This window comes from Triturus cristatus, chromosome 4_2, assembly GCF_964204655.1.
Source record: "Triturus cristatus chromosome 4_2, aTriCri1.1, whole genome shotgun sequence".
NCBI lineage: Eukaryota > Metazoa > Chordata > Amphibia > Caudata > Salamandridae > Triturus > Triturus cristatus.
The window spans coordinates 723,939,953-724,012,041 of NC_140586.1; positions in this window are offsets into that span (position 1 = coordinate 723,939,953).

Genomic DNA, 72,089 nt, shown 5'->3' on the forward strand with positions numbered 1-72,089 from the left:
AGGCCAGGCAAACTTGCTGGCCTAGGCTTCAAAATGGCCACCAGCCACATGGCCAGGCCCAGCAACATCAGAAAGCCCACCCCAAAAAAACACACTTCCCCAACTCAATCCAATGCCATCCATGCCCTAAATGATGTCTAAATTCAACAGACCACACAGAAAACAATTGATTAATAAAGCTGTGGCTACCTGCTCTGATCCTACTGGATGAAAGCAGGCCTGTTGGCAGACAAGGCCAGGCACGCTTGCAGGCCTAGGGTTCAAAATGGCCACCAGCCACATGGCCAGGCCCAGCAACATCAGAAAGGCCACTCTAAAAAAACACACTTCCCCAACTCAATCCAATGCCATCCATGCCCTAAATGATGTCTAAAAATTCAACAGACCACCCAGAAAACACTTGATTAATAAAGCTGTGGCTACCTGCTCTGATCCTAGTGGATGAAAAAGCAGGCCTGTTGGCAGACAAGGCCAGGCAAGCTTGCAGGCCGAGGCTTCAAAATGGCCACCAGCCACATGGCCAGGCCCAACAACATCAGAAAGGCCACCCCAAAAAAAAAAACTTTTCCAACTCAATCCAATGCCATCCATGCCCTAAATGATGTCTAAATTCAACAGACCGCACAGAAAACACTTGATTAATAAAGCTGTGGCTACCTGCTCTGATCCTACTAGATGAAAAAGCAGGCCTTTTGGCAGACAAGGCCAGGCAAGCTTGCAGGCCTAGGCTTCAAAATGGCCACCAGCCACATGGCCAGGCCCAACAACATCAGAAAGGCCACCCAAAAAAAAACACAATTCCCCAACTCAATCCAATGCCAACCATGTCCTAAATGATGTCTAAAAATTCAACAGACCACACAGAAAACACTTGATTATTAAAGCTGTGGCTACCTGCTCTGATCCTAGTGGATGAAAGCAGGCTTGTTGGCAGACAAGGCCAGGCAAGCTTGCAGGCCTCGGCTTCAAAATGGCCACCAGCCACATGGCCAGGCCCAACAACATCAGAAAGGCCACCCCAAAAAAACACACTTCCCCAACTCAATCCAATGCCATCCATGCCCTAAATGATGTCTAAAAAGTCAACAGACCACACAGAAAACACTTGATTAATAGCTGTGGCTACAGGCTCTGATCCTAGTGGATGAAAAAGCAGGCCTGTTGGCAGACAAGGCCAGGCAAGCTTGCAGGCCTAGGCTTCAAAATGGCCACCAGCCACATGGCCAGGCCCAATAACATCAGAAAGGCCACCCCAAAAAAACACACTTTCCCAACTCAATCCAATGCCATCCATGCCCTAAATGATGTCTAAAAAGTCAACAGACCACACAGAAAACACTTGATTAATAGCTGTGGCTACCGGCTCTGATTCTAGTGGATGAAAAAGCAGGCCTGTTGGCCGGCAAGCTTGCAGGCCTAGGCTTCAAAATGGCCACCAGCCACATGGCCAGGCCCAACAACATCAGAAAGGCCACCCCAAAAAAACACACTTTCCCAACTCAATCCAATGCCATCCATGCCCTAAATGATGTCTAAATTCAACAGACCGCACAGAAAACACTTGATTAATAAAGCTGTGGCTACCTGCTCTGATCCTACTGGATGAAAAAGCAGGCCTTTTGGCAGACAAGGCCAGGCAAGCTTGCAGGCCTAGGCTTCAAAATGGCCACCAGCCACATGGCCAGGCCCAACAACATCAGAAAGGCCAACCCAAAAAAAACACTTCCCCAACTCAATCCAATGCCATCCATGCCCTAAATGATGGCTAAATTCAACAGACCACACAGAAAACACTTGATTAATAAAGCTGTGGCTACCTGCTCTGATCCTACTGGATGACAGCAGTCCTGTTAGCAGACAAGGCCAGGCAAACTTGCTGGCCTAGGCTTCAAAATGGCCACCAGCCACATGGCCAGGCCCAGCAACATCAGAAAGCCCACCCCAAAAAAACACACTTCCCCAACTCAATCCAATGCCATCCATGCCCTAAATGATGTCTAAATTCAACAGACCACACAGAAAACATTTGATTAATAAAGCTGTGGCTACCTGCTCTGATCCTACTGGATGACAGCAGGCCTGTTAGCAGACAAGGCCAGGCAAACTTGCTGGCCTAGGCTTCAAAACGGCCACCAGCCACATGGCCAGGCCCAGCAACATCAGAAAGCCCACCCCAAAAAAACACACTTCCCCAACTCAATCCAATGCCATCCATGCCCTAAATGATGTCTAAATTCAACAGACCACACAGAAAACAATTGATTAATAAAGCTGTGGCTACCTGCTCTGATCCTACTGGATGAAAGCAGGCCTGTTGGCAGACAAGGCCAGGCACGCTTGCAGGCCTAGGGTTCAAAATGGCCACCAGCCACATGGCCAGGCCCAGCAACATCAGAAAGCCCACCCCAAAAAAACACACTTCCCCAACTCAATCCAATGCCATCCATGCCCTAAATGATGTCTAAATTCAACAAACCACACAGAAAACACTTGATTAATAAAGCTGTGGCTACCTGCTCTGATCCTAGTGGATAAAAAAGCAGGCCTGTTGTCAGACAAGGCCAGGCAAGCTTGCAGGCCTAGGCTTCAAAATGGCCACCAGCCACATGGCCAGGCCCAACAACATCAGAAAGGCCACTCTAAAAAAACACACTTCCCCAACTCAATCCAATGCCATCCATGCCCTAAATGATGTCTAAAAATTCAACAGACCACCCAGAAAACACTTGATTAATAAAGCTGTGGGTTCCTGCTCTGATCCTAGTGGATGAAAAAGCAGGCCTGTTGGCAGACAAGGCCAGGCAAGCTTGCAGGCCGAGGCTTCAAAATGGCCACCAGCCACATGGCCAGGCCCAACAACATCAGAAAGGCCACCCCAAAAAAACACACTTCCCCAACTAAATCCAATGCCATCCATGCCCTAAATGATGTCTAAATTCAACAGACCACACAGAAAACACTTGATTAATAAAACTGTAGTTACCTGCTCTCATCCTAGTAGATGAAAAAGCAGGCCTGTTGGCAGACAAGGCCAGGCAAGCTTGCAGGCCTAGGCTTCAAAATGGCCACCAGCCACATGGCCAGGCCCAACAACATCAGAAAGGCCACCCCAAAAAAACACAATTCCCCAACTCAATCCAATGCCAACCATGTCCTAAATGATGTCTAAAAATTCAACAGACCACACAGAAAACACTTGATTATTAAAGCTGTGGCTACCTGCTCTGATCCTAGTGGATGAAAGCAGGCCTGTTGGCAGACAAGGCCAGGCAAGCTTGCAGGCCTCGGCTTCAAAATGGCCACCAGCCACATGGCCAGGCCCAACAACATCAGAAAGGCCACCCCAAAAAAACACACTTCCCCAACTCAATCCAATGCCATCCATGCCCTAAATGATGTCTAAAAAGTCAACAGACCACACAGAAAACACTTGATTAATAGCTGTGGCTACAGGCTCTGATCCTAGTGGATGAAAAAGCAGGCCTGTTGGCAGACAAGGCCAGGCAAGCTTGCAGGCCTAGGCTTCAAAATGGCCACCAGCCACATGGCCAGGACCAATAACATCAGAAAGGCCACCCCAAAAAAACACACTTCCCCAACTCAATCCAATGCCATCCATGCCCTAAATGATGTCTAAAAAGTCAACAGACCACACAGAAAACACTTGATTAATAGCTGTGGCTACCGGCTCTGATTCTAGTGGATGAAAAAGCAGGCCTGTTGGCAGGCAAGCTTGCAGGCCTAGGCTTCAAAATGGCCACCAGCCACATGGCCAGGCCCAACAACATCAGAAAGGCCACCCCAAAAAAACACACTTTCCCAACTCAATCCAATGCCATCCATGCCCTAAATGATGTCTAAATTCAACAGACCGCACAGAAAACACTTGATTAATAAAGCTGTGGCTACCTGCTCTGATCCTACTGGATGAAAAAGCAGGCCTTTTGGCAGACAAGGCCAGGCAAGCTTGCAGGCCTAGGCTTCAAAATGGCCACCAGCCACATGGCCAGGCCAAACAACATCAGAAAGGCCACACCAAAAAAACACACTTCCCCAACTCAATCCAATGCCATCCATGCCCTAAATGATGTCTAAATTCAACAGACCACACAGAAAACACTTGATTAATAAAACTGTAGCTACCTGCTCTGATCCTAGTAGATGAAAAAGCAGGCCTGTTGGCAGACAAGGCCAGGCAAGCTTGCAGGCCTAGGCTTCAAAATGGCCACCAGCCACATGGTCAGGCCCAACAACATCAGAAAGGCCACCCCAAAAAAACACAATTCCCCAACTCAATCCAATGACATCCATGCCCTAAATGATGTCAAAAAATTCGACAGACCACACAGAAAACGCTTGATTAATAAAGCTGTGGCTACTTGCTCTGATCCTAGTGGATGAAAAAGCAGGCCTATTGGCAGACAAGGCCAGGCAAGCTTGCAGGCCTAGGCTTCAAAATGGCCACCAGCCACATGGCCAGGCCCAACAACATCAGAAAGGCCACCCCAAAAAAACACACTTCCCCAACTCAATCCAATGCCATCCATGCCCTAAATGATGTCTAAATTCAACAGACCGAACAGAAAACACTTGATTAATAAAGCTGTGGCTACCTGCTCCGATCCTACTGGATGAAAAAGCAGGCCTTTTGGCAGACAAGGCCAGGCAAGCTTGCAGGCCTAGGCTTCAAAATGGCCACCAGCCACATGGCCAGGCCCAACAACATCGGAAAGGCCACTCCAAAAAAACACACTTCCCCAACTCAATCCAATGCCATCCATGCCCTAAATGATGGCTAAATTCAACAGACCACACAGAAAACACTTGATTAATAAAGCTGTGGCTACCTGCTCTGATCCTACTGGATGACAGGAGGCCTGTTAGCAGACAAGGCCAGGCAAACTTGCTGGCCTAGGCTTCAAAATGGCCACCAGCCACATGGCCAGGCCCAGCAACATCAGAAAGCCCACCCCAAAAAAACACACTTCCCCAACTCAATCCAATGCCATCCATGCCCTAAATGATGTCTAAATTCAACAGACCACACAGAAAACATTTGATTAATAAAGCTGTGGCTACCTGCTCTGATCCTACTGGATGAAAGCAGGCCTGTTGGCAGACAAGGCCAGGCACGCTTGCAGGCCTAGGCTTCAAAATGGCCACCAGCCACATGGCCAGGCCCAGCAACATCAGAAAGCCCACCCCAAAAAAACACACTTCCCCAACTCAATCCAATGCCATCCATGCCCTAAATGATGTCTAAATTCAACAGACCACACAGAAAACATTTGATTAATAAAGCTGTGGCTACCTGCTCTGATCCTACTGGATGAAAGCAGGCCTGTTGGCAGACAAGGCCAGGCACGCTTGCAGGCCTAGGCTTCAAAATGGCCACCAGCCACATGGCCAGGCCCAGCAACATCAGAAAGCCCACCCCAAAAAAACACACTTCCCCAACTCAATCCAATGCCATCCATGCCCTAAATGATGTCTAAATTCAACAGACCTCACAGAAAACACTTGATTAATAAAGCTGTGGCTACCTGCTCTGATCCTAGTGGATAAAAAAGCAGGCCTGTTGTCAGACAAGGCCAGGCAAGCTTGCAGGCCTAGGCTTCAAAATGGCCACCAGCCACATGGTCAGGCCCAACAACATCAGAAAGGCCACCCCAAAAAAACACACTTCCCCAACTCAATCCAATGCCATGCATGCCCTAAATGATGTCTAAATTCAACAGACCACACAGAAAACACTTGATTAATAAAGCTGTGGCTACCTACTCTGATCCTACTGGATGACAGCAGGCCTGTTAGCAGACAAGGCCGGGCAAACTTGCAGGCCTAGGCTTCAAAATGGCCACCAGCCACATGGCCAGGCCCAACAACATCAGAAAGGCCACCCCAAAAAAACACACTTCCCCAACTCAATCTAATGCCATCCATGCCCTAAATGATGTCTAACTTCAACAGACCACACAGAAAACACTTGATTAATAAAGCTGTGGCTACCTGCTCTGATCCTACTGGATGAAAGCAGGCCTGTTAGCAGACAAGGCCAGGCAAGCTTGCAGGCCTAGGCTTCAAAATGGCCACCAGCCACATGGCCAAGCCCAACAACATCAGAAAGCCCACCCCAAAAAAACAAACTTCCCCAACTCAATCCAATGCCATCCATGCCCTAAATGATGCTTGAAAATTAAATACATTCAAAAACACCAAAGGAACAGTTGCTTCATCATGCACACACCCATGAGGCCATGCCCATGACTAGCTCGGGTCTACTACTGACTACTACTACCCACAACATTTTTAAAAAAAGGAATGATGATAGTTACCAAAAATAAATTGTAGTTACAACAACTGCAATGCCCACAATCAAACAAACACAACTACCACTTACTTGTAAAATATCCAAATCAAAAAATCCTCAAATCCATTTGCAATGATGCAGCAGACAAAAAGAGTGATCTTTCCAGCTCAAAATCCAAAGGCAGAATGAGCAGGAGATGGACAAAGCACTGGGAGGAGCCTGCTGGACAGGAACAGGAAGTTGGAGATTCTGTGTCACTTCCTCCCTCTCCCCACCTTTTTAAAAAAGGACTCCTTGCACAAAAAAGGACAGCCAAATGTCAATCTGAGGAGTTGTTTTCATCCAAAATCATAATTTGCAGAAGGTTTCATGCTGCTAGAGCTGATATTCTTCTCCAAATTGAAAATTTTACATGTTTGAGTTCTCGAGCTTCACAATACTTCTGCCGGATGTCGATGGCGTGTCCAAAATGACTTGATTGCGTTCTCTCGCTCCCTGTCGCGTTGGATATGACGTGTTCGGGGACTCTTTCTCCTTTTCGCTTTCGATTAGACATGCCCGCGTCCTCACTCTCTCGCTCGCAGTGGAGAATGACGTGTTCGAGATCTCAATCTTCTCATACTCGCGCGGTGCATGATCGCGAGAAGAATGACGTGATCGCGCGACAAATGTCGTGATCGCGCGACAAATGACAATAATGCAAGCGCGAACTGTTGCGAGACAGCGCAAAATGGCTACCAACTATCCAATATCTCGTGGAGAGCGCGACCGGGTCGGGAAAACTTGTCAGCGAGCATGGGGATTCAGGTAAGGCGATCGCGCGCACGCGAGAATGTATTTTTTTACAGCGCGAGCAGGAAACAAATTATCGCTAAGCTGCGGATTGCGGAAATTTTTACATTTTCGCGCTTTCCGCGGAACGCGAAAATGCCAAATTATCGCAATTTCCGCGAACGGAACGGAATTTTGGCCCAGGCCTAATGCACCTATGCCCAAGGAAAGCAACGGGCACCTGAAGTCTGGGCCGGGGAGTGAGCCTGCCCTCAACTACGGCAGGAGCTTCTTCGTGGGATCCTGGGACACGATGGTCCCTCCCTGCGCAGTGCATATGCTCTGCCCTTGACCTTCTCGCCCGACGCGGCCTGTGTCTCCCCAGCTGAAAACACCACTCCAGGCTAATCCTTGAAAGGTAGGCTCTCCACAGATTCCCGATCCCACTGTAACTGACGAAAAGTCTGGGGCCCACCTTGCTAGACACTCACTGCGGGCGATGCCTGTTTAACGCACACCTCCAATGCCACGCTCCTTACAAATTGAGGGCCTCATAGACACTACGACACTAAAATTGACATAGTAGACACGTGCCCTCATCTTTACCCTGCCTCGCTATCGTGGGTGGAGGCACACAATTCTACTGGCTTCGGGCACACAGGCAAAGACCCCAAGCAGAGAGTGCTATCTTTCCTGTCGCCACAGAAAAAAAACAGGACAATAGGCTTGCCATGGCAGATGGTGCCCAGGGCTCGGCTGCGGCGCCTGGGGCTGCTTCAACCCACTCTGATTTATTGGTGGAACCCGAGGCCGGATTCAAATCGATTAACAGCAGATTTGACCCACTTGATAACTGCCTGGATTCCCTTGGGGCCAAATTAGACATTCATGATCAGCGGTTAGACAACGCAGAAGGTTGTATCTCAGATCTTGAAGACGGTGCTGCACAATTGGCGAAACGATTGGAACGCATGGAACAAATTTTAAAAGACATTGCCATTAAAAACGAAGATTTGGAAGCGCGTAGTCGCCGCAACAACCTCCGTATACTTGGGGTTCCGGAGTCGACAAACAGTGGGAGAATGGACACCTTCGTAGAATCGTTGCTGGTCGACATTTTTGAGATGGAGGGGTTCACCCCTGGCTTCATTGTGGAGCGGGCGCATCGATCGTTGGGCCCAAGTCCTAATCCTGGATGCCTACCTCGCCCGATCATTGCCCACATAATGAACTTTCGAGACAGGGATACAGCTTTACGCTTAGCTAGAGAGCGTGGTACGATCACATGGCAGGGTTCTACTGTGTCCCTATTCCCGTATTTTACAATTATTCTCCAGGAGGCCCGCCGCAAGTTCACTGGCGTCAAAGCAAGGCTTCGAAATTTTGGCCTCAGATACGGCATGTTGTACCCGGCACGTCTGTGGGTCGATGTCAACGGGAGATCAACCCAACGGAGGCTCAAGCCTCCAAAGGCTCTGACAACCAGCGAAGAGATGTTGGCAATGACTCTTCTCCTCCCCATAGCCGATCTGTTGTCAGTGTTGAACTCTTTTCTCGAGAATGATACTTGAACCATTTCGGCAAGTATTTGTGATCTCATGTCACGTAGTATTGATAGTGTGCAATAACTGTGATATTATGATAACTAAGACAGCAAAGCTATAGTTCTTTCACATTGTTTTTGTATTACTGGGCGCCATTGGAGCGTTGCTTCCCCCCCTAGGTGCGTAGCATACTGTTGAACTCTCAAATTCAAATGCATCAATCATCGACCCTGTTTTTCCAACTGGGGTGTTTCCAGGATGCATTAGCCTATTGTTTACTTGGGTGTTTGCCTTGCGTACTGGGATGCAAGGTTGAGAGGGGGAGGCGGGTGATGAAAATTTTCGAACTGTTAGATGTTATTTCTTTAGCAGCTATGAACACAAAATTACAATCGACACTCATTGCGATCTTCACCTTGATGGTTTTACTACACAACATAAATGACGTCTGCCCCTGACTTAGCAGCCCATTCCAATCTGTCTCTCATTACCTGGAATGTTAGGGGACTCAATAATCCCCAAAAATGTAAACACATGGTACATTACTTACAACGGCATAATGTGGACATTGCTTTCTTGCAGGAGGCACATTTACCAAGGTCCGACTCCACACGTTTCACGGCTGGCTGAGTTGCACTCTGATTTTTTTCCAATTACAGCACCTATGGACCAGATTAGACTTCTGGCTGCTCGCCCTGATCCCGCACACATGGCATAACACAATTGGGGTACTCCCCCACCCCTATTTGGACCATGCACCCGTCCTATTAAAGCTACGCACTCCCAGGCCGGAGGGACATAAGCGCCAGTGGCGATTTCCGAGCAGGTCGTTAAATAATGACCTATTTGACAATGAAATTAGGGAAGGAATTGAGGAATATTTTGATTTAAACACAGGGTCAATTGACACGTGGGCGACTCTCTGGGAGGCCTTCAAGGCATACATCAGGGGCATTGCCATTTCAAAACACGCAGGTGTACCAAAGGACTTGAGAAAAACTCTGGCCACTATAAAGCAGCAGCTGACTGCTTTGGAAGTCGCAATGCTAGATTCCCTGGATGCCGCGTAAGAAGAGCGACACCACTTGATGTTACTATTAGAACTTCGGGAAGCTGTGGAAAGAGAAACCCACTTCCTCAGCACATATGCGGTAGCACGCAAGTATGGCAAAGGCCGGGGGCACGCTAGCTCAACTACTGAGAACACCATATTCCAAATCATACATCACAGCTCTCCGTACCGACTCAGGGCTCCCCTTAATGGAAACATCTGATATCCGTGACACATTCTTAGCGTATTATGAAGAACTTTGCACTTCCAAACTTGTGCACACCCCGAGGTGCGAGATGAATACTTTGCTGAGATTGCGATGGTGTATATGGACTAATATATGCAGGACTTCCTTGCTGAGCCGTTCTCTACGGACGAAATAATAGACGTGATTGACGCACTAAACGGTGCCTCTGCCCCTGGCCTAGATGGAGATTTTTATAAACGATACAAAGATATACTTGCTCCTAAGCTCCTGGAGGTCTATCATGAATCCTTGGAGCGGAATCAGTTACCATCGACACTGAGGGAAGCAGTGATCGTCCTATTACCTAAGCCCGGCAAGGACCCCTTGCAATGCGGATCGTATCGACCACTATCATTGTTACATTTTGATTATAAAATTCTGGCGAAAACAATCTCAGTGCCCCTTGCCCTGTTGCTGGACAAAATAATCTCCCCGGTCCAGTCGGGATTTGTTCCCCATAGATCTACCTCCTTAAACCTGCATACTCTTTTCGCAGTTCTCCCCTGAATTAATCTGGCAATTCCGGCAGCAGCAGTGCTATTAGACGTGGAGAAAGCATTCAATTCTCTGGAGTGTCCATTTATGTTGACGGTTATGCACAGGTTAGGCATGCCCTATGGGTTCGTCAATCTTACTGCGCTACTGTACTCGGCCCCCACTGCTAGACTGCGCTTAAATGGAACGCTCTCCCACTCCTTTACACTATCCCGAGGCACAAGGCAGGGATGCCCCCTGTCTCCACTGCTTTTCATACTAGCAATAGACCCACTCATTAGACATTTTCAGGAACGCCATCTCCACAGAGGGCTCCAATTTAACACTGAGCCGTCATTGATGTCACTATATGCGGGCGATGTTATACTGTATGTTAGAGACCCTCAAAACAATTTGGCCCCCTTGATAAGAGAGATAATTCGATTTGGCGGCTTTTCTGGCCTTGGAATGAATTTGCACAAATCCGTAATCTTCCCCCTTACCACTGGTACAGTGAGACGGGAATGTGAATATCCACTCACCTGGGCTCCGACTCCATCAAATACTTGGGGATAAACACACATTTAAACACTAACAAAATGTTATTATTAAACTATGGCACGGCGATACACAATTTGGAGCAGCAAGTGGAGAGGTGGCTTCGGCTTCCACTCTCGATCGCTGAGCGAGTGGCACTAATTAAGATGAGCGTTCTGTCCACATTTTTGTATTTATTTAATAACATACCTATCCCGCCCCCGAACCACTTCTTCAAATCCATTCACACCCACCCTATTCGGCTGACTTGGGGGGGCAAGCGCACCAGGGTCCGCTGGGAGGTTCTGACCCTCCCATAGCACAGGGGAGGCTTGGGAGTCCCTAACTTTCAGTTAAATTATTTAATCACGTAGTGCAGTTACGCTCACTCCTGGTTCCATCCTGATGCCAGAATCCCATATTTAAGACCTGAAGCAGATCTTGTTCTACAGGACACCTTGAGCACGGTGCTGTCACAGGGCTACCCACGAGACCCTCTAGTCATCCAGACTATCTCCACCACCAGTTGAAATTGGCAAAAATTGCTCAGGTTGCTGGGATCTCCGAGTATGTATTCCCCGAGCTTACCGCTTCTGAATCCATGATGGATAACTATAACTGGGGAAAGACTAGTGCAGCGTACACTTAACAGGTTTGACGTGACAAAAATATTCGACCTTTAAATTTTCAGTCTCTTCATTTATGGACAAATTTGTGCTTACCCATCTGCGAGCAGCCTTAAAAGCTAAGGTTCCCAGAATTCCAATCGAGCCTAGTAACACAGGGACTATTTGGTGTTTAAACTGTACAGGGCCTTTGTAGAAATAATCCAGGTCCACGACGCCAAGATACGGGCCGCGTGGGAGACTGATCTAGGTCACCCTATAGCTGATGATCAGTAGGCTGCATGTTGTTTACAAACTAAGGAGGTTTCATTGAACAGCCGTCACAAGCTTATCCACTTCAAATTCTTATGTTGAATTTACATCACGCCCGAGATGTCACACAAAATAGACCCAGGCAGGCCCCACTGTTGCCTTTAATGCAAGGCCCCACACGTGAACTTTGCGCACCTGGCTTGGACCTGGCTTGGACCTGTTCCAAGATTGGCAAATTCTGGACCGACATATTTCACACACTGGGGGACATGATTGGTTTTGACATAGACCCTACACCGGCCATATCCTTATTGGGATACGTAAACAACATACCCAAACCGGTTCGGAAGTTCACGGCCTTGGGGCTGCTGCTGGCAAAAAGGGAAATTGCACTCCAGTGAGGGCGGAAAGCAGTGCTGAAGCGCAAGGACTGGCTACACAGTCTAACATATTGCAACCTCAACTACGATTTATATGCTACCACATCGCCCAATAAATCTCACCCACGGGATATTTGGGGTCCTTTTAAACAGTACACAGCCGCAACACAATCACAACCTAACACATGGCCAAATAGCGGGCTAGTTCCTGCAGGTATTGGCTGACTTCAGGTACACTGATCTCCGAGCTTACAACTTGGACACACCAGTTTAGCATACTCATGTTTACCGCACTGTGATTTGACTGTGGTACAGGAATATGTTGTTAGAAATGAACATGGTCAGGTAAAAGCATTATGTAAAGGGAACGCTGGTTATCAAAAGCGCGAGTAATCATATGGAGCTACGTCTAATGTACAATAGGCGCATATGGCATATAATGTGTAGTGTTGCAACTATTATTGAATACGAGCTGGAAAAGTCATTGTGTTAACTTTGAAACTGGTAAATAAAGTTTAAAAAAGAAATTAAGCTTTCTTACAGTTTACCCAATAAGGGTAACAAAGATATGGGACGTTAATTAGTTAAGGTATTCCGGTCCAGGTTAGCTTTTTGTATAATAGGTAGGACATATGTGGCTTTTCATTCAGAGGGAATGGTGCCTGTTTCCACCATAAGATTAAATATCAAATAGAACCACCGGAGCAAGATATTTAGATAGTGATGCCATGACTTTTAGAGGGCAGATATCTATGGGGGAACCTGATTTTGCCAAACCCAAGGATATCTGAACCTCCTCCAAAGTGAAGGGATCAAACCCGTTTAGAGTAGGTGTCCTGTCTACTTTCAGATCAGCCATATTGCTGGTGTCGCAGGTGTCAGTAATGGGTAGGTGTTACATTTTAATTGAATCTGGGAGATTTTGTCCTGAAAGAAAGTGGCTAGGTTTCTGCGACACTAAAGAGGGCTGAGCACACGCCCAAGGGCTAGTAAAATCTTGAATGATTTTAAGGAGCACTTTGGGTGCGTTGCCTGCCTTTTCAATTTGGTTAGTGGTGAAGTTCTCACGCATGGTTTTGAAGTTTGAATGATTTCTGGATAAAGCTCATTTATAGGTGTTCTTATCCTGTGGCTTTTTAGTTCTGCGCCATCTTCCCTCTACATTTTTACAGGCCGATTTCTCTTTCCTTAGCTCTGTTGTATACCAAAGGGCTGACAGTCACAATTTAGTGGAGCTCTGCTTTTTAAGAGGCACGGTTAGGTCCAGAACCTCCGTTAGGGTGGTGTTGAAATTGTCTAAAGTGGAATTAACGTCCAAAATATTTGCTGGAAAATTAGGGTGAAATGACTCGCTGAAAGAGACAGGGGAAAGTAAGTGTCAGGACTCTCTTGTTGTTTTATTCGTTCTTCTACTGTCCGTCATTTTGGATGTTCGAAGGGATTGGACTCTAAAGGTGATTATATAATGGTCAGTCCAAGTTAAAGGAATAGGTGCCTCACATGCACTGGCCATATTATTATTAATTAGCAGATCCAGCAAATGGCCAGCTTGGTGAGTAGGGCCAATGATCTGTTGGTACAGATCTAGCGTTTCCATGTCTGCAATAAGCTTCACTACTTCTGGCGAGATCTTCTCTGTGGTAGGTAAAATCACCCAGGAGAAGAAATGTTTTAGTAGCTAATACTTGGATGGCTATTTCTTCAACTAAACGTTGACTAAAACCCTTCCTGGCCCCTGGTGGGCGATATATCAAAGCCCGTTCCAGCTTTCCGTAGTGGATAGAATTATTTAGAAATGCCTAATTCCATCGAGTCGGTACTAGTGGTCATAATCTATGAAACGTTGAGTGTGTTTTTAAAAGCTATGGTGATGCCCCTCCTGTTTTCTGGCCTCTATCCAGCCTTATTGGTTGAGAGTTATCCGGGATGGCTAGAGTGATGGCCAGGAGGTTGGAGGCCTTCAGCCATGTTTCCGTAAGAAAGCAAATGTCCAGGGACAGAGAGGTAATTAAGTCCCATACTTCAGTTGCGTGCTTAGCTAACGACCTGACCTGAAATTGCAAAGAAAACTTTTTATACCAATTTTAGCAGGGTTAGGGTAAGGAACAAGGCTGATTTGGAGAAGGCGTTTGACACCATCAATTGGTCATTCCTGTACGCAGTGTTGGACAGAATGGGGTTTTGCCCACATTTCCGTCATTATGAGAGGCTACTTCACTCCTCCCTGGCAGCCCAGGCCTGTGTTAACAGGGTGTTGTCAGAACCCATTTCTACTACGAAGGGTTATAGACAAGAGTGCCCACTATCTCCCCTCTATTTCGCCCTAGTATTGAGCCCCTGGCCAGGGTCACTCGATGAGACGCCTAAGTCCAGGGTTGGCATTGGTACAGGGAAGTGAAGACCAGATAGCCTCATACGCAGACAATGTACTCATGTTCCTCGCTAACCGCCAGGACTCAGGGCCACATGCGCTCTGCATCCTCATACTCTTCAGGGAGGTCTCAGGGATCCAAACCAACTAGTCCAAACCCGTATTTATTCCTGTCTATGGAGAAGTGGATGTTGACGCATGGCCATTAACCATCCTCATTTTCGAATACCTGAGTGTTTGTATATGGCTGGAGCCGGGCCTGATCTGACCAGATTGTGCTGGATACCTTTTGCCAGCCAATATGTGAAAGGGGACTCACTATGGCCGACATCCATTTCTATTATAAAACATCCCATCAATTAGTGACTAATGCCGAAGTTGAACTAATGTTCTTCATTTGCTATACGGCGGGCTGATACCTTCCTGCTCCCACCAGAGTGGCCCTCCAGATATTGAGAGGGAGTTCCAAATGATGGGTTGGGATTGGAAGCCCATGCCTCTCTGGATGGGTACCTGTCTCCGCCATGCTGCCAATTGGAGGGGTTCACCAAATGGGATAGGTTCGGGATCAAATATCTGAGCCCAGTGATGAAGCTTTTCCAAGACCTACAGTCCCTCTTTTTTCTCTCCAATAAGCAATTTCACAAATATGTCCACCTTAGACATGCTGCCAAAGTGAACTCCACACTCTTGCATGATTACCCAGAGTTCAGCCCTTTGTACGGCAAGCTTATTATGGGTGCACTTGAGAAGGGAGGTACCTCTCAGCACCACAAGTCATTACTACTTAATACCCCGGATAAATGTACACCCATTATACACAAATGGGTGCAGTGGGTGGGCACACAGGAGGAAGCAGACTGGAGAGATGCCCAAATACCCCCTCACACTCTTGCCATCTTGTCACAGCTGCGGTTGATACAAATAACCTATTTACATACTACATATGGTTCTTGAGACCCCCTTCATTCTCTTCTTGGGATTCTGGAGGATATGGGTGGCAAACGGGGTCAGCGTACAATGGTGGGTCTGGCCCCATTTTTGTAAAAAAGGTACACTGCGCAATGTTGGATAGTGAAGCTCCTGCCCAAGCTGCCAGACTGGCGATCAGAAAGGGACGAATGTGCCAAGATGCAGGAATCAATATACAGGGCCAGGGGTTGCTCTTCCAAACACATGCCTGGATACCCTCTCTATTGATTAGTGTGCTATACAAATCAATACAAAATAACATAACAAACATGCAAAGATATAAGGAACTTGGTGGGAGTACTCTGGATTGTTCAGGATGAGTGGAGACTTGCGTTGAGCTCTCAGTTGTCTTTCACCCTTGTTGTGCCTAGGTGGTGAGAAGCCATGTGCGTGAAGTTTGGTGTTGGTGTTGTTTTGATGTCACACAAACCTCAATGACAAAATATCTAGTGCACATATCTTGTTCTGTTTTGAGTTCAATGTTTATTATTTTTTTTAATTCGGGAGAGGAGAATGAATCATACTTTTCTGAGTAAGTATCTGCACCGTTGCAGCACTTCCACACTCACTAATTGAAAAAGGAATAAATAAAATGATCTAAGAAAATAGGTCAGATGCACTACCGGTCAGAGACTTTTCTTTCTGTGACCAGAAATTGATTTTGCGTTGTGCCAATAGGTCGGTTTGCAAAATAAGGAATCCACGTGGTTTGCAGTCTGATCTGCGTAATTTTATGTCAAGGCAGGTGGCTCAAATTCAGCTGTCTTTCTTGCCATTTAATTCAAGTGAATAAGTTACTGCAGCAACTTGGGAGTTGGTCATTCTTCAATGGTCTGTGACCAGAATTCTGGTCACAAACCATTGATACACGTGATACTGATTCAGAATTTGGAAGGGAGGACCAAAACACACACCTTCCAAATACCGAATCGGTATTATTTGAATTGGTATTATTTCTACATCAATTTTCAGATTCGGCAATAATTCATCAACTCTTAAAATGGGTATAGTAAATTTGAAAAAACAAAATTGCGGATGCAAACTCCAAAACGAGTGTATGCATCGGAATAAATTGTGTAGACCTGAAATGCTTTTTTGGGGATTCTGGTGAAGTAACTATCATGTGGACAATAAATACTCATATAATTTCACAAAATAATAATAAATGCCTAGTGCATAGTTCCTACCTCCTAATACGAATAATAATGCAATAGGGCTGATTTGCAAAGATGATGTGACGCACATTGCATTTTTATGAGTGAAAAACAAGTTTTGAAATTCAAAAAATTATCATTTTCATAAGTAAAACCATTTTGTAACACAGAGGGTTTTGTGTGACTAAATCTCCCCCTTTGAGCTCAATTGTATTAATACATATTGCAAAAATACTTTATTCACTTTTATTACACCAGCTGCTGCGGGGTGGGGGGGGTGGGAAGGGGGTGAGTAAGTTATAAAGATTGTATTCATTTGCCCACTTCAATTGTGTGTCAGCCGGTGACATTACAGCCACCCCATTGCAGTGAACAGATTTTCTGCAGTAGAAGCCCCTGCCATTCTTTCAAAGTGTATACTGTCTGTGATGTCAGGGGTTTCTGCAGTGTTTATATGCTGCCTTTCCTGGACCTTGCACAACAGCTACACTTTCAACGAGTCACCTCTTGGATAGTCGGGTGCTGGGAACTTAGGTGAGACTAGCTACATTTTCCTCAATCACAATGGCACATGTATTCATAAACCAGCTTTGCACACGTAGATGCATTTCTCCTTCCTTACGCGTTTCAAGACACATGGCTCTTGTTCACAGGATTCATGGAGACGAAGCAAGGTGCCTTCATTTACATGCATTTTGAATCTCGCCCCTTTGATTGGGCCTCGCAGGTGAGTTCATTTGCAGTGCATGTATGGACTTGTAGTTCCAACGCATACATTATTACCTCCAGGCAAAGAATTATTGCCTAATTAGCAAGCTCAGGCTAACCAGCCGAGGTCGGTAGTGGGAGTACCTGCCGGGCGGTGACGTGGGGAGGGGCAGGGTGGGGGGGGGGGAGCAGTAAACTATGGATTACGGAGGTTTACAGGTAAGTAAACATAAAAATAAATAAAACAAATTTTGTTGCGTCCACTGCATGCCCAAATGCGATGCAGTGTGCACAACGAAATTCGTTTTATTTATTAAATGAAGAATGGAGAATGAAAACCTGCTCATTGAGAAAAAAGCCACGTCTTTAGTCCTTAGTTGTACATTGATTTTAAATGTATTTTGGAGTTTGAACTTGTTTAATTTTCAATTGAACATTCATTTAGGACATTTGAGCCTTATTTGGTACTACATATGTTTTTAACTATCTTGAAATGTTATGTTAACATTATCCCGGTGACTGATCCCTTGATGTTCCTGATTTGGTGTGAGGTACACTCCTAGTTCAATTCACCTCTATGTACTAGTGCTCAATTTTAGTAATTCCTCCCCTTGCCAATTACAATTCACTTTATTTTAATATTAAAAAATTAACATATAATACATTAAAGATCCTTTTTTAAATTTTGATCTTGACTGTGTTCTTAATTGTTGGTGAATGTTTGTGAATTAGTTTGTGTAGAGGTTGTATGTTAAATGTCTCAGATTCTCTAACATGTTTGTCACGAACCTGGGGCTACAAGCAAGATGGTTCACCTCCCGGGAGCTGACTGCGTCCTTCTTCTGTTGCAGGGCCACCTCGAGAGCAGAAGTCAGGCAGCCCGGGAGAGGCTAGAACTTCCGTGGAACTTTAGCGCATCTAGAGGGGGAGACAAAGCAGACCCGGAAGGCGAGGTGGGCGGAGAATCGGAGAGCGCGTCATCGATTGGCCTGATCAGAGGAGAGTAGCCTGCTCCAATAGGGGACCCAGACTCCAAAGGACCCGAGGAGCCCAAGCGGGAGGAACCTGAGTGCAGAAGGGACTCGATAACTTCTGAGGGAGAGAGGGAGTATCGTGTCTGCCGGTCAGACTCCACCCTAGCCACGTCCCAGGAGGATCATGGCTCAGCCAGGTGGGTGAAAGGCTCCTAAGCAGAGCCTATACGCAGGAGTGAAAGTCACAAGACGGAGGTGGTTGAGAGAGAGAGAAGGGGAGAAAGCTGGGTTGACAGTAAACCTCTTTAAAGGCAATACTATTTGGGTAGACGCAAGACTACTTGAGGTTAGAGGCAAAGAGAATTCTGTCTTGCCTGAGTTGATGTTTTCTTTTCTTTTTGGTATTATCTTTATTCTTTCGACTACTTTCCCTCAACTTGAGCACAGACTTTTTCTCCTGAATCACTCCTCCATTAACCTCACAATTTTGGAGGAGATTTAAGAAGCTCATTAATCTAACACATCAAAGAGACAGTAATAGCAGTGACTTACTTAATTTCTTCTTTCTGTTGAGGGTACTGTCGGACAGGAACTCCAAAGGCCCTACAGAAGAAAAGAAGACGTTGTTAATATTGGACTTCTGTTTCTTTTTTTTGTGCCTTCTGGGATTTGTGAAATAAAAGACATTGAGTTACCACCAAAAACAGACTGACTTTGTGTTATCTGCTCTATATGAGATCACAATGTTACATTACAATATTGTAAACACACACATTCATGGCTATGCAGACAAGAGATGATACACAGTGAAGTGTAAGTAGAGTTAATATTTATTTGATGTTGTTTGAAATACACGAACAATAAAATTGTTTCAATATGCATAAACAATTGTGGAGTAGAGTTTTTAACAATTACAGTTGTGTTTTGTGAGGAAGGATGATTTAGTGGTAGATAAACAGTTTATAGTGGTATTGGCTGTTGTACATGCCAATGGGGCATGGTTGTCCATGTTTCCATCTGTGCAAGACCACAGGCTATGGAGTTGTGGAGGTGGAGTGGGGGATGTTTGTTGGTGCTGTAAGTGGGTTGTTCATTGTATTTGTGGGAGGGGTGCCCTTGCAAGTTGCTGTTGTGCCTCAGTTGACTGAGGTGTATGCATTGGCCATGAAGATTGACAAATGCACCTGTGTGATATGGCCTGTGTCATATGCATGGCCTATGCATGTCACCTTGAAGCCTCACCTCTGCTGACACACTATTGCAACTTCACCATGTCTTAAAGACATTTTTCAATGGATTCGATCTTCAGTCAGCCTTGGTACCTTTTCCTTGTGGGATGTGATGTTGCAGAATGTCTGCAGAGAGGAATGTGGTAGGAAATGCAGTTTCTCCAAGATCACAAGATTTGCCCACGCCATCTCATCTCCCTGCAAGCATAGCTGTCTAACTATGACAGTAGGTTGTCCATTAAGGAGAGGATTTATATCTAGGACGTTGTCAGGGGGAACATTTTAAATGGGGGACGAGTCCTCCCTTCAAAATAAAGACTGGAGTTGCACCTACATTGGAAGGTGGGGAAGGGGAATCAGCTGGCATACCTGTTGGATCAGAGGCAGAGTCAGCAGATTCCTGCGTAGCCAGTTTTCCTGGCTTCACATCTACTGTCTCGGGACTTGCAATCCTCAGGTGTTCCCTAGAAAGTCAGGTAGCTGGCCTACCCTTAGGTCTATGTGGAAGGATTTTCCTCGATGGGCTTAACCGTCGACTGCTCATCTTTCTCTTCAGCAGTAGCAACTGCAGACCTGGCAGCTTGAGGGAGAATGGGGATTTCTCTCAGGATTTCATTACATCCTCCACTTTTAGATGGAAAGGCAGCATCATGAGGCTCTTAGGGCCCAGATCTGTAAGAAATGTGTAATATAATTACTATTTTGACATTACGAGTTGTGTGCATGTCTCAAGCAGAAATGTTATATAATATTTGAAAACTACAAATGAAATTTTAGCATAAAGAAACATTAAAATATTTTAAAATGTTAGGTGTTGGATAATATATGACTAAATGCATCACATATAATACATTTTTACCTGTACTTACTGTGATTTTTTTCTTTGTAGACAGACACCTCCAGATCAGCTTCTAAATCTGTGTCATGTAAGAAGGTAGTGGAAATGTCTCATTAGATCCAGCAGCTAGGAAAAATAGGAAAATTCAGTTGTGTGACAGTGGGAGTGAGGATAAAGATTAATTTTGTTTTAGTGACACTTCTTTTTCTTTTCTCACTGCCAGGGCTTGGAATGGCCTCTGCTTGGAATTATGGACAAAGAAGGATAAATACTGCTTCAGACGCAATCTTAAAACTTGGTTATTTCAATCAGATTATCAGTAGACTGGCTTTTGCACTTGTTCTCAACTATGCTGCCCAGCACCAGGACATTCTTTGAATAGTTGTGCACTTTACAAATATATTGACTGATTGATTGATTGAAAGTTAACATCAACGTTATCAGGGTATTTATACATAACATCCTAAAATCTGAGATAGACAGAAAAAGTACAGTATCAAAATACGTTAAAAAGAATTGTGTAGTGGGCACATACTTACCTAAATGATAGATGGTATAGTGCTGAATACCTACTTGCACAATGTCCCTTGTTGTTGTATGTTTGTGGGGGTGTAGTGTGGACTGTAGGGGCTCAGGAGAAAGACCGAGCTTGGAAATATGCTAACAAAAATAATATTATTGTATACTAACCTACCCATGATACACATGGTATTAACCAGAATATACAAGCCTGCTAGATAAAGGGATATAGCTGTTATTTGTTGTTAAATGACGTTATGTAAGAAATGGCATAAGAAATTCCATGTATTGTTTGCAATGAGCTTGCAAGAATAATGTTTGTTGTATGTGTGATTTATGCCAGGGGAATGTTGCTTCTCTATACTTGACCATTCTGAGTTTTCCAAAGCAAAGGTAGAGAACTTTGCTTCCACTTCGAAGATCTATGCCTATAGGTCTGTGTAGTATCTACGATACTAAATGGATGGTGGATTTACAAAGGTAAACTTAGACGTTTGGGCTAAACCTAGACCAAATCTCTAAGTTTATAACTTCGGGAATTCACAAAGGGCATTTACAAGTACTATCTTTATGTCCGCACTCGGAGCAGAAAGGAGGGTGTCCATTGGTTACCACTTCTCCTTGTAAAAGATACAAAGGGGATGCAAATAGAATGGAAGTCCCTTATTGATTGAGGTTTTGCATCTATTCAGATATCTCATCGGATACTAGAGTATTCGGGCGTCTTGTCAGGCTAGAAAGAGGATTTTTGTTTAAAGGTCGAGTTGTAGTAACTCAGTAGTGTATAATCCAGATGTACTTCCCAATACATTTCCTGTACAGTAGCCTTTATGGCTTTAAGAGCATTTATTTTATAGCATCGCTGTATCATTTGAAAGTAGATATTTAGTAAGTGAATCCTAATTCCCACTTTGTTCTATACCTTAAGACTGTAGGGGTATAACACGTTTAAGATTATAAGTGGAGAACATACAGAAGAAGCCCCACCGCCATTTTTTTTATGTCACCAAGTGAACCAAGTTTAAAGTGGGTCAAAGTGGAAAGAAGTATTTGCACACTAAGCAAAAGTGTGTGGAAAGTAAAACTTTTTCGATTTTTCATAGTTTGGATCCGGTCGGGGCAAGAGGCATTTGAACACCTCCCAGAGCTAAGCGAGGAAGAAGCAGAATAATTGAATGACTTTGTGGGTATTAAAAACTGGACAAGCATTACTTACCAAATGTTAGCACAATCTTAGAAAGATATCACTTTGGTAGGAGAGTACAGCATGCACAGGAGTTGGTAGAGAACTACATTACACAATTAAGGAAATTAGCATCATCATAGAAATTGGAAAGGCAAATTGAGGGCCAATTTATGTTTGGGTATAACAAAGAGAGAGTAAGGGACAGAATATGGCAAAGGGATACGCCAAAATTTGATTAGGTAATTCTCATTGCAAAGAAGATAGAACATTCATTAGCATGTATGGACATAATTAAGAAAAAGGACCATAAGGAAAGTACTCACACAGCAAGAGAACAGGTACACAGTGTGATGAAACCCATGAATGTGAGTTTCCTGAAGAAAAGGTTCATGGGAAAATGCTTCAGATGTGGAGTGGTTGGTCACATGGTCAATGACAAAAAGTGCTTTGCGTTAGGGGTAGTGTGCAAGTAATGTGAATTTAAAGTCCATTAAGTGAAAGTGTGTAGGACTAAAAATAAGAGAAAGAAAGTGAAAAAGGTTGGCATCAATGATTATGACCCTGAATATTATGGGTATGATGATCTGCAAGTGGGAGAAATTGTTATTCAAGTGAGTGAGCAAAGTAAATGGAGTAGCCCAGAAGACATGGTACATGCAAATTGGCATGAGTTGAAGATCTTGTTTAACTCAGGGGCAAAAATCACTTTGATCTTCGAAGGAATTTTACAATGAGAATCTTGCTGGTAGAGTCACGTTATACAAGTCAGACATTAGGCTATTAGCGTATGGTGGCAAACCTATTAGGTTGATAGTTGTTTTTTTTAGGGAGAACTTGAATACAACAGAAGGAAAACAGCAATGGAAATGTATGTGTCCTGCAGAGGAGATAGTATAATCAGTTGGCACCAACAAGCAGATCTAGAAGTAATCTTGGTTCCTGATACTTCGCCTCTTAAGAAGAAAATAAATCAGAACTCACAGATGGGATGTTTGGGTGGGCATCAGATAATTTGTGTACAATGAAGGTAGGACAGGAAAATACTAGGAACAATCAAGCAGCTGTTGGCAAAAAGAATTCCCATAAGTGTTTTGTGATTGATTGCAATGTCTGACACAGTGTATGCATGAAATTATTTTGAAGAAAGATGCTAAACCAGTCACATGTAAGGTGAAGGGTGTTTCATGTACTATGAGACAACCCATACAAGATGAGCTGGATAGATTGAAAAAAGAAGAGATAATTGAAAAAGTTGAAGATTCAGAGTGGGTGACTCCAGTGGTGCTGCTGCGAAAGACTTCAGGTGGGGTGAGGTTTTGAGTGGAACTGAAGGTTCGAACAGGGAAGTAGACATATTCCTATCATGGAAATGCTTACACACTTGATGGGATGAAAATATTCTCCACTTTAGATCTTCGGGTAGTGTACCACCAGATTTAGCTAGCAGAACAATCCGAAGATTTAACGGCTTTCACTATACCCTTTCGGGTGTTTCTATTTACTCTGATGCTCTTCGGTTTGTTTTCAGCGGCCTCTGCTTTTCAAATGGCAAAAGAGAATGTGCTGGAAGGGCTGGTGGGTGAGAAAATGTATCAAGACCATGTGTTTGTCTATCGTAGCACCCGGTAAGAACATGGTCAATTTGTAAGGAAGATACTTAAAAGATTTGAGCAGGGTCTCACAGAGAAAGAGAGTAAATGCAGACTTGGATGTTAAGAAATAGTTTAATTGGGACATAAGCTGACCGTAGGGGGCATTTATCCCAACACGGATTTGGTAGACACCATCAAAAATTTAGCCATTCCTAAGAATAAGAAAGACTTGTTCAAGTTCCTGGGGTTGGCAGAGAATTACCACAAATGTATACCCCATTTTGCAGCAAGGGCTTGTAATATAAGGATGTAGCTAAAACAAGGGGTGAAATATGAGTGGTTGACAAGAAGTCTCAAAACTGATTCCTCCTGTGGTGCTGAGGAGTAATGTGATGGAATGTGCACACCCACCTGGGTATTAGCAAAATGAAGGAAATGATAAGGTTACATTTCTGGTGACCAGGCTTAGATACCCAGGTGGAGCAAGCAATCAGAGAATGTTTGTACTTTAAGAATAGTGATAAAGGGTGCAAAGCCAGGACACAGCACATGACAATACGGGAGCCCCCAGGAGAAGGCATGAGAACAGTCAGCATTAGCTATTTGTGGACCCTTGACCAACAAGGCTGGACAATTCTATGTTTTAGTATTGACGGACCTATACTCCAGGTGCCTTGAGATTAGGATCACCTCAGGGGTTGACATAGAACATGTGGTAACATTTCTCAAGGACATTTGTGCAAGGGAAGCTAGCCTAAACTCCATGTTGACAGACAATGGTGTACAGTTAGTCTCTGGTAGGATGGAGGAGTTTCTTGAAAACAGAGGTATGCGCCACAAGAAATGCACACTCTATCACCCCAAATCCAATGCGGTGGTACTAGGTTTAATAAGGTACTCAAAGCAGCCATACAGATAGCCAAACTAGAGGCTAAAGACTGGAGGGAGTAAATTCAAACAATGGTAGCATTATACTGCCTCACACCACATACAGTCACAGGAATGGTTACTTTTGAGCCTTTCAGAGGGAGGGAACCCAACTCGTTGATGTGTCCTGCTAGGGTCAATCATTTTAAAGAAGGGACAAAGAAGGACGAGGAAAATTGGAGGGGTTAACAACAACAAAGAATGATTCAAAGAAAGGAAAGATATGATGGGAGAAATGCAGTAAAGCGAACGATAGTGGCAGTAGGATATTGAGTCAGAGTGAAACTACCCACAGGGTTAGTATAATCCTCTAAGTATGGGAAGCCACTAAAAGTGGTGAAATTATTTAAGAATGCGGTTAAGCTCATTGATAATCGGGTTGGAATTTAAGTAGGGTGCTTGTGGTACAAAGGAAAACTAAGAAAATAAAAGAGAAAATTAAGATGAAGAGAATTGACAAAGAATTAGCAACTCTTTAGGTGGAAGTGAAGCACAAAGCAGCAGCAAACCACAACGCAGCAGCAGAAGAGTGAGCCTGCCACAACATCTGAAAGATTGTGAGATGTGGGATAGTCACATGTGACTTTCTGAGTAGCTAATGGAACTGTGACAATATCATATTTTCTATGGTAATTTAAGCTGAGTAATGATATATTTTCAGTTTGCTATTGAACTGTTTCAGATCAACCTCTTCCCCACTATCTCCTCCATCTGTTGGAATTGAACTGTTTCAGAGTAACCTCTTTCCCACCTTCCCTTTCATCTGTGTTGTGATAATTTACTTTTAGCAATTTAACTGGTTTTTATGTTGTAAAATTTGCTCCTGGCTGCCAAGAGTTTCAGGACTGGGATGATCTCCGTTTCAAAGAGATTGGGTTCGATCTGAATTGTAAAGGGGGAAGATGTGTAATATTTAGGATACCAAATGGAATGTGGTGCTGTGAGTTCTAAGGGAGGCAGTTGGGACGGTTGGATGGAAACTGGCAAGTGACGGAACAGCCGGGTGACTGGGGGGTTTAATTACTCAGAACTCACTTTTTCACAGTCTACTTCTACAATATGGTTTTGCAGTTTTTTAGTGGTAGCTTAAAGGTAATAAATGATGACTTAATAGCCTCCACAGGGGTATGGAGATGTATAAATCCTGCTACTGGAAGAATATTTTCACCTAAAACTGGTGAACACCAGCTTGGCAGAGATCTGCACCCCTTTGTAGGTCGAAATCTATCTGTGTGGACATCTCCACATATAGATTTCCATTTGTCAATCTGGCTCACAGTGTTGAAGGCATTTTTACAATCATCTAAGTAATCAGTGAAAATATCAATGCCTGTATTTTTGCACGTTTTGAAAAAATATAGGGGCATATCAACAAGGGCTTTAAAAGCCAAAAAAGGAGAGCTAAAACTAGCGCCCTATCAACAACAGGGTGCTAACATGCAAATTTGTATGTTAGCACCCTTTTACTCTACGCTTCCCCTTGCATCTCTAATGAGATGCAAAGGCGGCATTCCAGAGTAAAATAATAGGAGAAATGTCGCTAAGCGACATTTCTCCTATTATCAAGAATGTCGCTAACCCTGTTAGGGACAAAAAAAGCAGCGCTAACCGCGGTTAACGCTGCTTTTTTACGTCTGGTATTTTTCAGACTTAGCCATGATATCCTATGGAAGGAGGATATCATGGCTACGTTTTCCTGTCCCTACCAACAAGGTAACGTGAGATTATCGCTGGGTTTCCAGCGATAATCTCACGTTAGCCTGTTAGCGTGAGGATTTTTATCGCTATTGAGATAAGCGTTGCTAATAGCACGCTATCTCAGCGATAAAAATTCACGCTAGCCGGCGATAATTATCCTAGAGCTAAGTGCGCTTAGAGATAATTATCGCCGGTTGTTGTTGATATGCCCCAGAGTGTGTCGTTAAAGAGTGACGCTTTTATGGGAGAGGTCGTGCAATTACTGAATGCCACATTATGAGATGAAAAGCAAAATTGTCTGATTAATTGCAACATATTTTCTTTAATCAGTCACTTTTTCCGTGCCTCACTAATGATTGGAACTCTTTGGATCATACTCTGCAAATTATAGTGTGCAGACGTCCAACAGCATATATTAAGACATGTAAGCGAAGATCATTATAAATGTCACGTTTACAATTCTGCTCCCCTGAACATGATTTTTTTCTGATGTTCAGAAAATATAAGTACGTATAATATTTCTCTTTATGTGTTTGACTATTCAGATACAAATGTTTATTCACGAGCATCTCTGATATCAATTACTCGATGAATTAGAATAATTCCATCACATGCTGAATGTTTACACCACCCCCTTTTATATAAATGAAAGAACTGCAGGATAGCACTGGACTGTGACCGACTGCCAGCTCCAGGTGAAAGGCAGACGCATCTGACACTGATCACCCTTCTGCCTGTTATTCAAGGTCATGCGCAGACTGTATCAGTGTAGAATCGCCCTTTTAAGTGCAGTCATACCATTGGATACTGGACGTTGGAAGAGACAGGGGTGCCCTGGGGGTACCCACGAGGGCCCTTGACCACCATTCCATCCAAAGATGGGAGAGGCTCCATGGGACAATGTCAAGGCACCTAAGGCTTACTCGTGACAGAGAACCCTCACATGGCGTGACCCTACTCTCCTCCAAAACAGCCAACTGGCTGTTCCATATTCTCCAATCCTTCAGAAAGTTGGAATTAGAAGAACATTGGGGCATATCAACAACAACCGGCGATAATTATCGCTGAGCGCACTTAGCGCTCGGATAATTATCGCCGGCTAGCGCCGATTTTTATCGCTGAGATAGCGTGCTATTAGCAACGCTTATCTCATCAGCGATAAAAATCCTAGTGCTAACTGGCTAACGTGAGATTATCGCTGGAAACCCAGTGATAATCTCACGTTAGCTAGTTGATAGGGACTCACAAACTTAGCCATGATATCCACCTTCCATAAGTCAGTCCTGAAGCAGGTGTTAGGGAAGTAGCGATAACAGGTGTTATCGCTACTTTTCCTGACGCTATGCTTCATAGCGTGGGGCTTGATGATAGGAGAAATGTCGCTTAGCGACATTTCTCCTATCAGGTCAGGAACGCCCACTTTGCATCTCATTAGAATGCAAAGCTGGGCGTTAGACATCCCCACGCTAAAGCAAGGTTTCACGCGTTAGCGTGGCCTTGCTAATATAGCGATAAAATTATCGCCGCTTTTCGGCCGAAAATGGCCGCTAAAGCGGCGATAATTTTTTATCGCCTTGTTGTAAATATGCCCCTCAGTTTGTCTGGGGAATGCCACTTGAAAATGAAAGCAGACCCCATTTGATGGAACCAGCATAGGTTTGTGCAGCATATTAGGTTATAAATAATGGGGCCAAGACTACCTTGCACTGTTTCATTTTATGTAAGGCCTCATTTAAAAGTTGGATAGAGCGGTATTCTTGTTTGGGGTACTGTTCTGCCAAAAATAAAAAGACCCAGTGATCTTGATCCCAGATTTGCTGGAGGCGTTTTCACAGGCTGCCCTAGGTTTTTGCCCGGTCTCAGTCCATGACTCCCCACTGATATCCTTATAGGGTACCAGTGAGCATGTAATGTTCGCCCCACCTCCGCCCCCCAAAACCACAGCCTCGATTGTCCATTGCCGTTCTCCTGTCCCACTCCCTACAGCCCCAGTCTCATATACATGTGCTCCGAGAAGTTGGCAAATGAGTGCTTTAATCCACATGGGAAAAGGAATACCATGTGGAATTCCACCTGAAAAAACCCATCCATTCCCTAGGAGTTAATTCATACTAGGCAGATTTCGATTTGGAGATATTGGCTGGAAAAGTTATTTCCAGCCCCTTGGTATCTCCAAATATGCTTAAAACTGAATTGACACTTATGCATTATTATATTTTCATGTAGTACAATGTACACTGTACAGTATTTTATGATGGCTTGACACAATTTCACATACAGCTTTATCCTGTTTTCCTGATCTTAGCATGTACTTTTTTGATTAGATCGGAATAAAACCTGGTAAATTTACACGCCTGGTTTGGTATTCACCTAATTCATGGACTGAAAAAACCCTGGCACCCCTTATGTGTTTCTCTTTATTAAGATGTGAGCTTGGGTCTAAGCTGTTCGAGTCTCAAATGTTTGAGAAACTGACTAAATATACATATGTTCATGGTAGAATTGCAGATAATTTCAATCATCCTCTGAAAGTATTTAATGTAATTTCCCTCACACCCTCTGGGGCAGATTTACTAGATTGACACGCAGCGCAGTGCAGCAGCCCCAAATGCTGCGCTGCCTGAGAAGGAGAGAGCAGGAGAGTGCCAGATTTACAGAAATATGACACTCTCCTCCCCTCTCAATAGCACCCATGCAGAAATATGCTGCTGTGCGCCACAGACACACCTTTGCACCACAGTGCAAGGGTGTCTCCATGTGTCTAGCATAGACTTAGAATAAAGTCAACCATAGCATTTTGTTGGATTTATCATTACCATTCTAGTGAGTCCTGGAATTACATTTTCTGGGTTTTCCTGGCAGAAATTATTACTTAATAACTTCTTGCCATGTTAACCTTTGTGGCTGGGGATCTGCAATTAGGAAAATTAACTGGGCAAATTCTCCAACACCAAGGCCTATAAAACATCTTTTATAAGGGCCCTGTCTATATCTACAGGACCCCCATCACCTGGAACACCTCAAAAATATTGCAGATCCTCACTACACAGTGCTCCTTACACAAAAGTCGTTTTTGGGAAGCACTTTACTACCATGTGGGAAGTGAAATGTGCAATATCAATAAACACAAGGCATATAAAACGTATTTTATAAGGGTCCTCCTTATAAATACCTGACCACCCGCCACAGGGACACCTAGAGGAGACCCTGGGGGTACCTAATTTGCCAAAATATTGTAGTTTAATTATTTATAAGTGCCCCAAACACAAAATTTGAGCATGGGCACAAATCACATGTTAAAAGCGGTGCTGCAACACAAGTGCGGAAAGGGCTGCTGGCCTCTAAACTATATACCAAGGACGTACAGGTAGTTTCAATCCCCCTGCCCTATTATGTACTAAGGCCTTATAGGGGAGGTCATGCCAATTATAGGGGTACCCTTAATTATAGTATACCCTAGTGTATGTAGGTGTTTTCACTGCAGTCTAAGTGTGTTTTCAGCATTGCATTGGCCCTGTGCCTGGTTAGGCAGATCCCAGGGACAGTCAGTTATCACCAGTACCAGTCAGCAAAAAATGGGGGTGCCAAGGGCACAAGATGACTTTGCAACACCTAAGGTTTATGAAAAGTTTAATTGCTGAAAAGTACAATACTATTACAAAAAGTATAAACATAGAAACATATGTGTAGCCATTTAATGGAAGTCAGCAGGCCTATGAGTTGAATTACATTTCATGGGAAGAAGTAACCACATTTGAAAATTGTTCAAAAAGACATGTAAGAGTATGTGAAAGAGTACTGCATTAGTTCTTCTTTATGTGCTCCAAAAGTTCTTCATGAATAGGCTTCAAAACATCTAAAATGGGAATGAAATTACAATATTCATATACAATTAGTACAAATTAATAAAAATGTGACCTCTTTGCACTGTTACTGAGACGGAGTTAGAGGTGTTGGAGCCCATTCATAAAGAGTACAGAAATGAGTATTCCTGATGTACTACTTTCTGCACTCATAAATGTCTTTTTGAATCGACCACAATGTATCAACATTGGCTTCGGCCCTGAAAGCCCTTCTGCTTGGCTCTTCATGTACTACCCTATAGCTTCTTACTTTTCTCTCTTCCTTCTGGTGAACTTGTGCTTCTCTGTTCAAGCTTTGCTGGCTTCCAAGCACTATAAATTAAGCAGGGTCTCCAGAGAGACACAGATGTCTTCTTCCCAAAACCGACTGCTGGTTTTAAAAGAAGTTAAAGAGCTGCAAGATAGTGAAGGGAGTCACATAGTCCTGAAGTTATAATTAAGCAGTGGGGATGAAGTAAATTTAGGCCATCAGGTTTTTTAATGCTATTGGCACGCTCACCTCCCACTCCCATGTGCCAAGTGTGAGATCTTCAGTCATTTGTTCCCTGTGCGTCACTGTTTATCCAACATGGCCATACTGACAATTAGTTTTCATCCACCTGGTGTCTTGATGTGGATTTTGTTCCAGCACGGCTATTGTGTGGCGAGGTGTGGGAAAGGTGTGCCACAGCGGCCAGAGAGTTGCTGGAGCGAGGGGTGAGTGGTTGAAAAGTTTCCCCTCTCCTTCCATCATCTGGTCGTGTTTGATACTTTTAGAAAGTTGGCATTTTCTTGCCTTAGTCATTTGGTGCCTGCAGCCTGTCTCTGGTCACATGACTGGGTCTGGTTAGCAGTTGGGCTTTGTGTATTCTTCCTAGACAGCCACACACAATGGGAGCATAGGTGTGACTTGAGGGGACTTCACTGGCCTGATGAGAGGAGGAGCTGGGCCATGCCTCACTTACACTTGAATATGCTGTGCCCTGTCTGCACACAAAGGGCTTAAGAACCCTGCATTGTCACATCAGCCAGCTTAGAACCAGGGCAAGGGAGGTAGGAAATCCCGTGCACTTCATAGATACTGTCCAGAAGCTTCTCCCACCTTCCAGAACCAGGGCACCCCGGTATAAAAAGGGGCTTCAGACACCAACTCTTCAGTACACTTCTGGGACTGTGGATACTCTGCCAAGAAGAAGGACGGCTGTGCTGCTGGAGGACTGCCACTCTGCTTGACTGCTTCTCTGAGGGAACTACTGCCATTCTTTGCTGACCTGCTGCCTGCTGCACACTTGCCTGGGTGAGAAGGACTGGACTTGCATCTCTTGACCCAGGACCAGAAGTGACTCCAAGGGATTGTTGACTTGGTTCCTGATCTGAAGCCTCAGGAACATAACAGCCTTCCAAAAACCCTGCATCTGCACCTGGACTCCACCATCTGTGAGTCTATCCTTCTAAGTGGTCCCACCCCAGTCCTGGACCCTTGGAAGTAGGCCTAAGGTGCTTGCCATTGGAACCAATGCATCTTCTCTGCTGAGCAGCGCATCCCCCAAGCGGAATCGCCACATCGCCATCGCATCGTCTTCACAGTCCTCTGAACCAATGCATCCCCTGATGGCTCTGCACATTAACAGCAGAGGCCCTCGCATTTCTCATCGAAGGCAGCCTCGATTACTATGCCGTATCCCACATTGCATCCTCGCAGCTCCTCAGAATTGATGCATCCCCCGACTGCACACCACATCCCCAATACCGGACTTCGCAGCACAAACCCCATTGATGCGATCCTCAATGATGACCCAATGACCTTGCACGGCAGCCTCGCAGCATCTTGGAACTGACTAATCACTTCTGCTGTGGACCCAACGTTCCCCAAACAGGTTTTAAGGTACTTTATTCAGTGGGCCAAACTGGGGAACTGTATCCAGGCCATGATCCATTGCGGTCGGCCTGAATTTGTGACTTTGTCCCCGTTCGGTGCAACCAGATATCCACAGATGTCGCTTTGTGCTTTATGGAGGTATTTTCACTGAACCCTTAAAAACTGAGGGGCTTATTTACAAGTCCCTTGCTTGTAAATAAGCCCCTGGATATCTAAGGTTCTACTAATTGGATTTTTGTCGTTTTGGTCTTGTTTTATTTATTCAAACCCACTCTATTATTCTAGCACTGCCATGGGCTTCCTTTGTGGTGTGTTTTTTAAATAGTTTTACTGTTTGAAGTGTTGCACAAATACTTTACACATTGCCTCTAAGTTAAGCATGACTGCACTGTGCCAAGCTACAATGAGGGTTGAGCACAGGTTGATTTGTGGCTTGCTTGTGCCTCACACAGACAAGGATCGTTGTTGCTGCTTGAACAGAGCTTACAAACCAATTAACCAACAACCCAATTTCATACACTACTTATGAACAGGAAAGTCCTTGACCTTACCAGAAGTTCCAATCTCAAACTCATGGGAATAGTCATGCGTAGTGCTTTCTGCCACACATACAATTTCATGTGACGTTTTTATTTGCTTGAGGTGACTTGCATTTATGTAATACATTTAACCTACTCCTTTGGTCCAGCACTGTAAATTTTGCAGTGCCAAAGTGTAACATCAGAAACTGGGGGGAAAAAAAATCTGATGCTTCTGATCTTTTGTGTATCTAGGACTAACAATTACCGAGTCCATGGATTGGGGGGTTCATACCGCTAAATCTACCATAAAACTAGCACAATCTTCAGGCGGGATTATGAAGGTTTTTAACACTTCTAGCAAAAGAAATGTTAGCCCAGCTCTGGAAATTTATAGGGCACAGGCAAGGGGCGGAGCATTGTATGGTGCAGAATTATGGGGCCACTTAAATATGTCAAAATTACTGCAGGTGGAGAACCAATTTTTAAGACAATTATTCAGATTACCCCGTAGCACACCTTTGGTCCCGCTACGCCTAGATACAGGTATAACTCCAATAGATGAAGTTGTAGGACTCAAACCCATCATGTACTGGCGTCGTTTGTGGACAACCCCCGAACTTACATCTTACAGGGAGGAGCTTACGGAGGTATTAAGGTCATGTGGTTCGCTGAAAATCCCATGGTTCGATCATATAAGACTCCTCCTATCTAGCCTGGGTCTGGGAGATTGCTGGTATCACCCCGAGTCTGCTTGTTTACTGATATCAAAGGGCCAAATGAAGACCTGCTTTAGCGAGCATAGATTAGCACAACTCCATATTTCTTCCGGGGTTGGGAAATGTACCAGTGCTTTTCTAGAAATTAAATCACTTTCCCGTTTTGAACCGGCAATTGATCTTATAACTCCACCTGCAGCCAGGAAGCTTTTTTTACAATTCAGACATGGGGTACTTCCACTGCGTTGTTTTACATCAAAATGGAGTAAACAAAACCCGATCCATTGCCCCATGTGCGATTTTCCTGAGGAAACAGAATTGCATGTTTTTTTCTGCTGTGTTGGATACCAGAAGGCAAGAAGGCGCTGGTTGACACAGATCTGCAGGAATCTCGGCACCAGGTCGTGCCTAGAAGCATACAGGATATTGAAATCCGACACCGGTATCCCAATAGTTTATTCGGTTGCTGGATTTTTATTTTCGACATGGTGCACTAGGAGGGCCCTTCTGAAATCCCAAAATGTAAACTGATTGTGTAAACTTATGTTAGAATTGCATTTTTTATTGATTTTTTATACACTAGTATTAAATATAGGATCCTTCCTATTTTTATTGAAGATTGCCTTTTTTAAGCTTAAATAATATATTTATTGTTCCACGAACTCTCCGACAAAAACTGTATTACTCTTGTCCTAATTCTATGACTCAATGATTCGATGATTTTCTTAATCTGAAATTGTATGTACTACTGTATTGTTTTATTTATTCTTATGTACTTTTTAGGACATCTTGTCCGAAATAAAGTTTTGTACTGACTGGTTCGGGATTTTCATACATCACCTGCACATGTCATTCCCTCCAGCAGGAAAAGCCACTTTGCTAGTTTGAGAAAGGCCTAGTCAAGAAAAGGGGTGATAAATTTAGAACTCAAGCTCACAAATTTGCTACATTTTCTTTAAATCATTGCGATCTACACAAAGAGCAATGCTTGTTACATCTTTTAAATAATAGAGGCCTTCAGCAGGGTTTTGCAGTGGAAATCCATACACTCTGCCACCAGGGGCAGGTGGTGGATCACCTAGATCTGCCATGTACTCTGCTCTGTTCCATTCCATCACCTCTTATGGTGGCTAATTATCCACATTTTTCTCCCTGTCTGGGTCTCCATGAGCCATTGATATTCATTCGCGCTCCCCTCCCTCCCTCGGTGCAAGGCTCCAGGGACCCAGCCCAATAGTGTTTCAACCCCATTTCCCCAATATGTCACCTTACTGATCCCGTGCCCAACATCAACCCATACCTGTTCCTTACTCCAAAATGTTCCCGTGGGTAGCTTACCACACACAAGGTCCTGCTGTAGCAGCCTCAATTTCCAAGCAACAGCCTCAGCTCCACACATTTCTCAGTCTGATTACTTGCCGTTACAATGATGTATATAACAGCCTGAAAATGTAAACAAATTCACTGAACTTTTGGACCAACGCAAAACAGATTCACTACTTGTGTGATATATGATTTGGCTAGGTGTTTCTGGTGAATGCTGTGCAGACGAAGTGACTTGTGTGCTTTAAAAATGTTCTTTTCCTATTCCCTTCTATTCTAATTATTGCTTGCTGTTCTTTCACTACTACAGTGTGAATAAACCTAGTGCAGATGACACCAACTGGCTAAGTACATTACTATAGATAAATAGACACATTCCCATTCTTTCTTTGTTTTGTGCTTGCCTCTGTGAGGACAGACCCATTGCCATCCTTTCTTTGCTATGTGCTTGCCTGTGTGCAGAGGGGCAAATTGCCTTAATCTTCTAGCTTTCTGTATTATTAAGTTCATAGACACATTACCCCCTCATACAGTCCTCTTTGTCCCAATCATTACATAGTGAGTGCGTCCCAAACTTCGACAGACCCATATCACATTCGAATTTCTTTTAATGTCCTTTGAACAGACAACAACTCTGCCCTCCTATGTTTCCTCCTGTTTTGTTTTCTGCCGTTTTGATAGGTAACAAGCAGTGATATAAATCACAATGGGGGCGGGGAACAAAGGAAGGAAGACCACAACGAAGATGGTGGAGTGAAAAGGTTATCATTTGTAAGCAGTTATCACAGCACTACAGTACAATTAAATATACAATGACCATAACGCACAAAGTGAGCACTGGGCATGCTAGTGATAGTGAGTGGCGCAGTGACACAAGGGTGAAGAGAACAGCGTGAACGGCGGTATGGGGGTAAGAGGAATGTGGTCAAAATGTACAAAAAATATATACATTGTTAATGTTTAGGATTCAGGATAAATAAATTGACCACATCAGCCCCCAAGTTCTATGCTAGGTAGTCGACGGCGTTTCAACCAGATTGATTTCAGGTCACCATCAGGACAATGGTCATTAGTTTGAAAGCAGTGCTGTGTGGGGGAAGATGGGAAAGGAGACTAGATAAGCAACTAGGAAGCCCAAGAATGAAGTGAAGGCAACGAAGGTCCACGTGTGTGGTAATTACCTTAACTAGACAAGGAGTAAGTCAAATGTCCAGGTAAGAACAGTCCGGGTGTAGTAAACCAGCGAGGCGTCAGGAATCCGTGTGTGCACTGGAAGGGGGAATGTAATGGGTAAATAGGGCGCCTCAATCCGTGTAGAAGGCAGAAAAGTGGCAAGCACTGTAAGCGTACATACATAATTACCCAAAATCGATTATTTACCCCAGCGTGTGATAGTTCAGAGATGGGTCTTTTGATCCACGTGATGTATATGCGTGCCAGGCAGGCAAGGATAGTCTTAATAGTAGGGGGGAAGTAATTATATGCATTAATTGGGGGCAGCGTCAAGGCATGTGTGGTAAAAAGATTACGTGGTGCCGAGTGTGGGTCGTGACTTACTTGAAAGAGGCAATGGAAGAGATCCAGACACGGAGTCGCAAGGTGGCACTCAAAATTATCCGAAGCTGCGGCAGAGGAACCAAACCTCCGTGTTACAGCTTGGCATGGGACGAATGAAGCGGCAATAAGTGCCGTGCGCCCAGGTCAGGTGACGAGAGTCACAAGGGGAAGGAGACTAGATCGGAGGTGTCAGGGTATGTCAAAGGACCACGGGGGGAGCAGGGAGTGTCGGTCCGGAAGATAAAATTGCACCGAGAGTAAAGGCTTCAATTCCGCAGTTAGGATCCATGTAGGCATATATAAGGAAAACGTAACCATGCATGTGTGCTCAGGAATTAAAGCAGTTGTATCACAGTTACAAAACAAAAACAATAATAATACAGTTACAAATCTAATTAAAGAGCCATTTAACATGATGTTCTCTGGGTGCTCAAACAAATCTACACAGCTATGGACTGAAAAGCAATCCTTGATGTATTTTAGCCATGAAATGGCCAGGCGACGCTCACAAGACAGGCAATCTATAATGATTGCCCGGTTAAGTTCAACTTCTTTATTTGACCATAATAAGCACCAGAGAACCAAGGTGGCAGCATTAATGTTATCCTTCACGTACTCCATGCCTAGTCCCTGGTGCAGGCAAAAATGCAGGGCTGACGGGGGGACGCCCAATAACCGGCGACAAAATCTATTCTCCTCCTACTGCATGACACCCACATCCCCAAATCCCCATTCCATACATTAAGATAGGCAAGCATTTTCTATTATATATCTCCACAATTGGGGCAATAGGCTTTTCACCAATGGACGTGGCACGCGAAAGGTAGTGCCTACAGCCCGAGTATATCCAGTAACCCTATTGCTAATGCAAGTGGACCAGGAACACAAAATCCATACCCAGGTAAGAAAATAAGGTTACAATATCCAATGTCTTGCCATTAATGTTTAGGGTACAGGTTTTGGTATTTCTCTGACCACAAACACATGTGAATGTTTTATTCAGGTTTGTCTCCAGGTCCAATTCTCGAATAAAAGTGACATAACTGAAGATTAAACTCTTAAGGCCATTAGCCGTCCTTGCCAAGAGAACCGCATCATCGGCGTATAAGAGCGCAGGTACGGCTTTTTGCTCGATGTGGGGGTACATCGGCCCCAACAGATGCCAATACTCTTCCCAAGTCGTTTGCGTAAAGCTAAAAAAGAATCAGAGCAAGGACGCAACCCCGTCGTACCCCAAGCTCGACTCTAAAGGGTTCAGTGCATTCGCCTTTATTACCAAATCTTACAGGAGTGGTGAGATCATAATGTAAAAGTCTCAAGAATGAGACCAGATCCCCATTAACTCCCATACTCTCTAAGGTGGCCCACAACTTGGATCTACATATAAAGTCAATGGTGCTTGACAAATCCATAAACGCCATATGTATGGAGGTGTCATTTGCAAATTTATATTTGGCCACAATAAAATGGAGATTGAGGCACTGTTCGATTGTCCCAAGTCCCCTTCTAAAACCATACTGAGAATGAGATAAATACTGTTTTTATTTATCTAGACGAGGAGGCGATCCAAGACTACTCTCTCAATGACTTTTACTGTAGAATCTAGGCGAGATATCAGGCGGGAACATTTTGCAACGTGGGCATTTCCCTTTTTGAAAATAAGAACGATGAAGGAGGTGCACCACGACGAAGTTATCCCTGAACAGTATGCAGAGTTAAAAACGCAGATGAGGACAGGGGTCCAGAATCCCAGATTTTCCCTGAATAAATCAAGAGGGCACCTTTCTGCACTGGCTGTCCATAATCGCCTCCTCATCACTAAATTCAAGTTTTGGACAAGAGTAGTCGACCATTGGCACCTCATCGGCTGCCCTGTTACCAATAGCATACATCCTAGAGAAACACGCCAAGCAGACCTCCGTCGTAATGTGAACCTTTACAATGTCTTGGGGGTCAAGGAGGATATGACTGACCGCACTGCCTTCCAAAAGGCTTGAAGATCTTTAAGCTCTGACTATAGACTCTCATTTCCCCTCCTTCACAGTCGATTTCCTTTTCTTTAGTGCCATTTGATAAGTCTTTCTATGTGCTATAATTGCAACCTGGTCTCTGGGAGGGCCCTACGCGAATGATTCATTTGCCATTCTGAATTCCTTATTAAACCAGGATTTAGCATAGGGATGTGGATGAATACAAGGTTTAGATAGTGTCTCTTTGATCCATGTTAAAAGATCAATAAAAGTGTAGATACTGGGTCTCCTATTTCTAAATTACAGGCGTCAAGCAAAGCTGAGCCTCTACAGACCAGTTGGGACATAATATACTTCAGATTCGCTGTTCGCCATGCCACCCTTCGTCCAGCATCCCTCATGGTTAGCACTTCAGGATCCTAGGCTTATTTTCCTTTAACGGGACAGGTATTTGTATTGCAATGGGGTTGTGATCACTATATATCTGGGCAAGCACTTCGCTGCTTAAAATATTTGGTGACATACACTGTGAGGTAACAGCATAGGGCCAGATGTACGTCCAAGAAAATTGCGCATCGCAAATTGTGACTCTTTTGCGAGTCACAATTTGCGGGGCGCAATTTCCGATGTACAACAGTGTATTTCACACTCTTTGCGATTCCTAATGGGGTCCCAAATTGCGAGGCTCAGGAATATTAATGAGCCTCTTGCAATTTGCAAGCCCATTGGGAATGATAGCACTTCCAGGGACAGCTTTTTTTTTTTCAAATGCAGCCCGTTTTCCTTAAAGGAAAACAGGATGCATTTAAAAAAGAAAAATTAAACTTTTCAGTTTCATTTTTTTAAGCGCAGGCAGTGGTCTCTGGGACCACTGCCTGCTCTTAAAGAATATTTTCCAACAAACTCACAAAGAGGAAGGGGTCCCATGGGGGGACCCCTTCCCCTTTGCGAGTGGTTCACCACCTACTTAAAGTAGGTGGTAAACTGTGAGTGTTTTTCGGCTGCAAATGTGGTCGCAAAACACTAGTACATAGCATGTTGACTCTCTATTAGGAAGGGACGCCCCTTCCTAATAGCGAGAGTCGCAAATGCTATTTTGCGAGTCAGGAACTCGCAAAATAGCATTTGTACATGCTATTACCCTTGTTTGCGGCCGCAAACGGGAGGTTCTCCCATTTGCGGCCGCAAAAAGGGTCGTACATCAGGTCCCTAGTATATGACACTGTCAGCACCCCTTCCTATAAAGGTTGAAAATCAGGGCTAGCAGAATTATGGGCCTTGTTAACAAAGTCATGCTCAGCCGCAATATGCGTCCCCTAGGGTTTTTGTCTTAAACAGCCTCCTCTTCAATCTATTATTCCCGCATAGGATCTACCTGCTGTTCTGTGGTTTACAAATGGCTCCATTTGAGCCTTTGAAAGATTGCTCGCTGATATGGTTATTGGCCGAGCTGTTTTATTTGCTGGCTGTTAGCTCTGCTTATCAATAAGGGGAGGTTGGGGCATTACTCATCTCTTTTCATTATGTCACGATTTTAACATTTGGGAGGATTCTTGGGCGTCCTCATCCAGGGTTTCTTCCAAAAGTCAGCTCCAACTTTCATTTGAAGCAGAAGTTGATCTTTCTCTTTTTGAGGAGGCTGGATCCAGTGGAGTTTCATTCTCCCTTGATGTTAGGCACTGTTTATTGTGTTGTTTACAGCGCACTGAGGAGTTTCGCCTTTTTCAGTCTTTTTTGTCTCTATGGAAATGTTTATAAAGGCATAAAGATACCCTCCCTTCCCTCCTTTGGGGTTTTCATTTTCTTCTTGTTTTGACTTACAGGAAGAGGGAGAGGAAGGGGGAGTTTTTGTCCATTCAATGGACATAAAAGAAATACTAATGTGGTATGGACCTGTAAAGTGTGGGGCCGCCCTCACTATGCAATGGCTGGGATGAGGAAGCCCTAATCAGGGTAATGAAGATTACCAGTGAGTAAAGAAGATATTCCAATCCTTTCCTTGCTTTGTGCTTGCCTATGTTTGGAAAGAGTTATTGCTTTCCTTTTCTGTCTCAGTGCATTACTTTGTGCAGATAGATACACTGCCATAGTTTCCTTGGCTTGTGCTTACTTATGTGGGGCAGGCACATTTTCCTCCTGTCATTCCTTTGAACTTGCCTAGATAAAGAAAGACAAATGGCCTTCCTTTTCAGTCTTAGGAGTTATAATCTGTGGATAGGCGCATTGGCACCCCTTCCTTGCTTTGTGTATGTCTATGTGCGGCTAGACACATTGCTTTCCTTGCCTGGCTTTGTGCACTACTGTGTGCAATTAAACACATTGGCAGCCTTTCCTTCCTTTGTGCGTGTCTGTGCAGATAAACACCATTGCCATGTTTTGCTTGCTCAGTGCTTGCCTATGTGCTGATAAACATATTGCCTTCCTTCCTGTCGAATAATGTCCACCTGCTTCTCACATGGAATATGCCATTAGTTTTTTAATTCATTAGTGTAGGAAACTGGGTTTTTATTGCAGTAGACTCCCACTTTTTGCCTGGTATCTGATGCAACTTTGACTGAAAGTGTGCTGGTTCCTGCTAACCGGGTCCCTAGCACCAGTGTTCTTTCTCTAACTTGTAACATTGTTCCACAATTGGCATCCCTCTAGGATCCCTGTAAGTCCCAGGTAAGTGGTACCTCTGGTACCTACAGCCTTGGAACTAACGAGGGTTCCTAATGGCTGCAGCATGAATTGAGCCACCCTAAGTGGCACCTCATGAAGTTCATGCAAACTGCCACTGCAGCCTGCGTGTTTTGGAGCAGAGATAAATGAAGAGTCGACATGGCACACACGTCTGTGTGCCATGCCTGCAAAACACTGCATGTGAGATAGGTAAGTCACCTAAAGAAGGGTGCACTATATCGATATGTGGACATATCTGAGGGAGGGGAAAATCCCCTGTGATATCTAAGTTTACGCTTAGATTCCAAAAGTGCATAGGGAAGCATACCAAGCTCATGGACTGGTAAATCGTCATTATGAGTTTCACAGGCACATTATGGCTTCACTGTACCCCAAAGTGTTTGGGACCAAACACCTCGTCTTTATAAACCCACACTGATGCCAGTGCTGGATTTATTAAATAATGTATCCAGAGGGCACCTTATACGGGCCCCCCTAAAAACCTACCGACTACTAGTGTGTTGACTGACTGGTCTCGACCATCCAGCTACCATAGGCAGGTTTCTGACAACCTGAGGTGAGACCCTTCACTCTCGGAGGCCAGGAACAAAGCCTGCTCTGGGAGGAGGTCTTCAGACCTCCTCCACGCAGGATGTGCATTCCAGGATAGGAAGCTTCAAAGGCCCTGCCACCTTTGTTAGGTGACCCAGGCCTCTCCAGATAGTGGAGATGCCCATACCCTGTGCTGACCACACTTTATGGTGGTAAGACACGTGGGGAAATTAGTAAGATTAAGAGGTGCGCCCACCTTCAGCCAGCACCACTCCTAGGGTGAGAACTTCAGCAGAACTGTGGACTTTTGCCCTGAAACCTGCCTGTCCTCACCCCTCTCTTGACAATCGCGATAGAATGACTCGTCTTTTGAACTGGAGAACTACCAAAGCCTTGGGTACCCTGCCAGCACTTCGAGAATCGACTACAGTCTCCCTTGGAGAAGAGGAGCTACTCCCCTGCAGTCCGAAGGCACCTACAATCAGAGTCTAGACCACCTTCCTGCTGCTCCCCGGTCTGACTGATGCCGCAGACAACCAGGAGAAGGTACTCGTGCTCTGGAAGGTCAGATCTGTCTCCCCATTGAGTATGAATACACCAGGACCAACAGGAGCGATGTAGCACCAACCCCCAGGGGTACCAGATGCCCTGCACCTAACACATCAACAGTGAGAGTCCAGTCCAGATTATCACTGCACCAGGACCAAGCAGCCATCGAGGGATGCTAGCACCACTGAGGCCCAGCTGCCTTGATTTTGCCCCTGCCAGCTGTTTGTCCCTGACCATGAGGAGCATCTTTGCGCACCCAGCCCAGCCGACCTACCCTTTTGCACCCGAGCCGCCTGGCTCAGGTCTTGACAAACCTGCTGTGCTCTCTTGCCCCAAGACCCCTTGCGATCCCAGCTCCATTTGGAAGCTCTCTGACTTGTCCCCAAGCCCCCCTGCACAGCCTGTTTTTAGGTGACCCCCCTTCTCCTTAGCGTGCCAGCCATCAACCTCACCAGCACCCTGTTCCCGGCAGAACCTGGGAAGTTCCCAGAAAACTGCTGGTAGTACTTTGGAACTGGGCGCACTACAACTCCAAACCCTAAAGACGAACCCCTGAAACCAACTGTACCTACCTTTATGCATTTCTGACTTTTCCTTCCATAGGACTGCATTGTAAGTAAAGGCAAACAACTTTTAAAACTTGCCTTACCTGTACAAATTTCTGTTGAAAACAGTACTTACTTTTAAATGGAGTTCTTGGTTTTGAAACATATGTAAAAAGAGAGGTTAGTTCCACAATTGGCATCCCTCTAGGATCCCTGTAAGTCCCAGGTAAGTGGTACCTCTGGTACCTACAGCCTTGGAACTAACGAGGGTTCCTAATGGCTGCAGCATGAATTGAGCCACCCTAAGTGGCACCTCATGAAGTTCATGCAAACTGCCACTGCAGCCTGCGTGTTTTGGAGCAGAGATAAATGAAGAGTCGACATGGCACACACGTCTGTGTGCCATGCCTACAAAACACTGCATGTGAGATAGGTAAGTCACCTAAAGAAGGGTGCACTATATCGATATGTGGACATATCTGAGGGAGGGGAAAATCCCCTGTGATATCTAAGTTTACGCTTAGATTCCAAAAGTGCATAGGGAAGCATACCAAGCTCATGGACTGGTAAATCGTCATTATGAGTTTCACAGGCACATTATGGCTTCACTGTACCCCAAAGTGTTTGGGACCAAACACCTTGTCTTTATAAACCCACACTGATGCCAGTGCTGGATTTATTAAATAATGTATCCAAAGGGCACCTTATACGGGCCCCCCTAAAAACCTACCGACTACTAGTGTGTTGACTGACTGGTCTCGACCATCCAGCTACCATAGGCAGGTTTCTGACAACCTGAGGTGAGACCCTTCACTCTCGGAGGCCAGGAACAAAGCCTGCTCTGGGAGGAGGTCTTCAGACCTCCTCCACGCAGGATGTGCATTCCAGGATAGGAAGCTTCAAAGGCCCTGCCACCTTTGTTAGGTGACCCAGGCCTCTCCAGATAGTGGAGATGCCCATACCCTGTGCTGACCACACTTTATGGTGGTAAGACACGTGGGGAAATTAGTAAGATTAAGAGGTGCGCCCACATTCAGCCAGCACCACTCCTAGGGTGGGACAGCTGAAGTGGACCACACTTTTTAGATTATGCCATCTTGGTTTGGATTGAATTTGCATTTTAGTGACATGGTTATGTCCACTTACCACAATCAGTGGTCATATAGAGGGTGTAGACACCCTCAAAGTAGGTAGCTTATTAGCTACTACCTGTCACTCCCCTAAATTGAGTATTTAGGTGGCACCTCTGAACCCTAGAACTCTGATTCGATGGATCAGGAGAAGAAGGATGAAGAAGAGTCACTGCTTGTTGAGAACTTCAGCAGAACTGTGGACTTTTGCCCTGAAACCTGCCTGTCCCCACCCCTCTCTTGACAATCGCGATAGAATGACTCGTCTTTTGAACTGGAGAACTACCAAAGCCTTGGGTACCCTGCCAGCACTTCGAGAATCGACTACAGTCTCCCTTGGAGAAGAGGAGCTACTCCCCTGCAGTCCGAAGGCACCTACAATCAGAGTCTAGACCACCTTCCTGCTGCTCCCCGGTCTGACTGATGCCGCAGACAACCAGGAGAAGGTACTCGTGCTCTGGAAGGTCAGATCTGTCTCCCCATTGAGTATGAATACACCAGGACCAACAGGAGCGATGAAGCACCAACCCCCAGGGGTACCAGATGCCCTGCACCTAACACATCAATAGTGAGAGTCCAGTCCAGATTATCACTGCACCAGGACCAAGCAGCCATCGAGGGATGCTAGCACCACTGAGGCCCAGCTGCCTTGATTTTGCCCCTGCCAGCTGTTTGTCCCTGACCATGAGGAGCATCTTTGCGCACCCAGCCCAGCCGACCTACCCTTTTGCACCCGAGCCGCCTGGCCCAGGTCTTGACAAACCTGCTGTGCTCTCTTGCCCCAAGACCCCTTGCGATCCCAGCTCCATTTGGAAGCTCTCTGACTTGTCCCCAAGCCCCCCTGCACAGCCTGTTTTTAGGTGACCCCCCTTCTCCTTAGCGTGCCAGCCATCAACCTCACCAGCACCCTGTTCCCGGCAGAACCTGGGAAGTTCCCAGAAAACTGCTGGTAGTACTTTGGAACTGGGCGCACTACAACTCCAAACCCTAAAGACGAACCCCTGAAACCAACTGTACCTACCTTTATGCATTTCTGACTTTTCCTTCCATAGGACTGCATTGTAAGTAAAGGCAAACAACTTTTAAAACTTGCCTTACCTGTACAAATTGCTGTTGAAAACAGTACTTACTTTTAAATGGAGTTCTTGGTTTTGAAACATATGTAAAAAGAGAGGTTATTTTTCTAATTTGATCTAGAAATGTGTTCTTTGTGTGTGTTCCAGAAATGTATTCTTTGTGTGTGTGTCTCATTTATTGTTTTTGTGAGTACAACAAATGCTTAGCACTACCCTCTGATAAGACTAACCGCTCGCCTACACTACCACAAAAGAAAGGGTTAGCAGTGGTGGCCGGGATAGATCTGGGTGGTGAGGCGGGGAAGGAGCGAAGGGGGTGAAACCAAATTACATTTCACTTACCTCCTCGTCACGTCCTCCTCGTCGCGTCTCTCCTCCTCGTCCCTCCGTCCAGAACAGGAAGCTCCCAGGAAGCATCCAGGCATCCCTGAGCCAATCACAACGCTGCAATGCAGTGTTGTGATTGGTCGGAGTGCTATGGTTCAGCACTCAGACGGGAACTGGGGGCCTGGGCATATTCTCCACCCAGGCTGTAATGCAACCTGGGTGGATAACATGCTGAGTGCACATGAAAGTTTGGCCGGTCCGAGACGGCCAACCAAACATTCATGCGCACTTAGGGAGTGAAAACCACTTCTCCCTTCTCTGTCAGCAGAGCAGCCCTGCCCTGTAAAGCTGCCGCAACAGGAAAAAAATAAATGATAATAACTTTGGGTTAATATCATTTTATTTATCCTTACACTGCTGGGAAGGAGTGGGGTGACTCTCCTCCGGCCACTGAGCGTTAGTATTATCGACCTCAGCCTCTGTAAACCAACTGGGGACCCGCAGGAGTCTCCGCACAGTGTCCTTCCTCTAGTACACTATTTAGAGAGCCAGCTGCCTACAATTAGGCTTGAAATTTAGCTGATGCACGGGGAAGTCTACTTATTCTAGGTGGGAGGTCCTGTTAATAGTGTATATACCATGAAAGGATCAGGAGGGGAACCACCCTGTGTGTAACATTTCTCTCCTCTTTTTGTCGGTACCCCGCGGGCATGTGGCTTGGGGGTCCATCTGAGCACAGCACAGTATTGCCAGCATTTACGACAGAAGCTCGTCTTGGTTTATTCTGAATGCATCACTCTGTGTGCCATCTTTCTTCCAATAAGCGTGACAGGCCATTACGGTACGTCTATTACATTTCTCGCCTCTCAGCAGGGAGCTATCCGCTAACATCGAACGCTATTGTTTGGGTGTTCTCCATTTTGTCTCACACTTCCCTTCACATTCCAAAGAGAATCGAAAACAGGGACAGATACCGCGATGCAGCGAGCATTGTTCGCCCTGCGTCGTGTTTATCGGCTGCAGTCTGAGCATTCTGTGCTCATAGAAAGCTGGCGCGCGCTTACGTTAGATGGAAGGCTAAAGGTGTTAAATTGAGATTATGTTACACAATTTTCACTGCGTTTTTCCTGGGACAAGTTTATGCACAGACTGTTATTCTACCACAATAAGCACTGTCAGAAATTGAAGGCAGCAATTTCGTTGCTCTTTTCTATAAATCCGAGCTTCAAAGTTCCTTTTCAATCCAATTCTTTTTGCATTCAGAGGTATTATGTAAATTCCAGTGTTTAGAGATAGGATAACGGATGTTCTCTGAGTCGATCAAGCTGTTTCGGATCACGCTCTTTTCTTTGTGGAAATCGTTTTAAGGCAACGTGGAAGATTATATTCAAAAAGCCATTCCCACATTTTGTCATTATGGCTATTACCTGGTCAGATTCGTTTTACACCTTAGTTTCTTGACTGTTAAGTCTGATTAGTCTCTTGATCAATTACCAAGAGGCTCCAGGCATCGCCGAAGAACAGTAAATGCGAGGGGCTGTATATAATGTATGTAAAGCTGAAAGTCGCTATAATTTATGTTAGACCACTGGCGTGCTGTTCTGAGAAGACGTTTATCGTCTCTTTATCAATGACTCACATTTAGATGCTTTTACCATAACATTTATATTCTGCCAAATAATGTATCGTGTATGAACTTTGCTCCTTCTGCCATGCCTGTATAACATATGTTATCATATGACCTTGAATACACATGGAAACACATTGGGCCAGCCTGAAGAAGACTGCTAGTATATGAAAAGTGTATAAACGCTTCCAGTAATGTGTGACTGGTGCTCGGTGAGGGGGTGATAGTTCACCTGTGAGGAGAGTGAGAGTGCTGTTGGTATTTAGGGTGTTTTTGCTTTTCTACCATAAAAGCTTTACTCCTGTGCTTTTAACAAAAACATGGCTGAAAAAGTGCTCTGTAGCTACTTCATGATGGATGATTCATACTCTTGAAAGAATGTTATGTTATGTTATGTTATTAGAAATTTATAAAGCGCACGTACACCAGAAGGTTTCATGGCGCTAATTGTAACAAAGTGACGCGGCGGGTAGACTAATTGTATGAGGACGCAAACAGCTGTGTTTTAAGGGCTTTTCTGAAACCCATTAGGTTGTCCTGCGTTCTGATGTCCAGGGGCAGCGAGTTCTAAAAGCCAGGTGCAAGGTACGAGAATTTAGGCCCCCCTGGCGTTTGAGCTTGATAGTCGGAGTGGCAAGCAGCATGAGGTTGCCAGACCGTAAGTTGCGACGTGGGGTGTATTTCACAATACCGCTACTGAGAAATGCAGGGCTCCTGCAGTGTAGAGCCTTAAAGAGTAGGCACCCGGTTTTAAAAGCTGCACGTTGTGCGACTGGGAGCCAGTGTAGTTTGGCCAGCAGAGGGCTGGCCGAGTGCCATTTAGGTTGCCCAAGTATTAGTCTGGCTGCCTGGTTCTGTACCATTTGAAGACGGTTGAGCCGAAACATGGGCAAGCCAAAGTAAATGGAGTTGGAGAAGTCGAGGCGCGATAGCACTAGAGCTATGACTGCCTGAATAAGGGCCGAAGGGGTAAGTAGGTGAGCAATCTTCCTAATTTTCCTAAGCTGGAAGACACATGAGGAAACCACGGACCTCACCTGACCTCTAAGCGAAAGATCGGAGTTCAGTATCACTCCCAGGCTTTTCACTGAAGGAGAAGGAGTGGGGGGTGGTCCAAGGTCAGTAGGCCAGAAATGGGGGCCCCACATGATCGCGCTAGTTCCCGGCAAGATTAATTCAGTTTTGCCGGGATTAAGTTTAAGATGGTTAGAGTTCATCCAGCGCTGGATGTGGAGCATGGTAGCCTGGAATTCGAAGGCTGAGTTTGGTCCGTCCAGCGTGAAGACAAGTTGAAGATCGTCTGCGAAGTTGAAGGTTGTAACCTTCATGTGTTTTAGAGAGCTGATGAGGGGTCTGAGGTAAAGATTAAACAAAAGAGGGGAAAGGGACAATCCCTGAGGGACCCCACAGGGGGAGACCATCCTGGGGGCAGTGAAGGTGCCGAGACGCACTGCCTGCGTACTGTCTCCGAGGAATGATTTGATCCAATTATACGCAGAGCCTTGTATACCTGCTTGTTCGACCCAGGACAAGAGGATATAATGGTCCACCGTGTCGAACGCGGCCGACAGATCGAGGAGGATGAGAGCCTGATGAATGCTTTTGTCTGCATTGGTTCGCAAAGTGTCTAATACGGCAAGGATAACCGTTTCAGTAGAGTGTGCTGGACAGAATCCAGCTTGGTTGGGTTCCAAGTGGTCGGATTGCTCGATGAAATTCGATAGGGACTTGGTAACCTGGGCCTCAAGAATCTTTGCTAAAAAGGGAAGCAGAGATATGGGGCGATAGTTGGAATGGTTAAGAGGGTCAGCCCCAGGTTTCTTTAATAATGGGACTACTATCGCATTCTTAAAAGCAGAGGGAACCCTACCTTGAGAAAGGGATTCGTTTAGGAACGGAAGCACACAGTGAGGGAGGTTGGAAAAAACCTCTTTTAGAATGTGTGGGGGACAATAGTCATTAGGGGAGCCGGATTTGACTCGAGCCAGTAGTTCTAATAAAATCTGAGGGCATAGAGCAGGAAAACGGTCCAAGGTAAAAAGATTAATTGTAGCAGGATCAGTGTTGTCTTAACAACATGGGGCAGGAATGCTGGCTTTTATATTGGATATTTTGTCTAGGAAGTAGGAGTTCAGGGAGTTGCAAAACTCCTGAGTAGGTGGCTGATCAGGGTGAATTCTATCTAAGTTGCATAAATCATTGATTATGGAGAAGATCTCTTTAGATTTGTTTTGAGCGTTAAGAATTCTAGCAGAGAAATATGCGGCTTTGGCTTCCTGTATAGCCTTTTTATAATCAATGCGGGCTAAAGAGAACTGGAGTTTATCCTCCGGAGTATAATGTAATCTCCATTTTCTTTCTTTTTGCCGTAGCTCAAGTTTTTGTTTTTTGAGCTCCGCAGAAAACCACTTGTGAGCGTCAGTGTGGCGAGAGCGAGTGAATTTGGTAAGAGGGGCATAAGAGTCACAGGCCTTAAGTAGCCAGTCAGAGATTGCAGTGTCCATGACCTCAACATCTGGGTTGAAGGGGGGCATGGACCTAGCTAAAGAGTCAATGAAGCCGGGTTTATCGATGGAACTCCATTTCCTGGATATGCCACCGCCTTTAGAGGGAGTGTGATGGTTGATCATAGTAGTGATCGTGAAATTAATGAGGTGATGATCGGACCAGATGCAGGGTGAGACCGTGAGCGCCGAAAGAGTAAGGTTTAAGGACCATATTTGGTCCAGGATATGTCCTTTAGCATGGGTAGGGGTGGAGATGTGTTGGAGAAGGTTTAGACTAACAAGCAATTCTGACAATTCCGCAGCATAAGGCCCACCCCGGGCGTCATTGAACCAGTAGTTCAGGTCGCCTATGAGCTTGATGCTAGCGTAATTGGTGAGCAGGTTTGCCATTTGTTCACTGAGGGCTGAGGGAAAAGTGGGCATGGCAGAGGGGGGACGGTATAATAACACCAAAACAATAGAGCCAGTAGTGGCCTCTAGTTTAATCACTAGGTTCTCCACCTCTGGGAGGATCAGAGGGGTGAGGGCAGTAAAAACGTGATTTTTATGAATGATGGCGGCGACTCCACCACCGCTTTTACCCAGAGGTCGGTTGGCAGCTAGTATGTAGTATTCTGAGGGGAGAGCTGCGAGGATGTCGGGAGCAGAATCCTGAGTGAGCCAGGTCTCCGTGACCAGGAGAATGTCTGGTTTTTCAAGACTAAGTAGCAAAAAGATGTCCAATTGGTGTTTGACCAGTGAGCGAGTGTTAAGATACAGTATGCGGAGAGAAGTCTGCCTAATGGTTTTGGGCAGACAGGTGATGGGAAGTGAGGGGCTGCAGACAAGGGGGAAGACTTGGTGGGGAGGTTGAACGTATATATTATGCTCCCTCAGGCGATTTTCAATAGATTGGTTAAGGGATAGGCCGCGGTTGTCTAGCGAGTGCAATAGTTTGGAAGAATACGTAATGATTTGGCCAGAGTCTTTGGCCCCTGGTCCCGCGCGGGCGCGGACGGGCGCAGACGGGCGCAGACGGGCTTGCCTTAGGCGCGCCCGCTGCGCTCCCGCACTGCTGCAAGCATTTGTAGCTAAGCCCTGCCCTCTAGCCCTAGCACCAGTGTTCTTTCTCTAACTTGTAACATTGTTCCACAATTGGCATCCCTCTAGGATCCCTGTAAGTCCCAGGTAAGTGGTACCTCTGGTACCTACAGCCTTGGAACTAACGAGGGTTCCTAATGGCTGCAGCATGAATTGAGCCACCCTAAGTGGCACCTCATGAAGTTCATGCAAACTGCCACTGCAGCCTGCGTGTTTTGGAGCAGAGATAAATGAAGAGTCGACATGGCACACACGTCTGTGTGCCATGCCTGCAAAACACTGCATGTGAGATAGGTAAGTCACCTAAAGAAGGGTGCACTATATCGATATGTGGACATATCTGAGGGAGGGGAAAATCCCCTGTGATATCTAAGTTTACGCTTAGATTCCAAAAGTGCATAGGGAAGCATACCAAGCTCATGGACTGGTAAATCGTCATTATGAGTTTCACAGGCACATTATGGCTTCACTGTACCCCAAAGTGTTTGGGACCAAACACCTCGTCTTTATAAACCCACACTGATGCCAGTGCTGGATTTATTAAATAATGTATCCAGAGGGCACCTTATACGGGCCCCCCTAAAAACCTACCGACTACTAGTGTGTTGACTGACTGGTCTCGACCATCCAGCTACCATAGGCAGGTTTCTGACAACCTGAGGTGAGACCCTTCACTCTCGGAGGCCAGGAACAAAGCCTGCTCTGGGAGGAGGTCTTCAGACCTCCTCCACGCAGGATGTGCATTCCAGGATAGGAAGCTTCAAAGGCCCTGCCACCTTTGTTAGGTGACCCAGGCCTCTCCAGATAGTGGAGATGCCCATACCCTGTGCTGACCACACTTTATGGTGGTAAGACACGTGGGGAAATTAGTAAGATTAAGAGGTGCGCCCACCTTCAGCCAGCACCACTCCTAGGGTGAGAACTTCAGCAGAACTGTGGACTTTTGCCCTGAAACCTGCCTGTCCTCACCCCTCTCTTGACAATCGCGATAGAATGACTCGTCTTTTGAACTGGAGAACTACCAAAGCCTTGGGTACCCTGCCAGCACTTCGAGAATCGACTACAGTCTCCCTTGGAGAAGAGGAGCTACTCCCCTGCAGTCCGAAGGCACCTACAATCAGAGTCTAGACCACCTTCCTGCTGCTCCCCGGTCTGACTGATGCCGCAGACAACCAGGAGAAGGTACTCGTGCTCTGGAAGGTCAGATCTGTCTCCCCATTGAGTATGAATACACCAGGACCAACAGGAGCGATGTAGCACCAACCCCCAGGGGTACCAGATGCCCTGCACCTAACACATCAACAGTGAGAGTCCAGTCCAGATTATCACTGCACCAGGACCAAGCAGCCATCGAGGGATGCTAGCACCACTGAGGCCCAGCTGCCTTGATTTTGCCCCTGCCAGCTGTTTGTCCCTGACCATGAGGAGCATCTTTGCGCACCCAGCCCAGCCGACCTACCCTTTTGCACCCGAGCCGCCTGGCTCAGGTCTTGACAAACCTGCTGTGCTCTCTTGCCCCAAGACCCCTTGCGATCCCAGCTCCATTTGGAAGCTCTCTGACTTGTCCCCAAGCCCCCCTGCACAGCCTGTTTTTAGGTGACCCCCCTTCTCCTTAGCGTGCCAGCCATCAACCTCACCAGCACCCTGTTCCCGGCAGAACCTGGGAAGTTCCCAGAAAACTGCTGGTAGTACTTTGGAACTGGGCGCACTACAACTCCAAACCCTAAAGACGAACCCCTGAAACCAACTGTACCTACCTTTATGCATTTCTGACTTTTCCTTCCATAGGACTGCATTGTAAGTAAAGGCAAACAACTTTTAAAACTTGCCTTACCTGTACAAATTTCTGTTGAAAACAGTACTTACTTTTAAATGGAGTTCTTGGTTTTGAAACATATGTAAAAAGAGAGGTTAGTTCCACAATTGGCATCCCTCTAGGATCCCTGTAAGTCCCAGGTAAGTGGTACCTCTGGTACCTACAGCCTTGGAACTAACGAGGGTTCCTAATGGCTGCAGCATGAATTGAGCCACCCTAAGTGGCACCTCATGAAGTTCATGCAAACTGCCACTGCAGCCTGCGTGTTTTGGAGCAGAGATAAATGAAGAGTCGACATGGCACACACGTCTGTGTGCCATGCCTACAAAACACTGCATGTGAGATAGGTAAGTCACCTAAAGAAGGGTGCACTATATCGATATGTGGACATATCTGAGGGAGGGGAAAATCCCCTGTGATATCTAAGTTTACGCTTAGATTCCAAAAGTGCATAGGGAAGCATACCAAGCTCATGGACTGGTAAATCGTCATTATGAGTTTCACAGGCACATTATGGCTTCACTGTACCCCAAAGTGTTTGGGACCAAACACCTCGTCTTTATAAACCCACACTGATGCCAGTGCTGGATTTATTAAATAATGTATCCAAAGGGCACCTTATACGGGCCCCCCTAAAAACCTACCGACTACTAGTGTGTTGACTGACTGGTCTCGACCATCCAGCTACCATAGGCAGGTTTCTGACAACCTGAGGTGAGACCCTTCACTCTCGGAGGCCAGGAACAAAGCCTGCTCTGGGAGGAGGTCTTCAGACCTCCTCCACGCAGGATGTGCATTCCAGGATAGGAAGCTTCAAAGGCCCTGCCACCTTTGTTAGGTGACCCAGGCCTCTCCAGATAGTGGAGATGCCCATACCCTGTGCTGACCACACTTTATGGTGGTAAGACACGTGGGGAAATTAGTAAGATTAAGAGGTGCGCCCACATTCAGCCAGCACCACTCCTAGGGTGGGACAGCTGAAGTGGACCACACTTTTTAGATTATGCCATCTTGGTTTGGATTGAATTTGCATTTTAGTGACATGGTTATGTCCACTTACCACAATCAGTGGTCATATAGAGGGTGTAGACACCCTCAAAGTAGGTAGCTTATTAGCTACTACCTGTCACTCCCCTAAATTGAGTATTTAGGTGGCACCTCTGAACCCTAGAACTCTGATTCGATGGATCAGGAGAAGAAGGTTGAAGAAGAGTCACTGCTTGTTGAGAACTTCAGCAGAACTGTGGACTTTTGCCCTGAAACCTGCCTGTCCCCACCCCTCTCTTGACAATCGCGATAGAATGACTCGTCTTTTGAACTGGAGAACTACCAAAGCCTTGGGTACCCTGCCAGCACTTCGAGAATCGACTACAGTCTCCCTTGGAGAAGAGGAGCTACTCCCCTGCAGTCCGAAGGCACCTACAATCAGAGTCTAGACCACCTTCCTGCTGCTCCCCGGTCTGACTGATGCCGCAGACAACCAGGAGAAGGTACTCGTGCTCTGGAAGGTCAGATCTGTCTCCCCATTGAGTATGAATACACCAGGACCAACAGGAGCGATGAAGCACCAACCCCCAGGGGTACCAGATGCCCTGCACCTAACACATCAATAGTGAGAGTCCAGTCCAGATTATCACTGCACCAGGACCAAGCAGCCATCGAGGGATGCTAGCACCACTGAGGCCCAGCTGCCTTGATTTTGCCCCTGCCAGCTGTTTGTCCCTGACCATGAGGAGCATCTTTGCGCACCCAGCCCAGCCGACCTACCCTTTTGCACCCGAGCCGCCTGGCCCAGGTCTTGACAAACCTGCTGTGCTCTCTTGCCCCAAGACCCCTTGCGATCCCAGCTCCATTTGGAAGCTCTCTGACTTGTCCCCAAGCCCCCCTGCACAGCCTGTTTTTAGGTGACCCCCCTTCTCCTTAGCGTGCCAGCCATCAACCTCACCAGCACCCTGTTCCCGGCAGAACCTGGGAAGTTCCCAGAAAACTGCTGGTAGTACTTTGGAACTGGGCGCACTACAACTCCAAACCCTAAAGACGAACCCCTGAAACCAACTGTACCTACCTTTATGCATTTCTGACTTTTCCTTCCATAGGACTGCATTGTAAGTAAAGGCAAACAACTTTTAAAACTTGCCTTACCTGTACAAATTGCTGTTGAAAACAGTACTTACTTTTAAATGGAGTTCTTGGTTTTGAAACATATGTAAAAAGAGAGGTTATTTTTCTAATTTGATCTAGAAATGTGTTCTTTGTGTGTGTTCCAGAAATGTATTCTTTGTGTGTGTGTCTCATTTATTGTTTTTGTGAGTACAACAAATGCTTAGCACTACCCTCTGATAAGACTAACCGCTCGCCTACACTACCACAAAAGAAAGGGTTAGCAGTGGTGGCCGGGATAGATCTGGGTGGTGAGGCGGGGAAGGAGCGAAGGGGGTGAAACCAAATTACATTTCACTTACCTCCTCGTCACGTCCTCCTCGTCGCGTCTCTCCTCCTCGTCCCTCCGTCCAGAACAGGAAGCTCCCAGGAAGCATCCAGGCATCCCTGAGCCAATCACAACGCTGCAATGCAGTGTTGTGATTGGTCGGAGTGCTATGGTTCAGCACTCAGACGGGAACTGGGGGCCTGGGCATATTCTCCACCCAGGCTGTAATGCAACCTGGGTGGATAACATGCTGAGTGCACATGAAAGTTTGGCCGGTCCGAGACGGCCAACCAAACATTCATGCGCACTTAGGGAGTGAAAACCACTTCTCCCTTCTCTGTCAGCAGAGCAGCCCTGCCCTGTAAAGCTGCCGCAACAGGAAAAAAATAAATGATAATAACTTTGGGTTAATATCATTTTATTTATCCTTACACTGCTGGGAAGGAGTGGGGTGACTCTCCTCCGGCCACTGAGCGTTAGTATTATCGACCTCAGCCTCTGTAAACCAACTGGGGACCCGCAGGAGTCTCCGCACAGTGTCCTTCCTTTAGTACACTATTTAGAGAGCCAGCTGCCTACAATTAGGCTTGAAATTTAGCTGATGCACGGGGAAGTCTACTTATTCTAGGTGGGAGGTCCTGTTAATAGTGTATATACCATGAAAGGATCAGGAGGGGAACCACCCTGTGTGTAACATTTCTCTCCTCTTTTTGTCGGTACCCCGCGGGCATGTGGCTTGGGGGTCCATCTGAGCACAGCACAGTATTGCCAGCATTTACGACAGAAGCTCGTCTTGGTTTATTCTGAATGCATCACTCTGTGTGCCATCTTTCTTCCAATAAGCGTGACAGGCCATTACGGTACGTCTATTACATTTCTCGCCTCTCAGCAGGGAGCTATCCGCTAACATCGAACGCTATTGTTTGGGTGTTCTCCATTTTGTCTCACACTTCCCTTCACATTCCAAAGAGAATCGAAAACAGGGACAGATACCGCGATGCAGCGAGCATTGTTCGCCCTGCGTCGTGTTTATCGGCTGCAGTCTGAGCATTCTGTGCTCATAGAAAGCTGGCGCGCGCTTACGTTAGATGGAAGGCTAAAGGTGTTAAATTGAGATTATGTTACACAATTTTCACTGCGTTTTTCCTGGGACAAGTTTATGCACAGACTGTTATTCTACCACAATAAGCACTGTCAGAAATTGAAGGCAGCAATTTCGTTGCTCTTTTCTATAAATCCGAGCTTCAAAGTTCCTTTTCAATCCAATTCTTTTTGCATTCAGAGGTATTATGTAAATTCCAGTGTTTAGAGATAGGATAACGGATGTTCTCTGAGTCGATCAAGCTGTTTCGGATCACGCTCTTTTCTTTGTGGAAATCGTTTTAAGGCAACGTGGAAGATTATATTCAAAAAGCCATTCCCACATTTTGTCATTATGGCTATTACTTGGTCAGATTCGTTTTACACCTTAGTTTCTTGACTGTTAAGTCTGATTAGTCTCTTGATCAATTACCAAGAGGCTCCAGGCATCGCCGAAGAACAGTAAATGCGAGGGGCTGTATATAATGTATGTAAAGCTGAAAGTCGCTATAATTTATGTTAGACCACTGGCGTGCTGTTCTGAGAAGACGTTTATCGTCTCTTTATCAATGACTCACATTTAGATGCTTTTACCATAACATTTATATTCTGCCAAATAATGTATCGTGTATGAACTTTGCTCCTTCTGCCATGCCTGTATAACATATGTTATCATATGACCTTGAATACACATGGAAACACATTGGGCCAGCCTGAAGAAGACTGCTAGTATATGAAAAGTGTATAAACGCTTCCAGTAATGTGTGACTGGTGCTCGGTGAGGGGGTGATAGTTCACCTGTGAGGAGAGTGAGAGTGCTGTTGGTATTTAGGGTGTTTTTGCTTTTCTACCATAAAAGCTTTACTCCTGTGCTTTTAACAAAAACATGGCTGAAAAAGTGCTCTGTAGCTACTTCATGATGGATGATTCATACTCTTGAAAGAATGTTATGTTATGTTATGTTATTAGAAATTTATAAAGCGCACGTACACCAGAAGGTTTCATGGCGCTAATTGTAACAAAGTGACGCGGCGGGTAGACTAATTGTATGAGGACGCAAACAGCTGTGTTTTAAGGGCTTTTCTGAAACCCATTAGGTTGTCCTGCGTTCTGATGTCCAGGGGCAGCGAGTTCTAAAAGCCAGGTGCAAGGTACGAGAATTTAGGCCCCCCTGGCGTTTGAGCTTGATAGTCGGAGTGGCAAGCAGCATGAGGTTGCCAGACCGTAAGTTGCGACGTGGGGTGTATTTCACAATACCGCTACTGAGAAATGCAGGGCTCCTGCAGTGTAGAGCCTTAAAGAGTAGGCACCCGGTTTTAAAAGCTGCACGTTGTGCGACTGGGAGCCAGTGTAGTTTGGCCAGCAGAGGGCTGGCCGAGTGCCATTTAGGTTGCCCAAGTATTAGTCTGGCTGCCTGGTTCTGTACCATTTGAAGACGGTTGAGCCGAAACATGGGCAAGCCAAAGTAAATGGAGTTGGAGAAGTCGAGGCGCGATAGCACTAGAGCTATGACTGCCTGAATAAGGGCCGAAGGGGTAAGTAGGTGAGCAATCTTCCTAATTTTCCTAAGCTGGAAGACACATGAGGAAACCACGGACCTCACCTGACCTCTAAGCGAAAGATCGGAGTTCAGTATCACTCCCAGGCTTTTCACTGAAGGAGAAGGAGTGGGGGGTGGTCCAAGGTCAGTAGGCCAGAAATGGGGGCCCCACATGATCGCGCTAGTTCCCGGCAAGATTAATTCAGTTTTGCCGGGATTAAGTTTAAGATGGTTAGAGTTCATCCAGCGCTGGATGTGGAGCATGGTAGCCTGGAATTCGAAGGCTGAGTTTGGTCCGTCCAGCGTGAAGACAAGTTGAAGATCGTCTGCGAAGTTGAAGGTTGTAACCTTCATGTGTTTTAGAGAGCTGATGAGGGGTCTGAGGTAAAGATTAAACAAAAGAGGGGAAAGGGACAATCCCTGAGGGACCCCACAGGGGGAGACCATCCTGGGGGCAGTGAAGGTGCCGAGACGCACTGCCTGCGTACTGTCTCCGAGGAATGATTTGATCCAATTATACGCAGAGCCTTGTATACCTGCTTGTTCGACCCAGGACAAGAGGATATAATGGTCCACCGTGTCGAACGCGGCCGACAGATCGAGGAGGATGAGAGCCTGATGAATGCTTTTGTCTGCATTGGTTCGCAAAGTGTCTAATACGGCAAGGATAACCGTTTCAGTAGAGTGTGCTGGACAGAATCCAGCTTGGTTGGGTTCCAAGTGGTCGGATTGCTCGATGAAATTCGATAGGGACTTGGTAACCTGGGCCTCAAGAATCTTTGCTAAAAAGGGAAGCAGAGATATGGGGCGATAGTTGGAATGGTTAAGAGGGTCAGCCCCAGGTTTCTTTAATAATGGGACTACTATCGCATTCTTAAAAGCAGAGGGAACCCTACCTTGAGAAAGGGATTCGTTTAGGAACGGAAGCACACAGTGAGGGAGGTTGGAAAAAACCTCTTTTAGAATGTGTGGGGGACAATAGTCATTAGGGGAGCCGGATTTGACTCGAGCCAGTAGTTCTAATAAAATCTGAGGGCATAGAGCAGGAAAACGGTCCAAGGTAAAAAGATTAATTGTAGCAGGATCAGTGTTGTCTTAACAACATGGGGCAGGAATGCTGGCTTTTATATTGGATATTTTGTCTAGGAAGTAGGAGTTCAGGGAGTTGCAAAACTCCTGAGTAGGTGGCTGATCAGGGTGAATTCTATCTAAGTTGCATAAATCATTGATTATGGAGAAGATCTCTTTAGATTTGTTTTGAGCGTTAAGAATTCTAGCAGAGAAATATGCGGCTTTGGCTTCCTGTATAGCCTTTTTATAAACAATGCGGGCTAAAGAGAACTGGAGTTTATCCTCCGGAGTATAATGTAATCTCCATTTTCTTTCTTTTTGCCGTAGCTCAAGTTTTTGTTTTTTGAGCTCCGCAGAAAACCACTTGTGAGCGTCAGTGTGGCGAGAGCGAGTGAATTTGGTAAGAGGGGCATAAGAGTCACAGGCCTTAAGTAGCCAGTCAGAGATTGCAGTGTCCATGACCTCAACATCTGGGTTGAAGGGGGGCATGGACCTAGCTAAAGAGTCAATGAAGCCGGGTTTATCGATGGAACTCCATTTCCTGGATATGCCACCGCCTTTAGAGGGAGTGTGATGGTTGATCATAGTAGTGATCGTGAAATTAATGAGGTGATGATCGGACCAGATGCAGGGTGAGACCGTGAGCGCCGAAAGAGTAAGGTTTAAGGACCATATTTGGTCCAGGATATGTCCTTTAGCATGGGTAGGGGTGGAGATGTGTTGGAGAAGGTTTAGACTAACAAGCAATTCTGACAATTCCGCAGCATAAGGCCCACCCCGGGCGTCATTGAACCAGTAGTTCAGGTCGCCTATGAGCTTGATGCTAGCGTAATTGGTGAGCAGGTTTGCCATTTGTTCACTGAGGGCTGAGGGAAAAGTGGGCATGGCAGAGGGGGGACGGTATAATAACACCAAAACAATAGAGCCAGTAGTGGCCTCTAGTTTAATCACTAGGTTCTCCACCTCTGGGAGGATCAGAGGGGTGAGGGCAGTAAAAACGTGATTTTTATGAATGATGGCGGCGACTCCACCACCGCTTTTACCCAGAGGTCGGTTGGCAGCTAGTATGTAGTATTCTGAGGGGAGAGCTGCGAGGATGTCGGGAGCAGAATCCTGAGTGAGCCAGGTCTCCGTGACCAGGAGAATGTCTGGTTTTTCAAGACTAAGTAGCAAAAAGATGTCCAATTGGTGTTTGACCAGTGAGCGAGTGTTAAGATACAGTATGCGGAGAGAAGTCTGCCTAATGGTTTTGGGCAGACAGGTGATGGGAAGTGAGGGGCTGCAGACAAGGGGGAAGACTTGGTGGGGAGGTTGAACGTATATATTATGCTCCCTCAGGCGATTTTCAATAGATTGGTTAAGGGATAGGCCGCGGTTGTCTAGCGAGTGCAATAGTTTGGAAGAATACGTAATGATTTGGCCAGAGTCTTTGGCCCCTGGTCCCGCGCGGGCGCGGACGGGCGCAGACGGGCGCAGACGGGCTTGCCTTAGGCGCGCCCGCTGCGCTCCCGCACTGCTGCAAGCATTTGTAGCTAAGCCCTGCCCTCTTGCTCCTCCTCCTTACGGCCGATAGGCTAAGGGCCAGGGGAGGGGAGTGTCAGGAAGAGACGACGAAAGTGAAGAGGCAAGTGCCGTGAGTTTTTAAAAAATGCAATTGCAATAGAAATTCTAGGTAAATTTCAGCTTCGTTTTTTTAAAACAAATAATAGACACAACAGAGCGAAGCAAAATACAAGCGGCTATCCGCGCGTTCTCTGAGGCAACAATTCCCCGCTCCCGCGCTGCTGCAAGCATTTGTAGCTAAGCCCCGCCCTCTTGCTCATCCTCCTTATGGCCGATAGGCTAAGGGCCAGGAGAGGGGAGTGTCAGGAAGAGACGACGAAAGTGAAGAGGCAAGTGCCGTGAGTTTTTAAAAAATGCAGATGCAATGGAAATTCTAGGTAAGTTTCAGCTTCGTTTTTTTAAAACAAATAATAAACACAACAGAGCGAAGCAAAATACAAGCGGCTATCCGCGCGTTCTCTGAGGCAACAATTCCCCGCTCCCGTGCTGCTGCAAGCATTTGTAGCTAAACCCCGCCCTCTTGCTCCTCCTCCTTACGGCCGATAGGCTAAGGGCCAGGAAAAGGGGAGTGTCAGGAAGAGACGGCGAAAATGAAGAGGCAAGTGCCGTGAGTTTTTTAAAAATGCAATTGCAATAGAAATTCTAGGTAAGTTTCAGCTTCGTTTTTTTAAAACAAATAAGAGACACAACAGAGCGAAGCAAAATACGAGCGGCTATCCGCGCGTTCTCTGAGGCAACAATTCCCCGCTCCCGCGCTGCTGCAAGCATTTGTAGCTCAGCCCCGCCCTCTTGCTCCTCCTCCTTACGGCCGATAGGCTAAGGGCCAGGGGAGGGGAGTGTCAGAAAGAGACGACGAAAGTGAAGAGGCAAGTGCCGTGAGTTTTTTAAAAATGCAGTTGCAATAGAAATTCTAGGTAAGTTTCAGCTTCGTTTTTTTAAAACAAATAATAAACACAACAGAGCGAAGCTAAATACAAGCGGCTATCCGCGCGTTCTCTGAGGCAACAGAATGCCGCAGCAATCCTTCCAATGTGGAATCTCTACCCTACTCGATTAAGATTTTAGAAAGAGTAGTGAGTAAATCTCTTTCTAAATATGCGGAAGAATACAATCTTCTGGACGAAGTTCAATTTGGGTTTCAGCCGGGACATGGCATCAAAACTGCTCTGGTGACAGTCCTGGATGACCTAAGAATGCGGGCTGACAGTGGTCAAACAGCCATTCTAGTGCTGTTGGACATGTCAGACGCATTTGATATGGTCAACCATAAGATCCTGATTAGGAGGCAGACAGCAGGCAGTGACTCTGATGCCATTTCTCTCTCAAGATAGCCCCGTTAAATACAGAGTTCCGCAGGGCTCGGCAATCATCTCCCTTATAAAATCCTTTGGCATTGATGTTATAAATGATGCGGACGACACCCAACTTGTCTTCTCCTTTGAGAGCAACAATGCAGTTTCTCTGGAGAAATTCCATAGTTGCATGTGGGAAACAGCAGGCTGGCTCATTACAATTTAACTCATTACAATTTAATGGGGATAAGACGGAAGTGCTCTGCTGTTCTGCAAGTAAAGTCCCTCACCCCCTACCAGCAGATTTCTGGCCAATCTCTGCTAATAATCCTCCACTGCCTGTTAAGACAGCCCGTGATCTATGAGTACTGCTAGACAGTGCTTAATTCTCGGGAGGATGATACTATTCTAAGTGGTAATGGCTCTTCTCTTGTTGCGGTCAAATTTTTTTTCTCCATAATTATATTTTTTGTTTGAATGGTGCTTAGGGAAGGGGTAATCATCCACCACCCCACTATATAGATCCAAAAGGGATCTTTAACTTGATTCTACTATGCCCTAGCACACAAACATGCACAAAATCCTAATACACATATACAATAGTGCAACAATTTTTCACAGAACACAGTATCAGTGGATGTTGTTTTTTTATTGTTCATTCCAGTAGTTCCCGCCAACACGTGTTTCGTCGCTCCTATTATCAAGGAGTAGATAAAACCAGTATCTCTAATGTAAGAGGGTAGATTTTTTACTATGGGCTGAAGAAATGTATCCACGTACTGGGAGAGTTTCTCTGTTGGTCTCCCAATACTAGAGATGATTGGTCGACCTGGTGGGAATGTTTGCCTTTTGTGCACTTTGGGCAATGTGTAAATACAGGGATACCAGATGGATTATTTATTGGACTATTATATGGCCTTTGCAAAGACTAAGACAGGGTGTGCATGAGTTTACCATAACTAAACTCCTAATGGTTGCCATTTCTAATTTACAGATGTAAAAGAATCAATACACGTTCTAGGAAGGAGAATTTTTTATCTCATACCTTGCGTCCTGACTAGATTTAGGCAGAATTATTTGAACAGAAAGGAAGGTATGTGTTTGCTTTTTTGTAATAGATGTCAAGAGGATTTTACTTATGCACATGTTCAGTGTGAACAATGTGTTCATTTTTTGACTTACAGAACTATTCGTTGCAAAGTACAGAGATATAGGTATGTGAGGGCCCATTAATAATACTTTCCCTGCACTTCGGAGTACAACCTACTAATTGGACGCACTGGTTTTATCTACTCCATGATAATAGGGGTTTTTGTATTGGGTGTGATATCACATGACTTGATGTACATGATCAGATTAACCAGCATGACGCACACTGAGTTGATTTATAAATACCGCAATTCCAATTGTGTGAACTTGCCTCACTACAATTAGTTATGTATATTTACATAACCTTGATACTGGGGTTAAGTGGACTCCACACCAAGCTATTAGTTATGTATCTAATTATCAATAAGTGTTTTGTGACAGCAATATATGTATGTCTTTCCAGCCCTGAGGAAGTCTCGGGTGTTATACCTAGAGCGACGAAACACGTGTTGGCGGGAACTACTGGAATGAACAATAAAAGAACAACATCCACTGATACTGTGTTCTGTGAAAAATTGTTGCACTATTGTATATGTGTATTAGGATTTTGTGCATGTTTGTGTGCTAGGGCATAGTAGAATACTGCTAGACAGTAATCTACAATTGGATTCTCAAGTGAATAAAACCGTGAGCACTTGTTTATCTGTTCTCCGAGCCCTTAGAAAAATACTCCCTTTTCTACCTGCTTCAGCTAGACCTCAAGTGGTAAGGAGTATTATTATGAGCAGATTGGACTACTGCAATGCCCTACTCCTAGGAGCTCCAGCTTCTTTGTTAAAAAAACTGCAAAGGATACAGATTATTGCAGCCAAGCTTGCGTTAAACAGACAACGCAGAGCATCAGCCTCGCTTGCCCTTAAGGATCTTTATTGGTTGCGCATTGTGCAGAGAGTCCAGTTTAAGGCGCTCTGTATTGTCTATAGGGCCGCACATAAAATGGGGCCTAAGCCTTTACAGAGGAAATTCCTATGGTACTCTCCAGCTAGAAGCCTGCGTTCCTCTTCAGCCTGTCTGATATGCAGTCCCCATGTCAATAAAGTCCGACTGGGCGGCAGATCGTTTAGTTTTGTTGCTTCCCGACTCTGGAATACTTTGCCAATTGAGCTTAGACAAATAAACACTCTATCACGCTTCAGAAAGGAATTGAAAACTAGACTATTTCCTAGAGATTAATCCTTAGTTGTTCTTCATGCTCAGTTACACACAGTGTCTTTTGGTAATCACAGCACCAGGATACCCATTGGGTGGCAGCCGCGCTATGAAAGTGTCCTTTACATTACATTACTTGTAAACCTAGTTGGAACGCTTTTCCCTATGGCCTGCCGAAAGTTTGGTCCATTTATTTATTTTCAAGAACCCTTACTCAGTGACACTTGATGGGCAGCCCTCACTCACAAACCCTTCTGCATCGATCACCTGCCCCCATGTTGCCAAGCACCAGTAAAACACATGACAAAAGTCATAACCTCCTCCTCTCAACCTGCTTAGGAGTCACAGACACTCACACTCTGCTGTGAGACTCTGCCTCTGTCTTGACATGACCAGCTCCACAGGAGGTTCTAGTAGTGAACCAGTGATGAAGCCATGCCAGCTCATCTGTGTCCGCACACAAATAATGTTCTTCTGTAGCAAAGTGTATTTTCAAGGACAGCCCACATGTGTGATACAGTGAGCTTGACAGAAGCAGAAGGTTCACCACTAGGCAAGATGACTATACTGTATGCTTACTGAAGAACACATACTCACACATGCGGCAAAGACCATCACAATCTCTCCCTAGACAAATCAGGTTAGTACATTACAGACCACAAACACCACTGTCATTGCCTTCTGGGTTGGAGTGGTGGTAGCTCTGGGGGAATCATGGCACTGGTCAGAACAATAGATAACATGATCACTGTAAGGGGGAGGCAGCAAGGAGCACAAGACGTCCTCTCTGTCTTATTGCATTTATCGGAGAGTGACATAAATCAACCAATCAATCAATCAGGGACATTTTAAGCACGCTACTCACCCGTAAGGGTCTCAAGGTGCTGGCGGGTGAGAGGTTGGAGGGGAGCAGCTCCAGTCAGTCAAAGAGCCAGGTCTTGAGGGTCTTCCTGAAGATGTGCAGGGTGGGAGCCCGTCTGATATTGTTTGGCAGCTCGTTCCAGGTCTTGGCTGCAATGTAGGAGAAGGTTCTTGCTCTGCGGATGCGCGGGGGTTCAGCGGGGGCTAAGTTGGCGGATCAGAGGTTCATCTTGGATACGTGGAAGGAGATTCTGTCATTGAGATATTGGGGTCTGGTGTTGCGGATGCATTTGTAGGCATGGGTAAGTATCTTGAAAGTTACTCTTTTCTCGATGAGGAGCCAGTGGAGGTTACGCAGGCTCTGGGTGATGTGTTTGTGTTGAGGGATGCCGAGGACGAGTCTGGCTGCGGTGTTCTGTATGGTCTGGAGCTTGCAGAGCAGAGACTTGCTGATTCCGGCATAGAAGGCGTTTCTGTAGTCAAGTCTGCTGGTTATGTGTGCGTGGGTGATGGTCTTCTTTGATTTGGGAGGGATTCATTTGAAGGTCTTTTGGAGGATGCAAAGGGTGTTGAAGTAGGTGGAGGCAGCGGCGTTGACCTTTCGGGTCCTGGAGAGGGAGGAGTCGAGTACGATGCCGAGGTTTCAGGCGTGATCCATTGGGGTGGGGGCACAGCTGAGGGTGGTGAGCCACCAGGTGTTGCCCCATGCAGAGGGGGAGGCTCCAAGGACCTCTGTCTTCTCCAAGTTGAGCCTCAGGCAGCTGCTGCTCATCCAGGATGCAACGTCCTTCATTCCTTCCTGAAAGTTGAGTCTGGTGGTGATGGGGTCCTTGCTGAGGGAGAGGATGTGCTGGGTGTCATCGGTGTAGGATACTATGCTGAGTCTGTGCTATCTGACGATGGCAGCGAGGGAGTCCATGCAGATGTTGAAGAGCGTGGTGCTTTGTGAGGCCAATGGAAGAAATACAGATGGGCAGACAAATGCCCCTAGCCATGTAATAATTTTGAATTCTTTTTAGTGATTATGTGAACTTTAACCAACAGCTAAAGCTGTTTATGGAGAGACCTAAAATCAGCGATCACTTTAAAATATAGTCACACTCGCTTCTTCAGTCACAATTAACTCAAAACTATAAAGGGAAAAATTCCTAGATGACTATTAATCCTCATGAAATTCCAGATATCTTTATTATTATTATTATTATTAAAAACTCTTGTAGAGCGCGTAGTCACCCGAAGGTATCCCAGCGCTAAGAACCCTACCCTAAACCTGACAAGGGGGGCCGGAAGGAGGGGGGGTGAGGGATGGGGCGGGGATACAGTGGTTCGGATGGGAAGGGATCATTGGGGAAAAAGATAAGTTTTCAACCGCTTCCTGAAGCGAAGGTAATGTGGTTCAGTTCTAAGGTCGCGGGGGAGTGCATTCCAGAGGCTTGCGGTATGGACTGTGAACCGCCTTCCACCTGTGCGTGCCTTCCTGATTCTGGGGGCGCTGATGAAATTCTCCGTGTCCGATCTGAGGGATCTGCAGGATTTATAGGGTTTGATAAATTTTCTAAGAATGGGAGGACCTTGATTTTGTAACAATTTGTGAGCTAGGCACAAGGCCTTAAATTTAACTCTCTCCCTTATAGGAAGCCAGTGGAGGAGTTTCAATGCTGGTTTGGCCGAGTCTCTGGCAGGGGTCTTAGTGAGAATCCGGGCGGCTATGTTTTGAATTCTCTGAAGTTTGTTCAGTGTTGCTTCCGGGGCGCCCAGGTATATCACATTGCTGAAATCAAGCCTAGAAATTATCAGGCCTTGTATAAGCAGTTTTTGGGAGTTGGGTGGCAGAAGGGGCAGGATATTTCTCAGTGATTTCAGCAGGCCGAAGCATGTCCCGGCTACTTTTTTTGCTTGTGTGGAAAATGACAGGGTAGTATCTAGCCACACACCCAGGCTTTTTACTTCTTGTTTTGGTTCAGGAATGGGACCCAGACAATCAGGCCAAATATTCGGGGGGGAGAATGATTCCTTTCTGACCAAGAAGAAGGACATCTGTCTTTGCTCTGTTTAGTTTCAAGGCTGAGCTGTTCATCCAGTTTTGAACCTGCGTAAGGCCATTAAGTAGATCTGCTGGTTTTCGATTGGGATGGGATATTGATACCACTAATTGTGTGTCGTCAGCATAGCTGACGACGCTCACTCCGAACGGGGTGATAACCTCCTCCAATGGGGACATGTAGATGTTGAATAATGTGGGGCTCAGGGAGGAGCCCTGAGGCACACCACATTGGAGGGGAGTTTCGGAGGAGCAGGTGTTGTTTTCCCAGATCTGAAAGGTACGCTGGTCCAAAAAGGAAGAGAGCCAGGATAGGGCAGAGCCTACCACACCGACTCTTTCGAGCCGTTTAATGAGGAGTTGGTGATTGACGGTATCGAAGGCCGCACTCAGGTCGAGGAGGATCACTGCCACTGATCCTCCCTCGTCTAAGAGTGTCCTGGCCTCCTCTACCGCCGCCAAGAGGGCGATGTCAGTGCCCTGCCCTGGCCGAAAACCTGTCTGAGAGTTTTTTAGTTTGTTATTGTCTTCCAGGAACTGAGACAGTTTTTTATTAACCAATTTTTCGGCAATCTTGCTTATCCCAGGGAGAAGGGAGATTGGCCTAAAATTGGCCAGGTTTTCGGGATCAAGGGAAGGCTTCTTCAATAGAGCCTTCACAACTGCAGCCTTCCAGTTCAGGGGAACAATTCCCTGTTGGAGTGAGGCATTGATCAGGTGGGTAAGAGGGGGAACAATGATGGGGGTTACTTCTTTCAGGGTCCGAAGCGGGACGGGGTCTCTAGGAGATCCACTTTTAATGGATTTTAGAGTATTTTCCACATCTTCGGTGGTTACTTGACCCCAAGAGGGGAGACAACTGAGTGTCTGGGTGTTCGTAGGATCGTTGTCTTCGCATGGACTGGCAGGGGGGATTGAATCAAGGATTTTTTGGATCTTTTCTTGAAAGAAATTAGCCAACTGATGGCATTTTTCCTGATCCACAGTAGGGTCTGGGGGGCTTGTCGGTTCAGGAGCTGGGGGTTTCAGTAGCTCTTTTAGAATGGCATAAGATTCTTTGCTCGAGCATACTGCTTTTTCTATTTTTTGCTGAAAGAATATGGTTTTTTCCTTGCGGATGGATGATTTATAAGTTGCAAGGGAGGTGGAATACGCTCCTTTGTTTGTAATAGATTTATCTTTCCGCCAGATGCGTTCGGCCCTCTTGCACTCCTGGCGCAGAGCTTTGAGTTCTGCGGTGTACCATGGAGCACAGGGCACTCTTTTGGTGTGTTTAAGAGTGACCTTTTTAGGGATTAATTTGTCAAGTGAGGAAGTAATCCAGGTGTTAAACTGTTCATTAGCCATATTGGGCTCGAAGGAAAGCTCAGGAATGGAGTTTGAAAGAGTGGTGGCCCATTCTGTAGATACAAGTTTGTGCCACCGTCTATCAGTGACTTGAGATTTCCTAGTTTGAGGGGTCATAATGGGGACATCCCAGGAGATCGGGACTAGGAAATGATCGGTCCATGGTAAAGTCAGGGGTGGGTCTGTGGTGATATTAGTGACATTGGTGAGGACTGGGTCCAGCAGGTGTCCTTTATCGTGGGTAGGCTCGTTATTAATCAATCGAATATTAAAAGACGACAGGTCTTGAAGAAGCTCAACCGCTATCCGATCGGTGGGGTCCATGAAATGCAAATTTAGATCGCCCACTATAAGAAAGTTAGAAGCAGAAGAGGCTAGTTGTGCAACCGCTTCAGTAATGGCATTAAGAAATTTCCCAGGGGCACCTGGGGGGCGATATATCAGGAGTCCCGACAGGGTGTGGACCGGGGAGGTTTGAATAGAGAATTTGCATCCCTCGCAGTCATCAATATGAGCATTAGAGGTTCTACAGATGAATTGTTGTCTGTGGATTAGGGCCAATCCCCCACCTCTCCCTCTGGGTCTATGAAGAGTTTGGCACAGATAGCCTGGGGGGAGGGCAGTGACGATGTCCGCATCAGAGTAGTCAGATAACCACGTTTCAGTAAGAAACAGTGTATCCAACTCCTGATTTTGTATTAGTAAATTGATTTCGTCTGCATGCTTAGGGAGGGAACGGCAGTTAAGGAGTCCCATCTTAAGCCTAGGTTTAGCTGGGCTATGGGTAATTGGGTTACATCGAGCACAGTGAAAGAAAGGTTTACCTTCCGCGTGCGTATGGTAGCAGGGCAGAGATTTCGCCGGTTGCAAAGTTTGAAGCATTTCCCTTGAGAATACCCGACGTTCAAGAGAAGCATCCGGCATGGTCCCTGGGCCTGGGTCCGGTCGGGCCCGGACGGGCCCAGACGGGCTTGCCTTTGGCGCGCCTTCGGCGCGCTGACGGCGCGCCCGCTGCGCCCGTCCGCTGCGCGTCCGTGGAGCACACATGTTTTTATGCAGAAGGTGAAAGGGATAGGCGTGGCCTCCGAGGGGGCGTGTCTTCGTGGCTCGCCGGTAATGGCGTCGGGAAATGCAAGTCTTTCCCTCGCGTCAGCTGGTAATCAGCAGCGCGTGCAGACTAGGACTGAGCTGTGTCCTGTCAGAAACGGCGAAGTGCAGTGATTTTAAAAAGATCTGCAAAGTGAAGTGACAAATTTTAAAAAAACCCTCCCGGCTTCCGCCTCAGGATTACAGGTATGTTCTATCAGGCGCTCGCAGTCGGCGTCTATTTATATCCCAAGCAGGGGGGCGTGGCCTCCGAGGGGGCGTGTCTTCGTGGCTCGCCGGTAATGGCGTCGGGAAATGCAAGTCTTTCCCTCGCGTCAGCTGGTAATCAGCAGCGCGTGCAGACTAGGACTGAGCTGTGTCCAGTCAGAAACGGCGAAGTGCAGTGATTTTAAAAAGATCTGCAAAGTGAAGTGACAAATTTTAAAAAACCCTCCCGGCTTCCGCCTCAGGAGTACAGGTATGTTCTATCAGGCGCTCGCAGTCGGCGTCTATTTATATCCCAAGCAGGGGGGCGTGGCCTCCGAGGGGGCGTGTCTTCGTGGCTCGCCGGTAATGGCGTCGGGAAATGCAAGTCTTTCACTCGCGTCAGCTGGTAATCAGCAGCGCGTGCAGACTAGGACTGAGCTGTGTCCTGTCAGAAACGGCGAAGTGCAGTGATTTTAAAAAGATCTGCAAAGTGAAGTGACAAAATTTTAAAAACCCTCCCGGCTTCCGCCTCAGGAGTACAGGTATGTTCTATCAGGCGCTCGCAGTCGGCGTCTATTTATATCCCAAGCAGGGGGGCGTGGCCTCCGAGGGGGCGTGTCTTCGTGGCTCGCCAGTAATGGCGTCGGGAAATGCAAGTCTTTCCCTCGCGTCAGCTGGTAATCAGCAGCGCGTGCAGACTAGGACTGAGCTGTGTCCTGTCAGAAACGGCGAAGTGCAGTGATTTTAAAAAGATCTGCAAAGTGAAGTGACAAATTTTAAAAAACCCTCCCGGCTTCCGCCTCAGGAGTACAGGTATGTTCTCTATGTTCTCTATGTTCTTTATACTTTCGCTATAACTTTCTATCTAACAGCCAACTGATTTTTTCGAATATTTCTGATATTTTAGGAAATAAGCAGGATGAACACAGTACTGACTCTGCAGGCAATATTCTTGATTTCTCAATACGGAAAACCCTTTTGATAAATGAAGGTTACCATCTTTTCATTATTACCAGCAAATGTATTGACCTGCTGCTGATATTCACTCGTGTCCTCTGTTTGACCTCAATGCTATTTTGCCACTTAAATTATCCTGCTATATGGATTAAAAGGTTGCAGTATTCTCTATATTGCAGTATTGTGCTGTTTGTGTTTTCCTTTTGGATCGTCACCGCTGATAAAAGAGACCAAAAAGTTGAAGCACATTGAAACCCCCAGTGACATTGATGGTTTGTCCATCAGACGCTACAAGTGTGTGTCTTTTAGATGCTTCACTCGTAAGGGCTATCAGAACAGAGACCACCTTTCGATCAAGCAGTAGGCCAAGCATTTGGTGAAATTACATGTCTAGAGAGGTGTCTTTGAGCAAGGTCATGGTCCAATATGCAAGACTTTTCTCCCTCAAGTAGTAAGCAAACAAAATGTAATTAAAAACTCATACAGATATGTCTGTTCACTGTAGCAATACAATTCCACCCCAACACTCTATGGGGCTCATTAGGATAACGGGCGGATCGCCACCGCCCATATAGCAGTGGCAATCTGGCCGCCAAAACCTCCGCCCACTGCAAATTTCCCCCCGCCACATTACTATGGCGGGGGGGGGGGGACCCCGGCGGATGGGAAGACTGTCCGCCGGTTTTCCACCGGTAGGCAATCTGCCCGATTGCCTACCGGACGGTCTGGTAGACACCGCCATCCATATTACTATGCAGGCGGGGACGGGACCCCCGCACCGATGGCGCGGCAGTCCCATTCCCCGAGAGGCTGGCGGGCTGACAAAGTCCTCCTGCCATCCTAATGACCCCCTTTGTTCCTGAAAAATGCTCTGGGTTTAAAATATAAAGAAATATTACAAAAAATTGAGACAACAGTTATCAATGACCAACACAATCATAATGGGATGGTGACACTTCCCACTCGAAAATATCTTAGAAAAAACTGGCATTGGCTCCTTTCTGTTTCAAACTCTCCTAACTCGGCATGAACTAAAGATCCTGCAAAAGACGCTAGATTGATACTTTTCTGTTCATGGAATGTGGGCTGCCTTAAAAGGCTAATACAAGACACTGAGACGGCCTCCTATTTTTCCACGTTTGATTGTTTATGCCTCCAGGAAATATGGTGTGAAAGAGATATTCTACTGCCTTACTTCCTGGCATTCCACAAGTATACAAACATGAGTGCCAAAAAAGGTCGAGACAAAGGGTGGGCTCACCATCTTTGTAAATTTGAACAACAGTTACAAAATAATTATTCTGGTTACTAACAACAATACTGCGCAAATAGTATGTACAAAAATTCGGCCCCACTATAAAAATACACATCTATAATAATAACAAACATTTACATTAATACTCCCTCCCTCCCAAACAAAAGAATAGCTATAAATGAACTAAAGGCAACTATTTTCATCTAAAAACAGCTATCCAGAGGATAACTGGATTGTTACAAGTAACTTGAGATAAAGATTATGGTGCCGATCACGATCCGGTAAAAAATGTCCCCGTACGACTCGTATCGGGTCTTTTTACCGTACGAATCGTACAAGTGCCGTACGAACTGGCAATCACGATTCGCATGGTAAAAAGTCCATACGAACCGCACTGGGAATATTTCCCCACACGTCCTCGGGTCGGAAAATGTGTCCGACACGTCCTCGTACGATTCACCGTACAAACGTGAAAGGTGAACTCCGACCGGGGAATCACGATCCATCCCGGGCGTCCGAATGTACAACCGTATGGTGAAAAGACCGTCCGCACCGAACTCCCATAACAACCATGGAGACGTCCAAACAGGTGCCCGGTAGGTGCCGTACCCCCCCCAGCCCCCGTAGGTACGGGCCGACCCCCCCCCAGCCCCCGTAGGTACGGGCCGACCCCCCCCAGCCCCCGTAGGTACGCGCCGACCCCCCCCCAGCCCCCGTAGGTACGCGCCGACCCCCCCTGTGTGTACACCCATGTACGGTGCGTACCCCCCCGTGTACGCTCGAGTCGAACCCCCCCGTGTACGCTCGAGTCGAACCCCCCCGTGTACGCTCGAGTCGAACCCCCCCGTGTACGCTCGAGTCGTACCCCCACCCGTGTATGTACGGTGCGTACCCCCCCGTGTACGCTCGAGTCGAACCCCCCCATGTACGCTCGAGTCGAACCCCCCCGTGTACGCTCGAGTCGAACCCCCCCGTGTACGCTCGAGTCGAACCCCCCGTGTACGCTCGAGTCGAACCCCCCCGTG